This window comes from Schistocerca americana, chromosome 5 (genome assembly GCF_021461395.2).
Source record: "Schistocerca americana isolate TAMUIC-IGC-003095 chromosome 5, iqSchAmer2.1, whole genome shotgun sequence".
Taxonomy (NCBI): Eukaryota; Metazoa; Arthropoda; class Insecta; order Orthoptera; family Acrididae; genus Schistocerca; species Schistocerca americana.
The window spans coordinates 92,549,300-92,621,388 of NC_060123.1; positions in this window are offsets into that span (position 1 = coordinate 92,549,300).

Sequence of the window (72,089 nt, forward strand, 5' to 3'; positions counted from 1 at the left end):
CTTTTAGCAGTACTAGCATGTACGACCAAATATCCTTGATCGTCGACGCTTGATGAAAGGTGTGTGAAAATTTGTTTAGTACTTAACGGAACGTACTTTCACTCAGTTTAAAACAATAAAAATTGAAGTAAGATTTAATTTTGTTACGATATTGATAGCGGTCTACTCCAATGTATGATGCACACCAATAAGAAAACTAGCAGAGAGAACACTTACCTGACTTTCGCCTCTATTCTGCACTCTAATGGTAGTAATTATATTATTTTGTTGTCCAATGAAGGTGTTCACTTTATGTGTGACGCATTTTTTCTGAAATTACAAAAATTACTTCGCAAAGCAATGTTTCTTCCGGAATATATGAAAATGTTTCATATGAAAATGTTTCAGATTCAATATGGTCGTGTATCTAGTTAAAAATATACTATTCCAATTTATAAGAGGTGCAGTCGAGAAAATCTAGTCACTACTGTATTTTAGAGCGACATTATTACTCTAATACACTGCAATAACCAGTAAGTGAAATCAAATTAAGAAAAAATGTTACCAAAAACTAATTACAAGTTAAAACCGTTTTGGAATGGAAGCTGTGGTCAATTAACACGAATTGTCATTTTCAAGACAATGAAAATAGTCAAGACATCACAGAAACTGTGTCCATTTGCCAATGTCACTTGTTCCATAATAGAAGACTGGAACGGGGCGGAAAATAAATGCGGTTACAGAGTTCACACGAATGTGCATACACAAATGTTCGTTAAAAAGTTTTAGTGCAAATTTTGGCTCTCACGTAAGTCTCAGGGGATGATTTCCACACTTGGTGCATTAGTACCCTGTTCCACACCCGCGCATTAGTTATAGTTTTTGAATTTATATTCATTCAGGCATGAGTACAGTTTATCCTAGGGAACAAAAATTAGGTGATTATTATAGCGAAATCATGTTTTACAACACAGTTCAATTAAGTTCTTATCATAACTGTTTATTGGCGTCCTCCTTTTCTTTCACACAATGAAATTAGCACTGGTGAGGCAGTTTACAGTTTTACTTTAATAATAATTTGACTCCGAGCCCAAAATAGCAGCAATACAGGCTGCTATAATCGAAAGTTACTCAATCAACTCGGACAGAACCACAAGTCCCACTGTCTTCTTTGTTCTAGCAGTTTTGGCGCGAAATCACAGATCACCACATGTTCACTTACGCCGATGTATACCTCGTAATTAGTACTCACACAAATAATCGTAGCACTTCCAGTTCACCAAATATATGCTTGCAAACTTGCGCTATTAAACAATACTCTTTGTCGAAATAAATCGGCGCGAAGAATTCTTACTCAAACGACCATGGACCACCCACAAGTGGGGTTCGCTCGCCACCCACTCGCCAAACGAATGACCAACGACTGACCTCTGACCAAGATGGCCACTCGCTTATAAAGGCTCGGATGTCTACCCCCCTCTGGTTATGCAAGTACCAATCTCACCAGTTAAGGTTACAAATTTTGACACGTACATCCCTCAACAGAAATAACTACACCATCGGAACCGCGCTAAGAAGCACATCTTATGTACTACATTAATTTCTAGGATTATTCTATCGCCCGTAAATGAAGTTTTAGTTTTTGCAAAATTTCGCCACTTTGCGCGAATTTGTTTGTTTACATCCGTGCTGCAAAGTTTTAATATAGAACTGCGTATAGCACTGTTTTTAGACGGAATATATAGCGATCTACACATTGCGCTGCTCAGAATCTTCATATCTGTAATAATTAATTAATTATGGGCGATAAATATTAATAATAATTTACAAACAATGAAAACTATTGCAGGTTAAGTGTATAGTATAACTTAACTAGTTTAAAATACGTGTGATGCCACCCAAAATATTATACAGTGCTGTTCTTCACGCCATGAATTTTCCATTGAATTTTATAAACAATTTCCCATCAAACTTTGTTTATTTATCTTTCCGAGCTTAATAATTTATGAATCTTAACATATAACTACAGCACTCGATCCGTTATAACGAGACGTTTTAATGAGAGCTCCCTCATCTCTGTAAGTTGTTATTTACTATTTTTATTAATTTTTTAAGTATTCGTAATATTAAGCAAATTTGAAGTTTGTATAACTTTTGCGTCTCGTGACTTGAAATAAAGATCGATCTTTCAAAAGGTGCATATTGCTGACCACAATCCACTGCCGCATCGCTCTTCACCGTAAGTTACATAGTTTTCGCGTAATGCGCGAAAAACCAAACAATGCCTTAAGCTGCGGGCCACGTGGCCGCCCGGCGGTGGATGCATCCCACCGACAGTTGCAAATCTGGCATGGGCGCGCCACGCGCTTCCGCGAATGGCACACCATGTCACTCGCTCGCTTTCCACAAAGCAATCCTTGCATACTAGACCTATTCATCTAGTAACGGGGGTTTGTACAGACACAAGACCCTCTTCCATTCTAAGGTACAGGATTGCGCATGACAGACGAAGTATGGCTTAACTGCCCACGTAATACACAACTAGTTTTAAAAATATACGTAATTTTAATCGCCATAAACTCTGCATCTGAAGAATTAACAGTATCATCCAAGTACCCTTAGTATACAGTAAAGCTCTTAAATAGATAGAACTCGTTGTATTTGCAAGTGATGCCCGAAACATCGCCTCTTGACTCACAACGAAAGGACAGTAGAGAATTCCGGAAACGGTGTATGGTGGTTTCTAGTTCGCATTGCTTCACCTGATTCTAAAATCGGTCGTACACTGAAACACTGAACACGAAACATCATGTGTTCCCAGGTATACTATCCTATAAGTTGGCCGTGCGGTTCTAGGCGCTGCAGTCTGGAACCGCGAGACCGCTACGGTCGCAGGTTCGAATCCTGCCTCGGGCATGGATGTGCGTGATGTCCTTAGGTTAGTTAGGTTTAACTAGTTCTAAATTCTAGGGGACTAATGACCTCATCAGTTGAGTCCCATAGTGCTCAGAGCCATTTGAACCATATCCTATAAGTACAACATTCTCCCCTGCGATATACTGAATTTCAGTACTAGTTTCCCACTTACCTTTTTATTTTGAGATACTATTCCATCAAAGTTGCTACAATGTCCTATAGATTTCTCTTCAGTGCAGAAATTCGCTCGAGAGGGTGTAGATAGCCGTCGAGAGCTTACAGAAAATAATGACGGAGCTGGGGCTTCTATTGAGACGAGTTTGTCTGGTGTTGAAGATAACTTGAATAACCTTTTAGAAAAACTATGCAGAAATGAAGATAAAATTACGTTTTGGAACCAGTAACTTGATTTCTGATACATAGAGATTTAAAACACATTAGGTACCGTAGTGAATCAATGATTTTATGGGCAATAGTATATCCAATAAGTCTACATGCTTACAGATTTTTCTGAATTTCTGACAGTTTTTCCAAGTCTCAATAGTGTACTGTGGCTTTGCAACAATTTTCCCCAAACCACATCGTTAAGCAGCAGAGTGACCAGTTTCTTAATTATATCACAAACAGTGATAGAGCTTTAACTGTAGAGGACAAAACTGCCCTGCTATTATCATTTTGAGGTTGAAGCTCTTTTGTAGTTGAAGCTCTTTTGTCTGTGTTTGCTTTAACAATACATTTATTTTTGGGTGGGGTACGCCTTTAGCAAACCACAATTTTGTTTTTTGTCCCAGACATGTTTCAATGCAGTTGCAGCATCATCAGAGGATTTTTTATTTTATAGATTCTTACCACATGGTGTGGCTTTCCTGCTGTATTATGCATTTATAGTGTCTGTTTTTCTTTACAGTTTGTCGTATTTTCTTTCTCATTTTCTTCACTGTCACATTACGTGTATTGAGCTGTCACTGTCACTGTTCACCAGCTGGTAAACACTAAGTACTACCTATAACATGCAATAAGTACATTTGGGCTGTAACCGAAAACCGATGAGTGAGCGATGCTGTCATGGTGGTTCTATTAAATCGCAGTTGCAAGTGTATACAGGTGATTTTAACACTGTGTGAAACTCCGTTGAGTAGTGACAGCGAATGATAGACGACACATTGGTACAGAGTACACAACACACTTTATCCTATATAAACTCGATACATAGAAGAATACACGTCATAACACACTCGAGCCACAGAGCGAAATCCGCTGCGCCTGTCAACAGTCAGATATAAGAATGCGAGTCGGCCAGAGATGCTAACGTTCCCACAGAGTCCCCCCCCCCCCTCCCCTCTCCACACGGTTGTGTGGAACACGGTACGGAGGCGACAAGAAGCTCGGGTGAGGGTGGTCTGGTGCATGGTGTAGAGATCACAGTGACGGAAATGAGCAGATGCTTGGGTGGCGTGCCTCACGTGGGTGAGCATGGGAGGGGGATGTGGGGATGATTTGTCCCTCAATATGTGTGCGTCAGGTGGGTCTGTGAGTATCTCTCTCTCTGGAGGGGAAGGGGGGGGGGGCGAGTAGTGGAGATGGCTGGGCGGCCTCCATTGGTCAAATGTGTGTGCAGAGTGGCGGGTCCGATGTTATCAGGTAAGGTGAGAATTTCCCAGAAATGGTGTCCTGGGGGCTCAGGTGAGAACGGGCAGTCATCGTGGGCCCCTGTGACTACCAGCTCCGTGTCTATAAGCTTGGAGTTGGTCACGCGGCTATTGCAGTCGTTGAGGAGGGGATAGATGTGGAGATGGCTTCTGGAGTTTTGCAAGTTGTCCACTAGATGTCGGTGAAACCGTGGTATTCTGCTGGAACGTCTTGTTCAGTGCATTAACATCGTTCTTCAGGCAGAGCTAACACTGCAGTATGACGTCGTTGAGGGTATTGTCCTATCTAGTAGGTGGGCGCCTTGGGTAATTGCTGTGATTGAGCATGAGCAGTGCGGGGTGCGCAACACTTTGGGGGAGGGTGCACGGCCCTCGGCAGCTGCGTGCGGAAGAGCCGAAACGCCGGTGGAACCAGAATCGTCATGTGGTGGATAGCGGGAGATGTGCGTCCACCACGCGACAAGTTGTGTCGTCCAGCAGTCGCTGTAGGGAAGTGTCGACCCCTCGCAAGGCGGCGATCGGGCCGAGCCGCGTCGTATCCGCGCCATTCGGACAGAAGCGTCACGTCACGGCCGAGTTCCACGGTGAGGACGGGACGCCGGCTCCTTCGGCGACGTTTGAGAGAAATCTTGATACATCGGCCAGCTGGGGTGGCGTGGTGACAAGTGTGTCTTGATCGGTGATTATCGGCTGAATTCGTGCAAGTTTTGGTACTTGCCGTCGTGAGGCGAGCGCAGATTGCAGCGAGACAAAATGGCTGCCATTGTTGACAGCTTTAGTTACACATTATCGATTGTACAAGATAGTAGGGTAGAAAATAAGAGTCGACTGACTGAAAGGCACAATAGTGAATATGTTTACTGTCGGAACGTGGGCTGTCGAAACAATAGCTTCAGTAAGAGCACACTGTGTAACTAGTCGTACTGTGTGTCTCTGGTCAGCATTGTAATGACACTTCGTACCTCAATTTAGGTCCCGTGGATAGTGCTGCATGTGCCATTGTGGAGCACCAGACATGTCAGTTATTTACTCCACGTCCAAGAGAGCCATCTCTTGCGCACTAATGGAGGGCGGGACATCGTATATGCACTGGGTGGTCGATACACTACACAGCTGTGTAGCCTTTTCAAATTCTAACACAGTCTGATGTGTTGCACCGAATGGTCAACGTCGTAGCGTAGCAAATAAAACAAGGATGTAGGAAAATCACTGTTAGTTCGCGAGAAATCCGTGCCTCTAGGGGCGGAGAGCGATAATGGGTGCATTGTCGTCGCTCGGTTAGAGGCTCGGTGGTATACCGAGAAAATACGAACTCCACTGCTCCCGTCAACCGTCAGAGATTCTTAGACGGCGTGTCGTTTCTTTGGCCAGCGATGTTAACGTTCTCATAACTGTTTTTTTTTTTTTTTTTGCACGTTACAGGAAGAAATATGTCAGTATGACATCATAGTTGAAATAAATAACAGTTGAAATAAGAAATGGAAATGAGAATCCATTCATCAGTGGACTAAACTGCGAAGACGGGAACTAAATCGCTGTATCACAACAGAAACTTGGTTTTTGTAAACATATCTGACTGACACGTCTGTCTTCAATTGAAGTAAGCATACACTTTAAAAGAAGATAAGCGTTGTTAGTGTTAAGGATTAGAGTGAGCAATGTGAGTGGTACCAGCTGGTAAGTACAGTGTCCATGAAACGTGAGGTTTGACTTAGTCACAGTCGGAAAAAACATTTTATTATTGTATTCATTTTGGTTTGAGAACACCGCAGCTGCTTTCGTATATTACACTGTACGAATTACAGCACCCAGACACAAGTATTTTAGAAATGATTTTATTTTAACGTTACTAGTTTCGGGTCTGAGCCCATCGTCAGACAGTAGCGTTGATTTCTCTGCAGGTTTTACATTTGTTTCCTAACATATAATAAATTTTAGGATTACATAGTTTTACAAAAAGTTTAGCATTGTATGTAAGCTGTGTACATTGCTGCTCGTAATGGCCAATGAAGAGTATTCTCTCTGTATATTAATTGTTATATCTTTCACATCAAATTACAGAAGTTGTATGAAATTTTGGAAGTATATTATTCATTCAATATTCAAAATTTCATATAGATTCTATAATTTGAAATGATAGAAATAATAATTAAATGATAGAATATTCTTCATGGCCATTACCAGCAACTTACGAACCTAAATAATTAAATACATAACCTTGCGAAATGATGTCTACTATGGAGAAGCATATTTGCAATACCTTAAAAAGTATGCCATGTCTGTACACATATCACGTTCTTTGATATCAAATTAGTAGCCGATGTATACAAATGAATCTGCCATTTTGTATCTAGGTTACATATAGGATCAGCAATGATCGAAAAAGAAAATCGAACCTCTCTCTTACAAAACATAGAGAACTCTTCATGAAGCAAGTACAACGTAAAATCATTAGTAAAATATGTAATCACAAAAAACTTTATCATATTTAAGAATACAAATTGTAGCTCCCTAATTCCTAATTAGCCTACTGGATTGTGGTATAACTGACTGTCATCGCTTATGCCTATTGAAATTTTACAGTAAGTACGGCTATCGCTTCCGAAGGAAAATAACACGGGTAAGTTGGAGCAGAGTGTACAACAGACCCTTCTGAGGAAGAATCTGTTCTAAACTTAAACTAAATACTGATGATAATTTTGAAATGGGTGCAATATGGTGCAATCGCTCACGAACCTTACAGGGGAAAAAGGTACCATGTCATATTTAATACAAAAATTACTGATTATACAAAGAAAACAACGATTAGCTAAAAAGGGGATAGTTAAACGATCGCCAGTCCGCTAGGGCAATGAATCTCCAAAATCTTAAGAAAGATAATGGCAAAGAAATTTAAGCAAATATTCCCGTCCAAATTATACACTTTGAACCAGAATTATTCCTACCTCGTCCCATTACCATTTCCTGACAAGATGTTCACAAACAATTTTCCTCTGCTCTAAAATTCCTGAGCACTCTACTACCTTTAATTCATCATCATGGAAACTGTCACTTTCAGGTAAAACTTGTCATATCAGGTTATTTTTACTCATTCCTAATCCTGGACACGTTGACAGTTGAAGAGTTGTTTTGATAGATATTAAGAATAGTAAAAGAGTAGACAGCAGTGCAGAAAACTAAAGAAGAAATAGCACTGCTACAGCGCAGGGCCCTGTGCATGCTATGGCACATATTCACCAAAGTGTAGTGAATCTCCTGAGGTCTCCCAATGTCTACCATCCTCTCAGTTTCTTTATATACAGCTTCCCTCAAAGCAAATGGTATAGAAAAACGTTTTCTTGCAAAGGGTTCGTGTGTTTTCACATCTAGTTTACATTCAAAGTTCTTAACTCTACCAACTCTGTCCGAAAATACTTCTTTATTTACCCACAGGACTTCCCTTAACTCTGTCTGTTGCTTACTTAACCCTTCTATCTTGTTCATCTGGTTCTTCAATTCTACTAGTATCCCACTGTCCTCTCTGTTACCCCTATAATCCAGGCTCAGTTCTAAATCTCCCATGTCGACTCCTACTGTCATCATTCTCATTTTTAACTGACCAATTAAATCATTGCTATCCACTATCATTCCATCAAAATTCACACTTGTTTCTGATCCTACATTATGAAAAGTGATAAAACTGTCCCCACAATTTACTTCTGCTTTACACTCTAACAACCAGTCCATGCTCAGGATAATTTCTACACTGAACCTAGGAACCATAATAAAAATATGTACTAAGCTTATGCCCTCAAGTACAAATTCTAAAATGATCAGTCACCTGACAGCTTTGCTCTGTTTGTCCATAGCACACATTATTTTCAATCTCAACACAGCTACGTCCGTTATCCCATAACGTTCCTTTATAGAATTATAGAATTCCTCAGCTACAACACTACTTTCACTCTATGTGCCCACAGGGTCTTTTGCTCCCTACTATAGGCATTTATTTTCATAAAAGGTTATCCTGCTTTTAATATTCCCCACACCTTCATCCTCATCGAATCTTGTCATATTCCCGTTTTCCATAACTTATCTCTGAGCTTTCTTATTCTTTAGACGCCCTGCTGATTGCACATAGACTGTCTTGCCTCTCGCTACAAGTTGCCACACACTTACCCTTGCCAATAATAAGCACATTAACTTTCTCCTCCTCATTAGTACCTATACCATGGTTCAAGGAACTGGTAGAAGTCTCTCCCTCCATAACCTCAATAATCTCAGAAATTGGTCCTTTCTCCCCCTCACGATTCTTATGCAAATTACTTTGTAAAATAAATGTATTCTCCTGTGCCTCATCGTCTCCCTCCTATCACTACTCTCACTGCTTGTTTCTTCCTCCTCACTTCCACTACTTTCCAATTGTATCACTTTATTTTTCCTTTTCCTTGTCTATTTGCTCTCTTTCATATTCTTTAACACCATCATACATATGGGAAAACACCTCCGTTCATGGACACCTGGTTCTACATTATTCCTACACTTAACTTTGGGACCTATGTCTTCAATCACCAAGCTCTGACTTTCAAAACACCTGTCACCATGATTAGCATTACTATTGCTGCTCATTACAAAACATCTAGCATCATTGTGGCAACTGGCAACATTAGTAGGCCCAGACACGTGACCCACCCCAGCAAGAGTCCTCACTGTTGCATGGTATCGTTTCCCATATGAAAACTTCTTCTCCTATCGTAACCACTATTATTACCCCTAAATTTCCTCGACTTCTTTCTCCTCTACCTCTCACATTTACTTAATTAACTCTGTAGGTCTATTCCCTGTTGTCTTGGTACCTCCAAGAATCTCTATTTCCATTAAATGAACAATTTATGCGCCGTCTATCAACATCTGTTACTCCATTCAGAAAATCTTTCAGATGATTACTATGCCCTATTAATCCATATCTCCTATTAGGAGATAACGTCCCCATCTCTATTGTAGCTCAGTCACTTCAAGTACTATCTAAATGTTTCAACCTATTGATCCATCTCTCACAATATTCTCTGACACTCTCCCTGTTTCGCTTATTGTACCACGGTGCTTTCTTAAAAGCCTCTATGACATCTCTCTGTTTCTGCTTAGACCAGTACGCTGCTAGGAAAGCTAACACAAACTCATCAAAAGTTTCATATTTATCCGGTGCATCTGCCCTTCCTCCCCCCCCCCCCCAATCAAAACTCTCACCTTTCAAACAAGCGCTGGCCATCCTTAATTTGTCTTTCTCAATCCACTCTACAGTAAACTGACTTCTTAAAATATTCAAAAAAGCCACTGGATGGACATTGCATTTAGGAAAAAACACTATATTATTAAAATCACTGCCACCTCTCACATGTACTACCGCAGATGTAGGTGTACAATTCCTATCTTCTACCTTTTCTTCGAAAATACCTAGTCTCTTCTAAATCACAAAATGCTTCAAATGGCTCTGAGCACTATGGGACTTAACATCTGATGTCATCAGTCCGCTAGAACTTAGAACTACTTAAACCTAACTAACCTAAGGACATCACACACATCTATGCCCGAGGCAGGATTGGAACCTGCGACCGCAACGATCGCGCGGTTCCAGACTGAAGCGCCTAGAGCCGCTCGGCCACATCGGCCGGCTCTTAATCACAGAAGTGTACCCTTTGATTTCTTCCACTTCTGCTTGAGCTTTCTTGCTATGGTCCTGCAACATTCTCTCACAATACTCGTTCACTTCAGTCTTTCTCTTATCACACACTTCAGCTTGTGCTTCTATATTTTTATCCAAGCATTCCACCATCCCATTTACCTCCTCCCTGAAGCTCTTAGGCTTTTCCTCCAGCTCGAATTCTGTTTCTTTAAATGTCTCTTTAACATCATCTTTAAATTTGGCAAAATCTTTGCCTACATCTGACTTAATTTCAGAAATCTTCTTTTCTATCCCATAATCTAGTTCCCTTTTAAAATCCTTAAACGTTCGTTGAAATTTCATATCTAATTTCCTTCGTTCTTCTAGTATATCCTTTTGAGATTTATTAACCGCTGCTACCTCCCTACTAACAGCTTCCAACTTGCTATTCAATCCTTGTTTTACCTCCTTCATTTCTTCTCTTACATCCTTCATTTCTTCTAGTAAACCTTCTTTCATTCCTTTCATTTCCGCTAAAAGTGCAGCTAACATACTTTCTATTTGAAGTTTCTCCACCACTTCTCTCTCAACACCTGGTTCTGTCTTAATTACTATATTTTCATTTCCACCTTTTCCATAGCACGTTCATATTCTTTATTTTTCCCCTTGTTCATCATCCCGCACCTTAAAACTGGCTACTCTTTCATCCTCTTTGATAGTCACGTTTTTGTATTTGCTGTATAACCAACACCGCCAAACAAATATCACCTATTGCCAAAATTTCGAAACTTCGATCATAATTTTGCAGATTCGATCAGGCAGCAACCACATAATACTGTCCTGTCACTGCACGGTCGACATATGTGAAGAAAACGATTCCAAGGGATTGTATTTCGTGAGATTACAGACCGTGTGTTTATACAAAGTCTTGTGAAAATAACCCTATTGAGAATGTATCTAATTATATCGCCCCAAAAGAACTCGTTTTTCTTCCTAATTGTGTGGAACAAAACATCCTTCAACGAAATAGTCTCCTAAACGTGTAAATCCCACACAATTCTATTAATACTCCCGTAAACGCTGGAGGTTTAGGCTTTACGTCTCTACACTGATCCCTTGTGATCATCAAAAATCGATGTTTCTACTCATGATAGTGTGGTAACATGACTGAGTAAGATGTAAACATAGCCTGTGTGGTCTGACAGCTGTCACATTCAAATTTACCCACGCCGCAAAGCTTGCACCAATAGCGAATAAGTAGCTTTAATTCTATTGGTCGGTGCCCAGAAACTAATAGCGGTCACCGCGATTTACGCGTGCGAATGTATCACACAATAAATTTTGCCTACTCACTTTTGAATTAATACTGCACTCGCATTTATAACACTTCCCTACAAAAGGCACACAGAAATACATGCAAATACAGCAGCGTTAACTTAAAATGAAATACAATTTAAGTGAAAGAAAACTGCTTATAAATACTGACAGGTCAACAACACCTATAATGAAAGCTAACAGTTCAATGAATGTTGTTTTATTACGATAGGCAGAGTTAAACAAAACTATAGTTTAACTGGAAACAAATGAATTTACAAGTTCATCCGCTGAACTACTGTCTACTCTTTCAACAGGGAGAGCGCAACGCATTGAATCTTATCTTTTCGGTGCTGATGTGTTGAGATGACGACAGTGTGTTGTGATGTTGAAGATGGGGTTACAACAGCTCGTGGGTACATGCGGCGTGTTGGATAAGCTCCGTCGATTGAATGGAGATTGACGATGCTCTTCTCATGTAGCAAAGGATCTTCAACCAACAAAGTTTATGTCAGTGGAGTAATATAGACCACTGGCAGACTGCACGTTGTTGTTATTGCTGTTTTTACCAACACTCAGATTCGTGTGTGTGCATGATTTCCCGTCTATCACACACGAGATTTGCAGTAACACTGTCCGTTGCACAGAGTTTTCCGACTGTGAAATTACAGTTCATTAGTTACGCGAAATCACCACGCTCGGCTGGAATCAGCACGTTCATGGTGCACAGTTTTTAACACGCTTGTGTCACAGTTAATAGTTATTGCCTCTGTTCTCAGCCACAACACGAACATACATCGAAGTTCTGAAACTTGCAAAGTGCATGCGATACAGTCAAGGTAACGTAATTCACCTCTAAACCCGTAACTACATTGTCGTCCGTAGACAGTTGTATTGTCGTAGTTACACGACCTAGTTCAGTTGTTGCTTTTACACAGTACAACTTCTCTGTCCACAATAAACATTTTCAGAATCTGGTACGGAAAGAACGGAAACATATATCGTCATTAATTAGTGCCGTTTGCACCAATTTGTAAGAAAACAAACACAGACATCAAATAACACGCGCTCGCTCCACCTCCATCTAACACAGCCTCTCAAAACATTGTTCGACAGTCACTATTGACACTCCTAGATCATTCTCACTCTATTTGTACAGTATCTCAGTATATTTTTAATTGTACAAACTATTTTAAGCAAAATAAGCATTTTCAGTGAATGATAAGCAAAAAATCAAAACAATTTGTCTATTCAATAAACAAGAGAAAAGTATTTACTCATAAAAAACATTAATTTCAAAAACATAATATCTCTAACAAACACAGGACCATTAAACACTATACCATATCAGAATGACATTTTCAATCTGCAGCGGAGTGTGCGTTGATATGAAACTTCCTGGCAGATTGAAACTGTGTGCCGGACCGAGACTCGAACTTTGGACCCTCGCCTTTTGCGGGAAAGTGCTCTTACCTCTTGCTCTATCCAAGCAAAACTCATACTCCGTCCTCACAGCTTTACTTCTACCAGTATCTCGTCGTTGAGCAGTTGGCAGCGAAAGGCAAAGGTCTCGAAGTCGAGTCTCGGTCCGGCACACAGTTTTAATCTGCCAGGTACTTTCACTTAACCATATCGTCTGAAATATACATATGAATTAGAAAGAAAGAAATGAAAGAAGAGAAGAAGAGAAATAATGTATCTCCCGCAAATAGCAATGCCTTCACAAACGTAATGCAAAATTTAGAAATAGGCAAGCAATTTACTTTTGATTATTGAAGGAATGAATTAAATTTACTTTAAGCATATGAGTAACTGATTTGACTTTTAATAGAATAGCAATGAAATACATACCGAGTCATCAGAAGCCACTCTCTAAGCTAAATACAGAATGAATAAAATTACGCATTCTTAATTTGTGCTGTACCTTTAGTTATTAGCTTTGCCACGGAAATTTTATATCACTTTAAGTGAATGAAGTTAATACTCAAAATTGCAAATTAGTTAAGCCTCTGTTATGAAACACAAGAATGAACAGTTACTGAGGCAGAAAATTTAGACTGAAACTGGTCATTAGCAAACACACAAACTGGCAGTAAACAGTTAATCACTTGCATATTCTTACGACACTCGGTGATTGAATGGAAAGAAAATGGACCACATCTGGTAATAATGTCTGAGGACAATGACTACATTGGTGTACTAGACGTTTCTAACTGTCACAGGTTGTTATTCAAATTAGACATACTTTGTGAAAGAAATATCACTGGGTAATGCCTACGTAAGTTGGTAATTTTACACTTGACGGTCATACTATGTTGTAGCTGTGCCGACGTCTAATAATGTAGCCGACGACAATGCTGAGCTGCTGCTGGTGCTGCTGCTGCTGCTGCTGGATGAGAACCCTGAGTCATCTCCAGAGCCACAGATAATTGTGAGGCAGCCAATATTTGGAATTGCAGCTTCCTCCGCCGCGCCGGTCCACTCCTACTGTGCGCTCAATACTCGCGGGTTAAGGAATCAAGAGTGTCTACATTGACGCGAGGATAGCTGCATTCAGCATCGGCGGGAGCGGCCAGCAAACACTCTTTGATCCTTTGATCACTCAAGCTGCTCTGCCTCCTCTCTGCTCGCAACGCGACAGAGACTCCACACGCAAAGGTAAACAACGACACATCTACTACCATTTCGTAGTTGCTATCGATAAATTTTAGAGAAATGTTTGGCAATGTTGATTGAAATACTCTCTTTCAAATTCTGAAGGTGTCAGGGGTAAAATAGAGGGAGCGAAAGGCTACTTACAATTTGTACAGAAACCGGATGGCACTTATAAGAGTCGACGGGCATGAAAGGGAAACAGTGGTTGGGAAGGGAGTGCGACAGGGTTGTAGCCTATCCCCAATGTTATTCAATCTGTACATTGACCAAGCAATAAAGGAAACAAAAGAAGAGTTCGGAGTAGGTATTAAAATCCATGGAGAAGAAATAAAAACTTTGAGGTTCGCCGATGACATTGTAATTCTGTCAGAGACAGCAAAGAACTTGGAAGAGCAGTTGAACGGAATGGACAGTGTCTTGAAAGGAGGGTATAAGATGAACATCAACAAAAGCAAAACGAGGATAATGGAATGTAGTCGAATTAAGTCGGGTGATGCTGAGGGAATTAGATTAAAAAATGAGGCACTTAGAGTAGTAAAGGAGTTTTGCTATTTGGGGAGCAAAATAACTGATGATTATCGAAGTAGAGAGGATATAAAATGTAGATTGGCAATGGGAAGGAAAGCGTTCCTGAAGAAGAAAAATTTGTTAACATCGAGTATAGATTTAAAGGTCAGGAAGACGTTTCTGAAAGTATTTGTATGGAGTGTAGCCATGTATGGAAGTGAAACGTGGACGATAAATAGTTTGGACAAGAAGAGAATAGAAGCTTTCGAATTGTGGTGCTACAGAAGGATGCTGAAGATTAGATGGGTAGATCACATAACTAATGAGGTGGTATTGAATAGAATTGGGGAGAAGAAGAGCTTGTGGCACAACTTGACTAGAAGAAGGGATCGGTTGGTAGGACATGTTCTGAGACATCGAGGGATCAGCAATTTAGCATTGGAGGGCAGCGTGGAGGGTAAAAATCGTAGAGGGAGACCAAGAGATGAATACACTAAGCAGATTCAGAAGTATGTAGGCTGCAGTTGGTGCTGGCAGATGAAGAAGCTTGCACAGGATAGAGTAGCATGGAGAGCTGCATCAAACCAGTCTCGGGACTGAGGACCACAACAACAACAACATCGATATATTTAAATAACGTTTCCTTGGCTATTTACAATATTTTCATTGTATTTAGAATCAATTATATACAGTCATAAATAAATACACTGTTACATTGATAATTTGTGTAATAAAGCTTACAGATTCTGAGGCAGAAGTGCAGTATCAGTTATCAACGGATATTAAACAGCGAAAAATTCTGAATGGAGCAGAAGGCATTTTATCTGCATTTGCGACGTTAAAATGTAAAACTTTCTAAAGTATCAATGCTACCATCTGACGATGAATTGAGGCCCGAGCCTACACTGATGAGGCAAAGAAACTGATACATCCGCGTGACGTCGTGTATGGCTTCCGTGAGCTCGCAAAAGTGCCGCAAGATGACGTGGCATGGACTCTACTAATGTCTGAAGTAGTGCTGCAGGGAATTGACACCATGAATCCTGCAAAAATCTGTAAGAGAACGTGGGGTTGGAGATGTCTTCTGCACAGCACGTTGCAAGACATCGCAGATATGCTCAATAATGTTCATGTCTGGGGAGTGTTCCTGGAGCCACTCTGTGGCACTTCTGAGCGTTTGGGGTGTCGCATTGTCCTGCTGGAATTGCCCAAATCCGCTGGAATGCGCAATGCACATGAATGGATGCAGATGATCAGACAGGATGCTACGTACGAGTCACCTGCCAGAGTCGTATCCAGACCTGTAACTCGAACTACACACTCCCCACACCATTACAGAGCCCCCACCAGCTTCAACAGTACCCTGCTGACAATACAGGCTCCATGGATTCCTGAGGTTATCTCCATACCCATACACGTCCATCTACTCGATACAATTTCAAAAGAGATTCGTACGACCAGGCAACATGTTTCCAGTCATCAACAGTCCAATGTCGGTGTTGACGGGCCAAGGGGAGGCGTAAAGCTTTCTGTCATGCAGTCATCAAGGCTACACGATTTGGCCTTCGGCTCCGAAAGCCAATATTGATGATATTTCGTTGAATTTCTCGCACGCCGACACTTGTTGATGGCCTAGCACTATAATCTACAGCAGTTTTAAGAAGTGTTGCACTTCTGTCACTTTGAAAGATTCTCATCAGTAGTGTTTGGTCCAGTTCTTGCAGGATCTTTTTCCGACCGTAGCGATGTCGGATGTTTGATGTTTCACCGGATTCCTGATATTCACGGTACACTCGTGAAATGGTCGTACGGGAAAATCCCCACATCAGAGCTACCTCTGAGGTGCCGTGTCCCATCGCTCGTGCGCCGACTATAAAAACTGACATAAATCTTGACAACCTGCCATTGTAGCAGCAATAACCGATCTAATAACTGCGCCAGACACTTGTTGTCTTATATACGCATTGCTGACTGCACCAGCGTATTCTGCCTGTTTACATATCTCTGCAGTTGAATGCGCATGCCTATACTAGTTTCTTTGGCGCTTCAGTGTAGTAACAGTACAATAAAATAATTTCCAAAATGCTTGTGGCGTCTTGCAGTATTTTCTGCAGTGCAGTTTAAACAATTTTATGTGTTTGTGGTCGGCCGGAGTGGCCATGCGGTTCTAGGCGCTACAGTCTGGAACCGCGCGACCGCTACGATCGCAGGTTCAGATCCTGCCTCGGACATGGATGTGTATGATGTCCTTAGGTTAGTTAGGTTTAAGTAGTTCTAAGTTCTAGGGGACTGATGACCTCAGAAGCTAAGTCCCACAGTGCTCAGAGCCATTTGAACCATTTGTATGTGTTTGTGGAATTTCATGTGTAACGAGTTGTACGCAATTTCATAACGCTTTTCTTCTCCTTATACGAAAGGGACACTGATTTAAGTCACTGGGTTTTTCAAAATTATTTTGTATCTCAACGGTCTTTCTCTGACTGATTACGAATCTTCACGGCATGTTTTAATATTTATTGCTCTATTATCAGTGCTCAAAGATAACATTCTTCTCTTAAATAGATCTTTAGTTTCAGTATCATTTTTGTACGTTAGTGTGAACAGTGAGAAATACTTCCTGTAAAATTTTTAGGTAAATGAACATATATGAAATTTTCGAAACGTCATTATATTGTTAGTAGTTGTTAGTGGGAAAATAAGGTACAGTCAATATCCTGTACACAAGCAAAATCAGAAGATGTTTGGAAATATCAGTGTGTGACATCTGGAATTCAGATACTGTTATGGTGTACCTATGAAACTATATACGTATAAGAAATATTTGCTATTAATTTAGACGTAAGAGGTAACAGGTACAACATGAACTGTTTAGACATTACTGAAACCTTAAAGCACTCCCTCTTAAACTGAACTACAGCTTACTATTCTTTTTTTTCACAAGGACGATCAGAGGCCGGGAAAGAGAAAATCACAGAAGAAGAAGTAAGAGAAGCTTACGATCAAGCGCTTCCAGAAGTTTCTGTATTTCATACTGCGCTTGCTGAATTCCCTGTTGTTTGCGATTTCCACATGACCACGCAACGGCTTCCAGAAACTTGGAGACCTACGACACGCAGAAACTGTCAAACTCGTTTTGTGTTTCCAAGCCATTGATCTGGACACCAGATACGAAAGAGATAGGCTTATACCTTTAATAATCGGCGCTCTTATTTTCATGCACCACCCTTACCTCCTCCTCTGCTTCTTTATCATTTTTTCTCATCAGGAATTTGTTATTAACGTAAATTAATCTACACCATTCGGTTTCATTATAACTTTTTTCCGCAGCTGATAAATCTCAAAAACTCCTCTCGCATTAATTTATGTAAAAGGGCAACGTGTACGTTTTTTCCCGTTCATTACAAATTTTATTCAAACGTTCTCACTGACATTAACGACATTTTAGGCACTGAAATTAGTCAATGGCAACAGGTCAAAATTTATGCTTGATGAAGGTTTGAACCCAGATCTCCCGTTTAACGAAGCAGTTGGCTTGACGGTCTGAGTTATCCGAACACACTCCCCAACCGCCATAACTCCTAGAATTGCGTGTCGTGTTCAGTTCGATGGTCTCATTCATTGAATTCTGGTAATCACAACAGGTCGCCATAACCAGCAGCATTTTATCAGAGATGTGCTGTTCATACACTTCTTTCCAAAACTTTATTTATACTGTCTTACTCATCGAGTCAAAAACCAAGGCAATCTGAATTTATTTGCTGAGCAAAACATTCTGAGTCACTCTTTCATTTAACTGTTAATACTGGTTCTGGACGGATTACGCTATCCCCAGAGCTGAACTAAAACACAGGTGTGAGCTCGCTACCAATGCTCTCAGCCTGTACGTGTCGTCACTATGTTGGTGGTACCAACCTTACTGTCGTAAATGAGGGATGGATAATGCCGCCAAAAACTGATATTAATAACAACGTGTTTTTAAACCGTATCATTCGTAAAATAATAAAACAAGACCGCTGTTACTTCATGCTTACAATGCCACCTTTTGTGAAACATTTTAATTTCCGTTTCTTTCAGTGCTTCAAAATATTTAGTTAATATATTTCACTCTAAAATTGGAGCATTTCGCAAGAGCACGCCTCCAGCATCGGGTAGACAATTCCAAAGGGTTTAAAGTACCTTATTGGCACTAAAGGAATAAAATTTAAATCAGCCAAACATTGCAATAATTTGCCTTCGTTTTACTTCATAAATACTCCTCTTTATCGGCCACCGGCTTCTTCATAAGCACTTGTATCGATTTGTATGGCATCCTAAGCAGCTGGCTTGCATATTTGTACCAATTTCCGTAAAAATACCAGTGATATGCTTTCCTTGCACGTCATTGTTACGAGGGGAAGCACGTATTTTCACAAGCTCAGCAAGAAATGGGGAGATATTAGAAATTACGAGGAGGGACAAGAAAATCAACGAGTCGATCCCGGAATACACTGGAGTGGAAGATTAGCAAAGAACGATGTGGAGAAAGGCAGGACGTGTAGATAGGAGCATGGGTGGTAGCTGAACCAAGGACGTTCTTCACTGATTTTCACTGAGATGTGAATACCATGGTAGTGCCTTGCTAGTCACCAAAGGCACAAGAAAAGACCGAAACGGTAACCTTAAGGAGGGTGGGTAGAAAAAGTAATAAATCACGCAGCATCAGCATGGACGTGTATGGCTGGAAATCTAACTCATACAAATATCTGGAAGACCATTTTATGGGTGAAAAAAGGCAGATGGGGATAACACGGCGAAAGATTGTGGCTCACACGCAGTACAGTTGGATATTAACGATCGTTGAAACTTCTCCCATCAGCTGTAAGCATAGGCGAGCGAAAATGTTTTCGATCCCACAAAATGTAGCCAAGTCAAAACTCAGTTTCAGCTATTCCTGATGTAATAGCAAATGTAATGAAAAGGAAGCGAGTATACTGAGGATGCAGACGTTCTTCCAGCAAAAAGGCCCAAGTGTTCACAATAACGTGGGGAACTAAGACCGGTCACCACTCAGCGTTGACGAGTGTGTGGAATAAGAACAGATGGGAATCGTGGAGATGAGTTGCTTTATGTATACGGAACTCTTTCTCCAATTCCTAAAGGAATCCCGAATCTGGAATTTCCACTGTAGGATCGTTCGCAATATGCTACCACAAATGGAAAGTGTCACAGTATGAATCGCCAGTTCCATATTTGTGAGATACTGTTGAGAAGGTCATCACAATAAGACTATTAAAACAATGATCACTCAGTCATTCCATTGGGAAAAAATCTCTGTGATCAAGATTATTACGAGTTGTGACCCTTAAAGGCACGAAAACAGTCTGGCGTTCCTTGTGGTATGGAAGAAAACAGCCTGCTAACGTCATTTTGAGCAATTTCTAGCCATGCCTAGAAGATACACTGCTTAGAGCTTGAAGACTGCTTGTTGGAGGCTGGTATAAAATTATAAGTTTTCCTCTTCTATCCATTACATGCTGTGAGGTAACGGGCGAGTTGTGGCGCTCTGGAAATATTTTAAGTTCAGAGGTGACAGCCACCGCTCGGGCCTTGGCAAACCGCGGCTCGTTAGAAACCGCGTGATGCCGCACAACGGCCGGAACACGTTGTTCAGCTGATCGGATGGGTGGTAATTCCACGGCGACGCTGTGTCGATGAAGGAGACATGCAGGGAGTGCCAAAGATGACGGACTTTGTGAAACCTTAATGGCAGACATTTCGCAGTCCGTATAGATATTGATAGTAGCCAGATGAATCATGATATGTTAAAAAGAAACATGTATATCGCCATTATTTGCACGATGATTCTGATGGTGTAATCAGATTTTCAGTATCGTTATTAATTTAAAGTTTAGTATCTGACTGTAAATTATACATGTAACACCCAGTAACGAATTTCGAATAATCCGATTTTGTCTGTCGACGTCTCTTTAGAAATTTATTAGTGTAAAACTAAATTGTTATAAATTACAGGCATCTAACTTGAATAGTATATGAGTGGCCGATTACTATCGATCGTGTCAGGCCATAACTACTCCACAGTTACATGAAAAAACGGTACCAGAAAGCTTATAAATATAAAATTATAAACAGCCGACCAGTTGCAATGGATAAAGAATTCTTTACCTAGGTTTCAACAAATTTAAATTTGTCTTCTTCAGAAGGTGGCAATTTTACATTAGTATGGACTGATGTATCATCGGTTGTGAGCTCTGCAACATCCATGTACTAACTTATATTTACGTGACAACCCCTATTTTTAGGACTATATTTTAATTTTGACGAATGGATCTATGCAGACATTTGTAAAAACAGCGATGATACATCAGTCCATACTAACGTAAAATTGCCACCTTCTGAAGAAGACAAATTTAAATTTGTTGAAACCTAGGTAAAGAATTCTTATCTATTGCAACTGGTCGGCTGTTTATAATTTTATTACGTGGAACCGTTGCTGTTGTGCAGCTATGTTTAAAATGCTTATAAATATATTTATTCATCTACATCTTTGTTTATATCCGATATATACTATTCATGAAGAAATTGGTCAATTATTTACTGTGTTTTACAAAGCACAGAGACATAAGGCTACTGGCATACTGCTGTTCTATTCCTTTGAAATATGTTTACTTAATTTGTTTATGTATTTAATAATGTGTGTTAGAGCGTGTTTATGGTCCAGCCGTAGGAATATTTATTTAATTTCAAGTTATTTAAATGTTAATCCAGGATTTCGAATGTGTTCCAAAATGTTTGTGAGTGTGAGTTGGCCTGGAGACATGACTGGAGCGCTATCGCCAATCTTAGCGCTCGTTACTAAGGGAGGCGACTACTGAAGTGAATGGAAGGGTAGTGCTAGACAGTGGGGCGCGAGGGACAGTGCGGTACAGGAGACGGAGAGGATGGACACGGTGGTGGCGACGGACGCACGGTCGCGGGAAAGACGGAGAGTGGAGTGGTTTGCGCGTGGTCGCATCAGATAGAAATACGTCGGAGTGCCGACTTGTGAGACTTCCGCGGCTTCCACAGCGAAGATGTAGTATGCCTTTAGAAGTGAATATCACGCGAGCTATGTTGTCGTTCATAACTAATTACGTGCAGTAGGAACCTATTGTTTCCCTGACACAAATAAGTGTTTTACAGTAATAAAGGGCATTATTAAGGGAACTTCTGTTATTGTACCCATCATTTAAAGTCGTTAAAATAGTACCCGCAGAATTTATTTAATTGAAATTTTTCATTTATAAATTTCTATGTAACATTCATAATTCGCAGTTGCCGAGTGATATGAACCTTCGACCATTCGTTTCAATTGTATATTCGTATTGTATACTGTAGACTCAGCATTATTTGTATTCTAATGCGGCAACGAAAGCAGCCAAAACTCTTAATATTTCAACTCTGAGTCAGAGGATACGTACTTGAGGGCACATCACAACATTGAATTTTTGATAGCTCGCAATGCTCTTGGGTTACAAATCAAAGGACCTAGTTTGCGATTCAAGGATCCGAACATCGCTCAAGGCATTTGTAGTGCTATCTGCAGTGTAGGCTATTGCTTTATCCTGGTGGAATATGTCATTTGGTACTCTAGTTATGATGGGTGCAACAGGGCTTACCAATCTTGCCACGTGCAACTGAGCATTAAGCATACATTCAGAAACTATTAAATCTTACTGTTCTTAAGTCTGAAGTAATTCATGTCCACTCATTGTTTTATATAGAGACGAAAAGTTATAGATAGGTGCCACAAGTGTTTTCTACCTATGCTGGAAGTCGAAATGCAATAGAACAGTCTGATGGCGCCAGTAAAGGACCCCCATGTTTTGGGTCACTACAACATCAAATGGTTCAAATGGCTCTGAGCACTATGGGACTCAACATCTTAGGTCATAAGTCCCCTAGAACTTAGAACTACTTAAACCTAACTAACCTAAGGACATCACGCACACCCATGCCCGAGGCAGGATTCGAACCTGCGACCGTAGCAGTCCCACGGTTCCGGACTGCAGCGCCAGAACCGCATGGCCACCGCGGCCGGCCACTACAACAGCAAGACCACATACTATCACAATAACGTGAAACAAAGTATCTTACGTTTCTGCGCCCAAACGTGTCTCTTTTTTTGGATGTTCCAGATTTATGAGGAAGAACAAAAGTGTTTCAGAACTTTTGCAGAATACTGCGATAATTCTGCAATATCATTTCATTACTTGATTCTACGAGGTGCATTCAAGTTCTAAGGCCTCCGATTTTTTTTCTCTCGACTGGAAAGAGATAGAAATATGCACATTGTTTTAAAATGAGTCCGCGCTCATTATCAATACGTCCCAGAGATGGCGGCACCGTACGGCAGATGGAATTTTACCGCCAGTGGCGAGAATGAGAACTGTTTTAAATACTTAAAATGGCGACGTTTTCCTTACTTGACCAGTGGGCAGTCATTCGTTTTCTGAATTTGCGTTGCGTGAAACCAATTGAAATTCATCGACAGTTGAAGGAGACATGTGGTGATGGAGTTATGGATGTGTCGAAAGTGTGTTCGTGGGTGCGACAGTTTAATGAAGGCAGAACATCGTGTGACAACAAACCGAAACAACCTCGGGCTCGCACAAGCCGGTCTGACGACATGATCGAGAAAGTGGAGAGAATTGTTTTGGGGGATCGCCGAATGACTGTTGAACAGATCGCCTCCAGAGTTGGCATTTCTGTGGGTTCTGTGCACACAATCCTGCATGACGACCTGAAAATGCGAAAAGTGTCATCCAGGTAGGTGCCACGAATGCTGACAGACGACCACATGGCTGTCCGTGTGGCATGTTGCCAAGCAATGTTGACGCGCAACGACAACATGAATGGGACTTTCTTTTCGTCGATTGTGACAATGGATGAGACATGGATGTCATTTTTCAATCCAGAAACAAAGCGCCAGTCAGCTTAATGGAAGCACACAGATTCACCGCCACCAAAAAAATTTCAGGTAACCGCCAGTGCTGAAAAAATGATGGTGTCCATGTTCTGGGACAGCGAGGGCGTAATCCTTACCCATTGCGTTCCAAAGGGCACTACGGTAAGAGGTGCATCCTACAAAAATGTTTTGAAGAACAAATTCCTTCCTGCACTTCAACAAAAACGTCTGGGAAGGGCTGTGCGTGTGCTGTTTCACCAAGACAACGCACCTGCACATCGAGCTAACGTTACACAACAGTTTCTTCGTGATAACAACTTCGAAGTGATCCCTCATGCTCCCTACTCACCTGACCTGGCTCCTAGTGACTTTTGGCTTTTTCCAACAATGAAAGACACTCTCCGTGGCCGCACATTCACCAGCCGTGCTGCTATTGCCTCAGCGATTTTCCAGTGGTCAAAACAGACTCCTAAAGAAGCCTTCGCCGCTGCCATGGAATCATGGCGTCAGCGTTGTGAAAAATGTGTACGTCTGCAGGGCGATTACGTCGAGAAGTAACGCCAGTTTCATCGATTTCGGGTGAGTAGTTAATTAGAAAAAAAATATCGGAGGCCTTAGAACTTGAATGCACCTCGTAATATGGTCATTGGCTGGCTGTTTAGAAAACTGGTACCGCTTTATTTTCACTCCTGTTCTATTAATTGAGTCCATTTTCGCCCGAGAGAAGGTCGTGAGTTGCAGTAGAACACATTCGAAACGTCAGATATCTCAAATAGCGCGGAAGACTCCTGGACAAAGTTTGTTCAGACACGCTACCACATCTGATAAAATTTACATTTGCACCACAGTAGTACTCCTTAAGCAAAACTACATATTAGCATTATAATATCCACACCTATATTTTATTCAGAATATCTTCACTTCAGCATTGAGTATGGAATGTGAATAAACATTAATCGTATTCTAGTGATATTAATAAAAAGGACTTCATCGTTGATAAAATAATAAATAATTATTGTCAATGACATAATTTAATATTTTGTAAAAAAATTATATCTCCGACAATTGCCATGGAAAAGATAATGAAAATCTCAATCTTTTGTTATCTATGATTCATCTAGAAAAATCCTCCTTTTCCGAACTGTTGTACAGATAGAACGTGATTGATGCCTCGTAACACAGAGGTCTGTAAACAAACTGTACTATGTTGTTAATTTAAGATTTGAAAAATAGAGTTTGTGTGTCATTCAAATGATTGTTCTTTGTTTGGAGTTTTATTTAATTGTAATTCTCGTCCTATGTAAATGTTAAGTTGTCCGCTGAGCTACAAAAGAGCGCAGCCATTAGCGCTATTGATCTACAACGCGCTTTTTGGTAAATGCTGAATAATAAGCGATTTACATTGAAAAATACTTTCAAATGTAAGTGCATACAGTGAACGTACCAAAAGATTTAATGTATATTATTTGTTAGTAGTAGGGGCTGAAGCAGAATCGATAAGTGATTGTCTTATTTTAGCCGCCATCTTAGTGAAATATTACAGCGGCAGTTTTAAATTGATTTTCTATATAGAAATAAATGTTCTTGGCCATAATTGCGATAATAATTGTGAATTGGTGGCCCAGAGCCCATAAATTCCTGTGAGACTGTGAATACAGTGAACTTCTATGAATGCAAACAGCATCTACCGTGATATACAATCTTATCTGCTGTCGTATGAAGCCTCGTTATTTCGTAAAAACTTTTATGAAATAATTTGACAGAAAAAAATACATTAGTGTAAAACTTCTTTATTTAATTTTTTTACTTAAACTGAAATAACTGAGCTGGTGAAAGTGCTGTCACTTTGCTTGTCTTTATCGTTTGAACCATGACCTCAGAATTTTCTCTGCCAAATACAACTCAAACTTATCCTATTCATTTATTACCAACACTGGACAAGGATAACGAAATCTGACTATTAATTAACACAAAGAAGGGCCCTGAATTAGAAGAAATCCTAACAATAACCTAGACTCTTTCATAACACAATTACCTCACAGAGAATCTTCATAACTTGCAATATTGCAACAGCAGCAACCACAGTCACCTAAATAAAATGATTCTAACTGCTGTAGGCTCTAGCTACTAATAGGCATGTGGTTAGCAAAGGAAAGATTTTGTTGCAGAGCAAAAAATGTATTTAGCAGAGTTTACCTTAATCATGCGACAACCAATTCCAAAAAATCGTCCACTTCCAAAAATTATATAATTGTCAGTAATGTCATTACCCGCATTTTACAATCCATGTTAAAACCAATATAAGTCTCCATGATAGACACACGTCCAGACCGTCCGCTCTTGCTAACACTGCAAACCTCCATCACTGGTAACTATTAACTTCTAACAGCGAATCGTTCCACCACAAAGTATCTTACAGAGGGCGCACAGCGCTGTCAGTAATTTAATGCAGTCTAAAGCGCTCTCAACAAACAAAAATATAAACAGGCTACTTTTAAGTGGTGTGTGGGTGTGGTATTGTGTGACAAAACTGTTAATTTTGCTTAAAGAAAAGTGTTACCACCTCGAATAGCAGTAGCGTTAAATTCGATAAATGATCTGCAACTAGAAAGAGACTGTTACACAACAGCACTGAAAATTACCAAAAATCATTAGTCTTGTTTAGTTCAGATTACTTATCATACATTTGTCTCGTTTGCTCGTTATATCTGATTACTTTTGTGCATGAACTTAGTGTCATTTACACTGCTTGACAGACGACATTGCTACACGTTTCCAGATGGAGATTTTTTTAACAAAAAAAAAAAAAGATCGTTAACCAGGAAAAGCAGGGATTAAATAAAAAAATGGTTCAAATGGCTCTGAGCACTATGGGACTTAACATCTATGGTCATCAGTCCCCTAGAACTTAGAACTACTTAAACCTAACTAACCTAAGGACATCACACAACACCCAGCCATCACGAGGCAGAGAAAATCCCTGACCCCGCCGGGAATCGAACCCGGGCGTGGGAAGCGAGAACGCTACCGCACGACCACGAGATGCGGGCGATTAAATAAAACCTCATCTTACATTAACAATAAGTAACTAGTTTTATTGTAATCTTGCTGAAACTATACAACACTCAATCAAACTGTACAAGCCACAGCATCTGAAAGGGAAGGTACCTCTCAGCGTAAAGTGATATACATCATTACATATCTGAGGTGAGGCATTGCCTACCAACATTTACGTCGGACCTCAATATCACAGATATAATATCGCACAAATGACAACGTATTTCTGTCAACAGTATATTAGATACGAGGCTCTAGGATGATAATCAGTACTTTTGATTGCTGCTAGGAGGTATTTCGACATTAGAGAGACTGGTACAACATGACAGGTAATGCAATTAGGAAATAGTCTACCTAGTGATGGTCGAATCCCTGGAGGCCATACAAAAAGCTCGCTTTCCTAATTAAACTTTACGTTGGCCAAAATTTATGCTAGTATTTCCAGGAACAACATCAGAAAAGAGAATGTTAAAGTTTTGGCTGTAGGATGGGAGGAATTGTTGTGGTTATGTGCAGGTCATATTATGAAATATTACAATACAGGCTGATCTGATAGCTTCGAGCTTCATATAGAGTTGCAGTTCATAATGCAAGAGTTATAATCAGAAAAATGGAAGTAATCTATATTCATGTAATGAACGGCCGAAATGTTTAAGAAGACTCATTACAGAACACCTTCGAGGCAGCATTAATTTGCTGACAAGCGGTATATCTGTTCCCAGATACGAGAGATTTACAACCAAATATCGTAAAGATCACTTAGTGTCAAACACTGAATTCATTTCCAGGTGGCGAACTGTTGTGACATAGTAGAAAAGAAGTTGCAGCTGGTAAGCATATCGAAAAGAAGCTCTACACCGGTGTAACTGTTCTAATACACATTATCTTGCGGTTTACGTCCAACGTAAAACTTGTAGTTGTTGTTATGGTCTTCAGTCCTGAGACTGGTTTGATGCAGCTCTCCATGCTACTCTATCCTGTGCAAGCTTCTTCATCTCCCAGTACCTACTGCAACCTACATCCTTCTGTATCTGTTTAGTGTATTCATCTCTTGGTCTCCCTCTACGATTTTTACCCTCCACGCTGCCCTCCAGGACTAAATTGGTGATCCCTTGATGCCTCAGAACATGTCCCACAAACCGATCTCTTCTTCTAGTCAAGTTGTGCCACAAATTTCTCTTATCCCCAATTTTATTCAATACCTCCACACTAGTTATGTGATCTACCCATCTAATCTTCAGCATTCTTCTGTAGCACCACATTTCGAAAGCTTCTATTCTCTTCTTGTCCAAACTATTTATCGTCCATGTTTCACTTCCATACATGGCTACACTCAATACAAATACTTTCAGAAACGACTTCCTGACACTTAAATCTATACTCGATGTTAACAAGTTTCTCTTCTTCAGAAATGATTTCCTTGCCATTGCCAGTCTACATTTTATATCCTCTCTACTTCGACCATCATCAGTTATTTTGCTCTCCAAATAGCAAAACTCATTTACTACTTTAAGTGTCTCATTTCCTAATCCAATTCTCTCAGCATCACCCGATTTAATACGACTACCTTTTGTTGATGTTCATCATATATCCTCCATTCAAGACACTATCCATTCCGTTCAACTGCTCTCCCAAGTCCTTTGCTGTCTCTGACAGAATTACAATGTCATCGGCGAACCTCAAAGTTTTTATTTCTTCTCCATGGATTTTAATACCTACTCCGAATTTTTCTTTTGATTCCTTCACTGCTTGCTCAATATAGAGATTGAATAACATCGGGGAGAGGCTACAACCCTGTCTCACTCCCTTCCCAACCACTGCTTCCCTTTTATGTCCCTCGACTGTCATAACTGCCATCTGGTTTCTGTACAAATTGTAAATAGCCTTTCGCTTCCTGTATTTTATCCCTGCCACCTTCAGAATTTGAAAGAGAGTATTCGAGTCAACATTGTCAAAAGCTTTCTCTAAGTCTACAAAAGCTAGAAACGTAGGTTTGCCTTTCCTTAATCTAGCTTCTAAGATAATTCGTAGGGTAAGTATTGCCTCACGTGTTCCAATATTTCTACGGAATCCAAACTGATCGTTCCCGAGGTCGGCTTCTACTAGTTTTTCCATTCGTCTGTAAAGAACTCGCGTTAGTATTTTGCAGCCGTGACTTATTAAACTGATAGTTCGGTAATTTTCACATCTGTCAACATCTGCTTTCTTTGGGATTGGAATTATTATATTCTTCTTGCAGTCTGAGGGCATTTCGCCTGTCTCATACATCTTGCTCACCAGATGGTAGAGTTTTGTCAGGACTGGCTCTCCCAAGGCTGTCAGTAGTTCTAATGTCTACTCCTGAGGCCTTGTTTCGACTCAGGTCTTTCAGTGGTCTGTCAAACTCTTCACGCAGTATCATATCTCCCATTTCATCTTCATCTACAACCTTTTGAACTGGGTTTCCATCTGAGCTCTTGATACTCATACAAGTGGTTTTGTTTCTCCAAAGGCCTCTTTAATTTTCCTGTAGGCAGTATCTATCTTACCCCTAGTGAGATAAGCCTCTACATCCTTACATTTGTCCTCTAGCCATTCCTGCTTAGCCATTTTGCACTTCCTGTTGATCTCATTTTTGAGACGTTTGTATTCCTTTTTGCCTGCTTCATTTACTGTATTTTTATATTTTCTCCTTTCATCAATTAAATTCAATATTTCTTCTGTTACCCAAGGATTTCTACTAGCCCTCGTCTTTTTACCTCTAGATCCTCTGCTGCCTTCACTACTTCATTTCTCAAAGCTACCCATTCTTCTTCTACGGTATTTCTTTTCCCCATTCCTGTCAATTGTTACCTTATGCTCTCCCTGAAACTCTGTACAACCTCTGGTTTAGTCAGTTTATCCAGGTCCCATCTCCTTAAATTCCCACCTTTTTGCAGTTTCTTCAGTTTTAATCTACAGGTCATAACCAATAGATTGTGGTCAGAGTCCACATCTGCCCCTGGAAATGTCTTACAGTTTAAAACCTGGTTTCTAAATCTCTGTCTTACCATTATATAATCTATCTGATACCTTTTAGTATCTCCAGGGTTCTTCCATGTATACAACCTTCTTTCATGATTCTTAAACCAAGTGTTAGCTATGATTAAGTTATGCTCTGTGCAAAATTCTACCAGGCGGCTTCCTCTTTCGTTTCTTAGCCCCAATCCGTATCCACCTACTACGTTTCCTTCTCTCCCTTTTCCTACACTCGAATTCCAGTCACCCATGACTATTAAATTTTCGTCTCCCTTCACTATCTGAATAATTTCTTTTATTTCATCATACATTTCTTCAATTTCTTCGTCATCTGCAGAGCTAGTTGGCATACAAACTTGTACTACTGTGGTAGTAGAGGACGCCATCATCATTTAACCATACAGTAAAGCTGCATGCCCTCGGGAAAAATTACGGCTGTAGTTTCCCCTTGCTTTCAGCCGTTCGCAGTACCAGCACAGCAAGGCCGTTTTGGTTAGTGTTACAAGGCCAGATCAGTCAATCATCCAGACTGTTGCCCCTGCAGCTAATGAAAAGGCTGCTGCCCCTCTTCAGGAATCACACGTTTGTTTGGCCTCTCAACAGAATCCCCTTTGTGGTTGCACCTACTGTACGGCTAACTGTATTGCTGAGACACGCAAGACTCCCCACCAACGGCAAGGTCCATGGTTCATTAGATTCTAGGTAATCTTATGAACTCGCTGTCACATATCGACAAACATAAGTACCTGCTCTCATATGTCGACACGTGCAGCGTCTCTAAATGGAATCATCGTTTGTGAGGTGTCCGCTGTGTTAGACAAAGCTTGCTCCCTTCCATCACGGAACATAAGGGCCGAGAGACGCGCGTGAAAGCAAAGAATCTGTGATTCCCTTTATTATACGACTTTATATTGCTCGAAAATACGTAATGGCCAGTCCACGAGCACACACTCTATGTTAAACCAATTGGTTGTTAGAGTCAGAACTATTCTTTTCTAGCACAAATACAGTAACCAGATGTATTAGCTGTTATGCACAAATTATTGTAATCATTGTACTGACATTCATCACTACTACATACGGAAAAAGAACGTATAATTACTGTCAGATCTGGAGAGACTTAAATTATTACTTGAAAGTAGACAATAAAAGTTGAAGAGAGAGATCATGTCATTACTTTAGTAAGGAGACTCAGGTGGATATAATGCATTAATATTGTACCAACAGCCAATATTATGTTATTGTTTTATTAGGCGACCAGTTTCGACGTTCCAATGACGTCATCTTAAGGCCTGTCTCACCAATGACAGCAAATACCCCCCGTGTATGTGTAACACAATATACCAATATTTGTATCTGGTTCTGTAGAGATCCAGACTGCATGAGGGTGTCTGCTCTTCACGCATGTTACAGCAACATGAAGTTTGGATATATATATACGGAACCAGATACGAATATGGGCGCTTTGTCTTACACATACATGGTTGGTATTTGGTGTCATTCATGGGGCAGGCCTGAAGATGACGTGATTGGAACGTTGGAACTGGTTGTCTAATAAAATAATATCTAAATAACGTATTTTGATACTGAATTAATGCGTTTCCTCAATCAACTGCTGTCGCAATCTGCTGAGCCCAATTTGGAGTTAAATTTAGAAGTATATGTAAGTAGCAATAGTTATGAAGAGCTATCGCCAATATTCAGTTTTTCACACCCTTTGCCAAGGCTTGCAGTTTGTTTTACTATCGAATAAAAATTATGATATTAAAAATTATAAAATTAGTGTCTGTTGAAGCGATATTTTAACTTTTTTTGCAACATTGTCTGAATTGTTGCAAAACCCAGGATTTTGCAGCAAGATTTCTAACTTCTGAGTGATTGCTGTTGGCCAACGTAATTTTATTCATATGCTTTTCTCATAGACTATTTATCAAACACAACAGAGCTATAGCCATTGCTGGAAGTGAATTGTTTGATAGTTCTTCGTTGTGTTTGAAAGTCTGATTTGAATCATGGAACAGATATGAGGCGATGCACCACTCATTCGAAAGCTGTATGTTCGTGGCTGTGTGGATGCTGGCAGCTTTGAGAGATCATTTATCAGTAGCTACGTTTTCTCTCCACATGCTTATTGCGTGTTTTCTTTCTAATATCTATATTAAGGACCAAGAAATTTATGTAAGATCCCCCAGCTGCATTGTAAACTGAATTTTCTTATGTTGTGAGTGAGGTTAAATGCTGTAGTAATGTATTTAACTGTCTAGTGGCACAGGTCCACAAACACAGCACATCATCGACACTTCTTAATCAGGACCTAATTTTACAATTCAATGGCTCTTTCTGTAAGAAACTTTGTTCGAAATTGTCCATGACTACATAATCAAGCTATTTAGTTAGCAGGTAACATGGAGCAGAACGGAATGAAGGACTGGACGCAGTGGGACACCATCTTTGTGTAATTTGGGTAAAGGAGCCTTGGGTTAATACTAACTAGCATATGACTGTTGGTTTCAAATGTAATACATTTACGTGATTTGATGATGATTTTTATATTTTCATTGGATACTGCAGTTTGATATTTTTGTAGATGTTTCTAGTCGGAGCTATCCAAGAACCACAAAAGGATCTGTCTGCAGCTTTCATTGAACAAATAAAAACCACCATCAAATCGTCTTCAGTTATTATAAATGAAACTAACTGCTGTACGCTGAGTCCAACAGTTCCTTGATTTTAAGCATTACCCAAATTATTTAAAGATGGTGATACAAGATGTCCATCAATTTCGTCCTTTTCAGCTCCCTGTTTACTTACCAGCAAAAGAGTTTGATTGTATCATTAAAGATGTAACCAGTTTTAAATCTAAAATCTGTGGCTCTTGTTGACCAAATTAATTACAAACAAATCCTACCCAGTTCTAAACTAGTATATTTCGATGTCACTAGTTTACTTACATATGTTTGTGCTGATGATTTCATTAACATATTAACAGATGTTTTGCATAAATAAAAAGTATATCCTGTATCATTACTTGGTATAATCTATGCTACTCAAATATGTGTAAAACAGAATTACTTCTAGTGTTAAACCAATTATTGTAGTCATCCTGAAGCCCAGATATCAGTTCACCTTTTATTCCAATACTACCTAAAATTTTCATGGACAGCTTCGAACAAACTTTCTTACTTAAATGGCCACTGAAGAGTAAAATTAAGTGTAGATTCAGATATGTCGAAGAATGATGTGTTTGTGGACCGTTATCACTAGACAGTTAGATACATTACTACAGCATTTAAAGTCAGAAAATAAGAAAATTCAGTATACATTGAGTTGGGAGGCTCTTCTATAAATTTTTTTGACCTTAAGATAGATATTAGTTCACAAAAACACTTTTTAGCATTTACAGAGAAGAAACATAAGTAAATACACCAACAGACACATGGCAGAGAATGTTATTCTAGTATTAAATGATCAGATTGTTAAATTTTCGTTACGAATATTAATTCCAAACTGTTAAATCATCTTATTTCTCATTTATTACGTTTATCAACACCTAAAAACTTAGTGTAGCTCCGCTTTTAGTTATTGTAATGTTTTGCTATTTAAATACATTGTCAGTTTTACATATTCTATACAAATAAAATCTGTCTAAGTCGCACATTGCGCTTATCGGTGTTTTCGACATTCAGTTGTTACCTGAAGATGGCCTGAATAGCCGAGAACCGGTTAGTGACCAAATAAATGTAATTGTGTGGAACATCTAGAATTGTTTCCCGTTTTTTTGTTATTATCATGTTCTGCAAGCACCGACAGACGATTCAGTTGATGTTCAGCAATTTTAGTCTTCATTCTGAAGACTTTTTTGCAGTTAGAGGTTCAGCAAGTTTTTAACTCTTGTAATAGATGCACATGCATTTCCTTCACTAGGGTTTTTTATCTCTACCCGCTAACCTACGGCAGTCATGATATGACTTTGCGATTGTAAGTGTTTTATCCAGATACGTGTTCATTTGAATCACAATCCAGATTTCTCAAGGGATTAGCTTATTATTTCCAATGATTTTCAAACAGTTTCTTTTGATTTTGTGTGTAATAAACTGGGTTAATTGAGATCCTTGTCTAATTTCGTAGTCAGATGAATTCCTTTATCATTCTTTTTGTGGCTAACGATCTGTTTATGTTACATATACAGGGCCGTTTTAACATATTCAATTAAAGATTCAATTACTGAACTCCATCACCGTCTCATACACGCACCGACAACTTACAGTGTCTGGGATTATCCATCTGAACTGTACACTCACAATACGACGAATTTCAAAAATAAGAAACCAAACTGACACTCGACTTTTTTATTGTGCTACATGTAACAATAAGTCAGAAAGAAATTTCTTTGATGGCAGCGAGAGACAGACCTTTTCAGAATGCCCTCTTATTCGCCAATACTTTTGTGGCTGGATGTTTCCTGGTCTGTTACTAGCGGTACCTTCCCGCCTGATGGCTCGGCTCTTAATGAAAGAGAGCAGCATTTGTATGGTGACTGTTGAAAGTGGCAGAGAGTAGTAATTAGGCAGAGAGTGGTAGCTATGCGGCGGAGAGACCTTTGTGTAGCTGCCGTCCTAAGTAATTCAGGAACGTGAAGTGTGTGCAGAGCGGGCCGGGACTGCAAAGCAGCAGGCGCGGCCTCTGCAGCAACCTACCGGGGACTCCAGCTAAAGCTGCGGGTCCCTCCCTCTATCCCTGTACGTGCCAGACAACGGCTGACGTCTGCAAAAGAGGTAATATGATAGGCTGCAAGTGTGTCTCTGAAGATACACCTTCATAATATCTGTCATTCCTCATTCATCGAACACTAATTATATAACTGAACACGAACCGTCTTGCTAAGCATATGGGGCTTATTCTTTTATTGTCCTCTGTTCTCTCACAAATTTATTCTGTGTTGGATTGTCGTTAAAAATCGCACAGTGACATGGCTAACTATAAACCATGAATTGGAACAATGAACTTTGGGAAATGAAAATGATTTATTAAGTATTAAAGACACTCAACTGTGGACGATACTACCTTACCCTATACAAAGTACAACAAATCTAAGAGTGTTACACCTTAAAAATATAGCTCTACTTTTTAATACAATGTAAAATATTCGTAATTTACTCAAATATCCAATTTATTTTTACACACTAAAACATTCTGTAAACTCCACCCCTCCCTTATCGCTACAATTCGAGCGACAGCGAATGCAAAATATAGTCACCTTGAAACTATTCAGTTGGAACTTAAGAACTCATATACTGGTATCTTCTTTACAAAATTAGCTACAAATGGCGTATTTTTTGTTGTTTTTGCATAATTTCCCGAAAAGTTCCAAACATGGCTGATTAGTTCAGTGACCGTTTCTAAATTAAAACTGAAACAAATGAGCCCTCGGAGATAATTATTTTTAGTCTTATTGACCATGTTTCAGCACTTCTAAGAGTGCCTTCATCACAATTAAAACAACTAAAAATCGAGCCACTGTGGGCTGCTCGTACCTGTACAGCCACATGTCCGTTGCAACCTGGTAGCTGTACAGGTACGAGCAGCCCACAGTGGCTCGATTTTTAATTGTTTTAATTGTGATGAAGGCACTGTTAGAAGTGCTGAAACATGGTCAATAAGACTAAAAATAATTATGTCCGAGGGCTCATTTGTTTCAATTTTATTTCACGACGAGCTTGTTTCGGCATCTGTGCCATTTTCAAGTGCTCCTGTTAACAGTACATTTATAAAGCATTTTATTCTACGTCTATGTAACAGTACAAAGAGTTTTTTTATGTTATGTTATAGTTACATCTACATGGAGTGACATTCATAAAACATGTTGGAACGTGATTTATTTTATTTAGTATGTTGTTAATATAGGTCACGTATTTACCTTCTACAGAAGTCTCGTGTTTTTTGTTTTTTGATAGTTGTCAAATTAAGGATCGTTCCATTAATGCATTGTGTTTACAAATAAATTATATCTTAGATAGTCAAAGATATGTTAGCCAGAGATGTATTATGTAGACGTGCGATATTAATGCAGTCTATTTTTTTGTTTATCGTTATGTGTCCATCCCTTTTCATTTTCCATTATGTTAGTTTTTGTTTTTGAGTTCCATTTGTTAGTTTAGGATGTCATTCGGATGCCTGTTTGCGTGTCTACAAATTTGTAGTTCTTCCAAAATGTTCATAGTTTGATCTTTTGGTATCCTACGTAGAATTTTCAAAGTGTTTTCGATTGTGTTCACTTTATGGTTTTTTGTATCTGAAGTACAGGTAAAAACTTAATTGGTTGCTTTTCTAATCCCTCACGTTTTCCTTCAGTCTTATACTAAAAGTTTGTCGAGTTTGTTCAACGTAAAAGCTACTGCAGTCATCAGAGGAAATTTTGTACACGCCTGGATTAGAAGAGATAGGGCGTCGTAAATTCTTAGTAGTGCGTAGTTGTATTTCCGCATTCCTCAACAATTACTTTATTTTGTGCAGCATGTTGCCTATATCTATCGTTGGTACATATATCGGTTTGGCTTTGGATCTGTCATCTCTTTTCAGTGTTACGCCTCTATGTATGTAGCTGGCTTTAGGTTTAGGATGGTCATCGTAGATTTTGAGCATTATATCTGGATTTAAATTTTTTTGTGCTACATATTTGTGTGCTGTAATTTCATTTTTAATGCTTGTTCTTTCAGCGGTAAATTTATGAGTCTATCAATAATATATTTAAAGTATGCATATTCATGTGACCTGAGATGGAATGAATTTTTATTCATAACGATGTCTGTAGTTGTACGTTTTCTGTAGGTTTCAAATCTGTGTTGGTTATTATCATTGCTTGATGTTAGGTCTAAGAAATTAATGGATTTATTGCTCTCTGTTCCTACTGTGAATTCTTTTTGGATGCAGATTGTTTGAATGCTGGTGAATTCCTTGTGTATCTTTGTTGTCTCTACTTATTAGTAGTAACTCATCATCTCCATACCTGTAGTAGTACATAAATTTGTTGACGGATGGGGAAGTGTAGGTGGAAACTTTTTCTTCTAGTGCATAGAGAAATATATCTATGCAGTTTCCCTTTGTACCTCATCTTTCTGAGTGTATGTTTTACCGAATTCAAATTAGTTCTGTAACAGAGTGAGCTGTTATTAATTTTATGATTTCTTAGGTTACGACAGGGGTTGCGTTTCTATATCTGAGGAATGCGATAAATAAACAAAAAAACAATAGACAACATTAAGAACGCACATCTACATAATGCATAAGGTCTCTGGTGAAATATATCTCTGACTACCTAAGATATCATTTACCTGAAAATATAATGAACCTTTGGATAGATCTGTGATTTAGCAACTATCAAAAAATAACACGAAATTTCTACAGAAGGTTAATACGTGACATATATTACCAATGTAGTACATAGAAGAAATCATGTTCCAAGACGTTTTACGGACGTCACTCTATCTAGTATAATGTAACACAAAAAAAAACTCATGGTACTGTTACATAGACATAGAATAAAATGCTTTATAAATGTGATGTCAACAGGAACACTTGAAAATGGCACAGGTGCCGAAACACGTTTGTCGAGAAACTATGCGAAAACTACAAGAAATAAACAATTTGCCGCTGAATTTTGTAAAGGTATAAAGAAGGTGCCACGTTATGACCTTATGCAAGCTGCGGGCATAGCAGGGAAGAAGTTATATATTGGTAACCAAGGGAAGGTTACAACCATTCTCTTACGGTCTGACATACTGGTTTTTCCTCAAAACGTATTAGATACGGCGGAACTGTGTTGAAATATAGAAAGATGGACGCCTTAGGGCCCTTTGTGCTGCGGACAAAGCTGATATTGGGATAGTGAAGTGAATGTCGCTTGTCACAGAAGAAACTTGTCGCTGGCTGCAACCTTGAGTGGCAAGTTCAAACTGAAACCTTCTGTGTCATTGTATGATATCTTACACACTCCAGGAAAGAAAATGGTACACCTGCAAAGACATGTCGATTTTGATCGGGTGACGGCGTATGCTACTTGGAGAAAGTAGATGTACCGATAATGGTTTCTCCGTCGTCCGCCAACAGATAGCGTAGTAGGATACCTACCAGAGCACCACCTGTGTGTACTCTTTAATAGGGAATGCTCAGAGCGATAACTCCCAGTGTGATCCCGACGTGGGAAGCAAGCGGGCAACCACGCCTAGGAGTCGCACTCGTGCTTCCTACAGCCGAAACAGCGAGTTTGAAAGGGATACAGTTGTGGCCTTCATAGAGGCGGGAATGTCCTTTCTGAGAATTGCCACACAAGTTGGACGTGCTGTATCAGTTGTGCAACGATGCTGGTATCAGTGGTCAGGTGAACTTTCCCACAACTGTAGGAGAGATTCTGAGCCCAGAACGTTAGGAAACGATTATTAGCAGTGAGACCGGGGGCACGGACACCTCTAGCCGGTCTTCCACTGACGCCACAGCATCGATGTGCACTACTCGATTGGCGCCGTCAGAGGATCAGTTGGAAGATGGAATGGTGCGCTGTGGTCTTCAGCAATGAAAGCATATCCTGCTTGCCTGCAGGTGATGCTCGTTTGCGTGTGCAACATAGACCTGGTGAGAGGTGCCTCATAGGGTGCGTTCGTTGAAGACACACTGACTCCGCCCCAGACCTTATGGTCTGGGCTGCGATAAACTACAACTCTCGTTCACCTTTGGTGTTTCTGGAGTTGACACTAACCACCTCTCCGTACGTTCTAAATGTTGTCAGAACCGTTTTTTTGCCGTTGTTGCAGCAGGAATTTGACGTTACGACAGAATGATGTTCGCCCAGACACTGCTCTTGAAACTCAATGTGCTCTACAAGACGTGTAGCTACTTCCACGGGCAGCACGATCTCCGGACTTGTGTCCAATTGAGCACGTGTTGGATATGATGGGACGAGAAGTGGTTTGTGCGACTCGTCAACATACAACTCTTACAGTATTACGCGAACAGGTCGAGCAGCCGTGGCATAACGTATACCAGGACAGAATTCACCACTTGTACGATCGGCTGGATGCCAGCATCACGACCTTGCACTGCCGTCTATGGAGGCGACACCGCGCACTAATATGGGTGTTTCAACATGGGTCCATGCCAGGTGATTCAGAAGAGTTTGTGCCGTTGATCTGCGAAAGTAATCATTTCATGTAGTCCATATGCATTGTTGCAGCAATAAATCTTGAGTGAATTGAAAACCTCTGAAAGGGTTTGAAACCTTCCCGTCGATAATAAATGAAATTATTTATAAACTTACCTCGTTTGGACGATAACCTTCCCGTCTAGAATGCAATAATTTAACTTACTTTCCGTCTAACGAAAGAAAGAAAGAAAGAGAATTGAACTTTTTGTGTCTTGCAGCTTTTCTGTGTGGACTTGCTTTTGACAACGTGTATGATGAGATAGTCTTTAGCGTAGACAATTTTGTACGCCTTGTGCCTTTATTGGCAATAATGTCAATTAGACTCATAAAGAAGATTATTTCGACGTGAACACATAAGCATACGCCGTGGCCCTGTCTATGCAGTGAACCTGAAAATATACGTATGTATTTTCCTTACCTTTTATTTTACTGGGTCGCCTCTGGGTAACGTCATCTGAATGCATGTCTGAAAATACTCACTCTGATTTATTGTTGATAACTATTTGGGTTGGCATTCATTTATTGGTACTGCAAATGTGTGAGCTAAAACTGTATTTATTATGCATTTGCTTTTTTGATTGAAGTTACTGGTGAAAAATTCAATGTCCTTATTAAATAAAAGATTGAGAAAACTCGACACAAATTAAATCTTGTGGTTACTGGGTTCAATGTAAAATAATACGATAATAACTGAGATGAACTGATTATTCTGAAAATGATTGAATATAAATTTTTAACTGTTTATAATGATTCAATTTATAAAACTTTAGTTTGGGGATCGTTTACATAAAACAAATTGAAAATGTAACTACTTGATTGTCAAACCCTACCGTGGCCAGCAAGTACGTCGGATCTCTTCCCAACTGAGAACTTTTGGATCATTATGGGCAACCAACTTGGGTTTTTAACGACCTAATATGGTATTTGGACAGATTTTTGGATGATACCCCTATGGAGAACATCCAACAACTCTATCAATCAATGCCAAGCCGAATAACTGCTTGCACAAGACACAGTGGTGGAACAACGCGTTATTGACTTGCTTAGTTCTTGCAGCTCTTTCAAATAAATATTATTTTTTTTTGGAAATTGTAATCATTTGTTTGTCTGAAAATCTACCGATTTCCGTCGCATTCGGATAATTTCTTCGTGGTGCGTCGAGTTTTTGTCAGTGTATTACTAAGTGAGCCGTGAGTGGCTCATGTTCCCGCCATAATTTATTTTACACCCTATTTTTAAGGTAGTTCCACCTCACTACGTTAATTTAAATTACTGGCGTCACTGAGTTGCCGCTCTGCCCGACGTGAGCGGCGCTAGCAGCGCATATCAATATATCCCTTCTCGTAGTATCTTTGCTCGACTGCTATTACTTCCCGGTCGTTGTCTGTCGTAAGCCAGTTCGGGTCGGCCACAGTATTGTTGGATCGTCGGTCGGTCGTCGTACCGGACGACGCGTTATGGCTACCCGATCGTTCATGAGTCGGCTGTGTGTGTGTGAATCGACTCCCGATTTGTCTTCGTGCACGCTTAGTTATTGTTGGGTATCGTTCAGGTCTCCATGCAAGTGTTTGTCAGGTTGTGTGTGTAGATGGCCTTATTTCCACTGACGACTATTTTAAATGTCGTCTGCATTTTGAGGATAGTCGGTCGGTTGTTGCGGACCAGGGAGGATATCTCCATATGGTGCAGTCTGCTCGGTTCGCTGGTGGTCCCTGCGCAGTGCCGGAGCGTGTGTGGAGCTGTCCGATCGCTACGAGCTTCGCGGTTCACCGATCCAGGACGTCAAAGTTGAGTGGTGTCTTAAGTACCCAAACCACGTCCGTTCATGTTGTGTCGTTCGTTTCAGTGGTTCGCTGTTGGGGAACTTTTCCTGTGAGCAACACTGAGTGTTTGTAGATGTGAAATCGAGCCGCCGTGCAGTGGAAGGAACTATATTGCTTCACTACAATTCAAGTGCACCAGCGGAATTTTCTGTCTTGTGGCCGTTCGTGTTGTGGCTTCCTGCCTGGCCACTGACTTAAATTCAGGCAGTGTTCTTTTTTGGTGGAGTTAACTATATTACCTTATTTAAATTTCGAGTGTACCAGCGGAATTTTCTGCCTTGCGGCCGTTAGTGTTCCGGTTACCTGCCCCAGTCACTGACGTAATTTCAGGTAGCGTCCTTTCCTCACCTGTTATCGCTGTCAAAGGCCACTAACGCAATTTCAAGCAGTGTACTTTCCTCAGCTGTTGTCACTGTCCACCACGGTGTGTAGTTTAGACAGCTTAATACATATTTCATTGTGGATAATCACGTCCATAATAGAATGAGATTTTCACTCTGCAGCGGAGTGTGCGCTGATATGAAACTTCCTGGCAGATTAAAACTGTGTGCCCGACCGAGACTCGAAATCGGGGCCTTTGCCTTTCGCGGGCAAGTGCTCTACCATCTGAGCTACCGAAGCACGACTCACGCCCGGTACTCACAGCTTTACTTCTGCCAGTATCTCGTCTCCTACCTTCCAAACTTTACAGAAGCTCTCCCGCGAACCTGGAGAACTAGCACTCCTGAAAGAAAGGATATTGCGGAGACATGGCTTAGCCACAGCCTGGGGGATGTTTCCAGAATGAGATTTTCACTCTGCAGCGGAGTGTGCGCTGATACGAAACTTCGCAGGAGAGCTTCTGTAAAGTTTGGAAGGTAGGAGACGAGATACTGGCAGAAGTAAAGCTGTGAGTACCGGGCGTGAGTCGTGCTTCGGTAGCTCAGATGGTAGAGCACTTGCCCGCGAAAGGCAAAGGCCGCGAGTTCGACTCTCGGTCGGGCACACAGTTTTAATCTGCCAGGAAGTTTCACGTCCATAATAGTTTGGTCTTTGAGTTTTCATGTACCGATTGGTGGCTAGCAAGTCGTTTGGTCGGTCGGTCCGTGACTGTCTCTTGGTTGGGTTACCGACGGATCAAGTGTAGTTGGGCCCACCACCTGCCTTACAGAAGTGAAACTGACCGCCACCTTATTTGGCACTTTCCACACTCCTAATCACCTGTTCTGCCCTGCGGATTTAACGGTAGTTTCACTAAGTAAGATGGGAATGATTAATTTTACACATCTAATGTGACTGTTAGAAGTTTGCGCTATTCTGAAGCACACAAATAATTTAAATGATTAATGGCAAAAGTATCATGAAGGACGACCAATGACTGCATTTCTTTGGGACGCGACAATGTGGAGGGGCAGGCACGAGAGTGGAGAAGCCAGCAGCTAGTTGCCTGAACTGGTGGCTCGCCTCTGTGCGTGGGCGAGGTAGAGGACGTCCGTAGCAGCCATCGGGAGGGTCTCTTTCACGCATTCCGGCGTAGGAGGGCGCACCATACAGCTGCCGTCGTAGACGAGGCGACGCATCCGCTATCGTTTTGGACACTCCAAACATATTATTAGATAATTCATCTCGTAACTCCTAGGCTGCGTGAATTAGTGGTGTACTAGTCTCGAAAGTAACAATAGCTACTATTTGCTGCGACGCATGGAGGAAGGGGACACTACCATTTTGTAAACGCCCCTGTAGCTTCGAAGAATTGTGGGCAGGACAGTTTATTCACTCATTTTAACGCTGCAGCGATGGCTCAAAATTATATTTACGTAATATACTATGTTTGTTGGGAATACTTTATACAGAAATATATTTGAACCAGGTTCTTAGTATCTACCTGTTGTTGTTGTTGTGGTCTTCAGTCCTGAGACTGGTTTGATGCAGCTCTCCATGTTACTCTATCCTGTGCAAGCTTCTTCATCTCCCAGTACCTACTGCAGCCTACATCCTTCTGAATCTGCTTAGTGTATTCATCTCTTGGCCTCCCTCTACGATTTTTACCCTCCACGCTGCCCTCCAAAACTAAATTGGTGATCCGTCGATATCTCAGAACATGTCCTACCAATCGATCCCTTCTTCTAGTCAAGTTGTGCCACAAACTTCTCTTCTCTCCATTCCTATTCAATACCTCCTCATTCGTTATATGATTTACCCATCTAATCTTCAGCATTCTTCTGTAGCACCACATTTCGAAAGCTTCTATTCTCTTCTTGTCCAAACTATTTATCGTCCATTTTTCACTTCCATACAAAAACTTTCAGAAACGACTTCCTGACACTTAAATCTACACTCGATGTTAATAAAGTTCTCTTCATCAGAAACGCTTTCCTTGCCATTGCCAGTCTACATTTTATATCCTCTCTACTTCGACCATCATCAGTCATTTTGCTCCCCAAATAGCAAAACTCCTTTACTACTTTAAGGGTCTAATTTCCTAATCTAATTCCCTCAGCATCACCCCACTTAATTCTTCTACATTCCATTATTCTCGTTTTGCTTTTGTTGATGCTCATCTTATACCCTTCTTTCATGACACTGTCCATTCCGTTCAACTGCTCTACCAAGTCCTTTGCTGTCCCTGACAGAATTACAATGTCATCGGCGAACCTCAAAGTTTTTATTTCTTCTCCATGGATTTTAATACCTACTCCGAATTTTTCATTTGTTTCCTTCACTGCTTGCTCAGTATACAGATTGAACAACATTGGGCAGAGGCTACAACCCTGTCTCACTCCCTTCCCAACGACTGCTTCCCTGTCATGCCCCTCGAATCTTATAACTGCCATCTGGTTTCTGTACAAATTGTAAATAGCCTTTCGCTCCTTGTATTTTATCCCTGCCACCTTCAGAATTTGAAAGAGAGTATTCCAGTCAACATTGTCAAAAGCTTTCTCTAAGTCTACAAATGCTAGAAACGTAGCTTTGCCTTTCATTAATCTAGCTTCTAAGATAAGCCGTAGGGTCAGTATTGCCTCACGTGTTCCAATATTTCTACAGAATCCAAACAGATCTTCCCCGAGGTCGGCTTCTACCAGTTTTACCATTCGTCTGTAAAGAATTCGCGTTAGTATTTTGCATCCGTGACTTATTAAACTCATTGTTCGGTAATTTTCACATCTGTCAGCACCCTCTTTCTTTGGGATTGTAATTATTATATTTTTCTTTAAGTCTGAGGGTATTTCGCCTGTCTCATACATCTTGCTCACCAGATGGTAGAGTGTTTACAGGACTGGCTCTCCCAAGGCCGTCAGTAGTTCTAATGGAATGTTGTCTACTCCCAGGGCCTTGTTTCGACTCAGGGCTTTCAGTGCTCTGTCAAACTCTTCACGCAGTATCGTATCTCCCATTTCATCTTCATCTACATCCTCTTCCATTTCCATAATATTGTCCTCAAGTATATTGCCCTTGTATAGACACTCTATGTTCTCCTTCTTTCTGTTTTCCCTTCTTTGCTTAGAACTGGGTTTCAATCTAAGCTCTTGATATTCATACAAGTGGTTCCCTATTCTCCAAAGGTCTCTTTAATTTTTCTGTAGGCAGTATCTATCTTACCCCTAGTGAGATAAGCCTCTACATCCTTACATTTGTCCTCTAGCCATCCTTGCTTAGCCATTTTGCACTTCCTGTTGATCTCATTTTTGAGACGTTTGTATTCCTTTTTGCCTGCCTCATTTACTGTATTTTTATATTTTTTTCTTTCATCAATTAAATTCAATATTTCTTCTGTTACCTAAGGACTTCTACTAGCCCTCGTCTTTTTACCTACTAGGTCCTCAGTTGCCTTCACTATTTCATCTCTCAAAGCTACCCATTCTTCTTCTACTGTATTTCTTTCCCCCATTCTTGTCAATTGTTCCCTTATGCTCTCCCTGAAACTCTGTACAACCTTTGGTTTAGTCAGTTTATCCAGGTCCCATCTCCTTAAATTCCCACCTTTTTGGAGTTTCTTCAGTTTTAATCTACAGTTCATAACCAATAGATTGTGGTCAGAGTCCACATCTGCCCCTGTCAGTATCTCCAAGCTTCTTCCATGTATACAACCTTCTTTTATGATTCTTGAACCAAGCGTTAGCTATGATTAAGTTGTGCTCTGTGCAAAATTCTATCAGGCAGCTTCCTCTTTCATTTCTTAGCCCCAATCCATATTCACCCACTACGTTTCCTTCTCTCCCTTTTCCTACTACCGAATTCCAGTCACCCATGACTATTAAATTTTCGTCTCCCTTCACTATCTGAATAATTTCTTTTATTTCATCACACATTTCTTCAATTTCGTCGTCATCTGCAGAGCTAGTTGGCACATAAACATGTACTACTGTAGTAGTCTATCTTGGCCACAATAATGCGTTCACTATGCTGTTTGTAGTAGCTTAATTATCTACCTAAGTTGTTGTAAATTACAATCCCTGCCATCATTGAAAAGCTTCTTGCGCAAATAATGTATTGGCGTACGATATAATATCAGGTAAGGAGCTCTCTGACACCATCTTATCAAAATCAAAGTGAATTTTCCGACTACATTCTACTAACTATGAACGGTATAGTAATTAAAATCATAAATTTAACTACAGCAGGACCTTTTACTTGACTGCCTCTGTCAAAAAAAGGGTTCAAATGGCTCCAAGCACTTTGGGACATAACATCTGAGGTCATCAGTCTCCTATACTTAGAGCTACTTAAACATAACTAACCTAAGGACATCACACACATCCATTCCCGAGGCAGGATTCGAACCTGCGACCGTAGCAGCAGCGGGGTTCTGGACTGAAGCGCCTAGAACCGCTCTGACAAAGTAGTAGTTTTTTGTTGGAATGTTAACTGCTATTGTTTTCATTAATATGTTAAGACTGAAAGTAATAAGAAACTTCAGTTTTTCATCTCACTCGTGAATAAGCCGACTCAGATTCTTGCAACTTTTCAGCGTTGTTGGCCGCAGCATTATGATCGAGGCTCAGGCTGGTCTGGAGTAGTTACATGAATGTATCAAGTTTTAGTTTTTTATCAGCCAGTTTCATCTGTTCCGACCAAACGTGCGGATGTTCGAGGAAGGTTGAAGAGTGTGAAAGTGGCGGTAGTTGTGGCCCGGCCAGAATCTGACAGAATGCCGTAACTGAAATGAAACATGGTAACTGAAAATTGTTGAAACTTCAATGGAAACTTATTTTTTGTGACAAATAGCGCTTGGTGCATTGCAAAATGGATCAAAGGGCTCTGAGCACTACGGGACTTAACTTCTGAGGTCATCAGTCCCCTAGAACTTAGAACTAGTTAAACCTAACTAGCCTAAGGGCGTCACACACATCCATGCCTGAGGCAGGATTCGAACCTGCGACCGTAGCGGTCGCGCAGATCCAGACTATAACACCTAGAACAGCTCGGCTACACCAGGCGGCTTGCGTTACAGGATCGCGATTTAAGTATTAAGGATTATCAAACATTGGAAGTTAAGAGCTCTGGCTGTGTGACAACCCATCTTTCCTTGTCAACAATATTGTAATGGGGCCGGGGATTGGACATCAAAAATAAAAAAAGAAACGATTTTTCAAAAATACGCCTACTTTGTAACACTCGTGTTCCAGAATAGTCTGATATATAATAAATATATATTTGAAAGATTACAAGGCACGTCATTTGGCCTTAAGTGTCCCAAGACGCTGCGCAACACCCCTTTGCACAGCGCTCATCTGCCATACATAAGCGTATTTCGCTCTGTGGGATTCGCATATTTATATCTGCGCCAGAGATAAGGAATGTTGATATCGATACTTTTTTTGCTGCTATCAACGTGCATTGTTTTGATTGTTGATTTTGTTTCTCTGTTTTGAAAGTCTTGCAGTGTGGTGTTGTGAATGTCGAAACGATTTTCATTTGGCCGTGTTGTTTTGTGTTCGTTTGTGGCATATTATCGCACGAGATACCTAGAATTCTTTGCTTCAACTGTAAACAACGTCACCAGGGCAACGGATACACAGTAAAGGGTGCTACAGCAAATGTTACACCAGCGGCGCAAGACCGCAACCTCTCAGATGGTGGTGATGAATACCATCACAGGAATTCTCTACCAACTGCCGTAATGGAAGCCATCAAACGTATATTCAGGGACCTTGCAAATGAAAGCTTATAGAAGAAATGTCTTCAATGCGGTACCCAAAACCCAAATGAAAGTTTTAACCAAAGTGTATGGGAAAGATTGGCAAAACCATTTTTGTGGCAAGAAATGCACTTGCTGTTGGTGTTTATGATGCACTTTCATGTTTTAATGATGATGTGCAAGGCAGGAAATATGTTTTAAGAGAAAACGAGAACTAAGCCCGGAGTGAATTGTATCAAAGCTGTGTATGCGATAGACAGAGAGCGTGACTGAAAGCAGATAAATCATTTTTGGAGGTGATAAAATCAAGAAGGGTGCATCATACGAATGTGAAACGGAATAAAACTGATCCAGAAAATGGAAAACAACCTGCTTATGGTGCTGGAAAGTTCTAAAAGAACGGAAAATACAATCAGGAACTTTAAATGCCTTTTTCCGCAAAACACAAATTTCTGTACGGCTGTACATGTAACATACAAAATAAATATCCTATTACTGTCAAACTTGGTATGCTTATTAAACACAAACTCCTCAATGAAAAACTCTAGAATTTTCCAAATCTGTTAAAAACTGTAGTAAAAATTGAGATAATGAACTATAAAATTTGAGTTTTTTTCTAAACATGAAGTTTAAAATGTAACAGCTCATTCATTTTTTTATAAATTCAACAACACCTGTAAGTATTGTTTGTATGCTGTGCAAAATTCATCGAAGAATCTCTCTTACTTATGAAGAAAAGTGTGCCTATAGAAACAGACGCAGCCAATAGTAAGTGAAAAAATTATGAAGTTTCACATGTGAAAAAAAATTGTTTCGCTTTTGAACTTTCACTGTTGTGAGTGTGAATCGTGAATTCTTCCTGGTCATGTTGACAAAGTTTTATGAATTTATTTGTGAAAGTATAGACAATGGAAATTAAAATGTCCTATGTTTCCTCTCTTGCTCCAAGTCGGCCCGTTTTAGGTCCTACCCTCCTGAACACTATTTGATGAATTGTACATTATAAATCGATACGAGATTGTCCTGGTTTGTATTTACTAATGACGGAAGAGCACTTGTCCTATTGCGCGATGTTTATTACACAAAATTTTCACCTCAAATGATTTTCTAAAAGTATGATTGAATACGTGAGCTATTTTAGAAGGTCTTGCATTATTTCATATCACTACAGGCGCTACGATGGACTGTCTTCAAGCTCCTCTATGATAGACCAGTAATCCTGTGGGTAACCGAGTGACTGCTATAATGCACATCGTTGGAGAGCACAACGAAATTGATATCTGCGATGATGAAATCATTCCTTCCTGCTGAATGTACTGATAGTACAAGCATTTCAACAATTTTGTTGGTTCGTGATGGGACAGAAATCAATTCTGAATCAAGCGACACTTTAAACATTTAAATCCCGCTGACCGATTTATTCAGCCAACCCACCCAACAAAAAAATAAAAAAAATAAAGAAACCTATTAGTAGCTGTCGTTCCACGCTTATCTACAGATGGACATTTGAATTAATTTCAGTTCTCATTGACACTCGTCAGTTCTTTTCATAAACTACTTCCACCTTTGTAGTATCTTCCTGAAATATTTCCCAAAATTAAACGTCGTATGACACAAATACTGTTGTTTCTCACGCAGTTGTGATTAATGGCTGCTCTTCAACGCTTGAATTCGAAAGTAACTTTGTTTACAACATACTGTTCAAATGTTTTTCTATAAACCTCTAATCAATATTCTTCCTGTCGTCACGTTTCCACTTCTTCACTGTAAAATATTTATTTCTTCAAAATATTGACTGATTTTCAGTATTACACAGTTCCGCTCTAGATTCTACCTACCTCCACTCGCGACACAACGTACTGGCTCGCTCCACTCAGATTCGACTATCACAAAACGCACACGCACTCATCTCGTAAGACTCGCATTGGCAGCATGACCATGCCCATACAATGGAATGTCCGTCTGACAAAGAATGTGTTCTCCGTTAGATATGATTGGCTTGCAAACCGTTCATCACGGAAAGAAGCTGCAGAGAGATTAATAGCATCGTTCGTGATGACTATGTGTCATCGCAAGAGTCTTGGTACGAATTCATTCAACACGAAAAGTTGGAAACGTGCGAAGCGTAAAGTACTACACGAGTAGGGTTCTCTGCCGATGGTGGGAAAGATAGTTTACTAATTCTGTCCTGGACAGATTGATGTTTAAGCTTCCATTACACACACGGTCGGTTGTCAGTTGACCCCTATGCATCGACAAATAGTACTCAGTTGAGAGTACAACACTCTCAGAAGAGCTACGAAGGGATTTTTGTGAAGACTGAAACAGCATGTTTTACTGGGTGCACAGTCATTGATGGTAGATATTTATACATACCAGACAGCTGCTTCAACAACATTAACGACTGTCAGTACAAAGCGCTGAGAATCTGGAGCGCATAACCCTTTTGGATAATTATGTGTTTGAAAACTGTTCAAACTGTATCGAACAGTCTCGAACTGGTCATTTCAAATTTCAAAAATGCAGTTACTGCCTGTATGTTTCTGTATTTTGAGACACTTCTTTCTTCAGTACAAGAGTACTGTAACCCGTGTGGTATTGGACGCTACCTTGGTTGGCTCTTGAGGGCAGGCCGCTATCAGGAGGCCATGTGACCACCCACCCAGGTGTGATGAGTGGATGCCTGTCTCACGCCTGAGGGCGTTAGTGAAATAGTGTTACGATATCAACAACTGCTCACAAAATACATCGGATGATGTATGGACGCCCGAGGTGCGGGTGCGATAGTAATAGACACCCATCGAGGTGTGCGCCGACAAAGGCTCGGATTGCAGCCACAGCGATATCGGCTGAGCCAGCGTCAGCAGCAGTGTTGGCACAGTACCACTGGCCTCGCAAAGTGAGAATGCGTCACCGTTCGCGCTGTCAGAGGCTGCTAAAGTGCGCGTCATTTATGTTGGCGGCCGAGTTTAGGTTCGTTCTGCGCATCTGACGTCACAAAACACAGTCAGCCAATGAACAGAGAACGACGTTGCCAGATCTCGACTGCAGAGCAGAGTACGGACGAGTGTCTTCAGTTTTAGAAACGTTCAGTCATAAATAAAGTAATAGAACAAAAGCAATGTCTTGATAGCAGACTTCCTTTTATAGAAACTTTGGAAAAAGCATTCTTTATACCAATTGCTTCATATTCTGTTAATTAATTAAACAAAACGAGCAATAAGACTCCTAATTCAGGCGATAGCAAGGAAAGGTGTTTGTATCAATCTCACGAACCGCTTTTCCGCAATAAAGAACAGCGGTAATTGTTTATTTCCTATTGTACTTCGACGAAGTGTGAGTAATTCATAGTCATACCAACAGTGTTTGTCAGTATTTTGCATGACCTGTTAAAGTCCTCATGGAGTATAACTGCAGTACGAGCTGCGATAGCGTAACGGTTAAGGCGTTGGGCTAGTAAGCAAAAGGTTAAGGGTTCAAAACGGCGGGCACAGTAGCTCAGTGTGTTCGGTCAGAGGGTTACCTGCCCTCTGTAATAAAATAACTGAGTCAATCGATCAACAACGAACATAAATGGATGTCTTACGGTGTCCACCCCGAGCAGACACAACGAACAAAAGCGAACAAAATGAGATTAAAAAAAAAAAAAACCTTGTCCAGTGCTTAATATTTTCTTTATTTAAAAATAATATCGAAGTGTCTTGCTTCACGAATTTTATTCGTTTGAATGTAATTTTTTTAAATTTATAGTGCTTTGTCTCTTCATTAACCCTTTCGCTGCTGCAGACTCGTGCTCCCCGCATTCCGCGCTGTGCGCGATTTTATCACTGCACTGCTCGCCTGTGCAGACACATGGTGTTTCAACTGCTTTGACGCACTTTATCATTCGATTTCACAAAAATCTGATTTTTACACATCTTCTTGACTGATACCTTCCCCCCATAAATGACTTAATTTTGTTTCGATGGTCAACGCAGTTATTGTGCAGCATTAAATGTAGTAACCATTGCACGAAATTTTGAAGAGTTTGCAGAGGTAAAAGTCCATAGCGTATACTTTCCGTATGGTCGATTTTAGTTGCCACAATGTTGAGAATGAAATGTGGACAAGATACCTAAATTTCATATAAAATTTACTGTACAACAATATCTTATTTAATTTAAGTACCACATAGGTGTCGTATGTAATATTAAGAAATATTCCGTCTTTCGCGACTGTAGTAAAAGTTTTATTTACACCGGGCGCGTTTGGCTTTATTTTATAGCACTTCAGTCAATGAAAGGTATGGCACATACACAATGGTACTCATGTTCTCTTTCTTGTTTTTGTTCCACAGTCGCAGTTTTACCAATGGTATTGAAATATATTCCTCTTCTGCGACTGTAATAAAGCGACTTATTTAGACCAGATGCGTGTCTCTCTTTTGAAACATCTTCAGTGGACAATATTTTGTCTCCTCCATTGCCAAGTCACCTTTCGTAGTTTTGTGCTGCGGTAACACAATATTCAACGTTTGTGTCGGCTGATCAGTGTTTTAGCAAATAAATGTTGTTTGTGTGTGCCACACACAAAAATTATATTTGACATAGCTCAGACCACTTCACTAATAGACGGTATTTTCAAGTTCTAATGTTTTTGTAAGTCCACAGTTTTGTTTAATGTATTTTGTCTACTTCCTTTTGATTGATTGAAGTGCTTTAAAATAAAGCCAAACGTGCCCGGTGTAAATAAAACTTTTGTTACATTCGCGAAAGACGGAATATTTCTCAATATTACATATGACACCTATGTGGTAATTAAATGAAATGAGATATTGTTATACAGTAAATTTTATATGTAATTTAGGTATCTTGTCCACATTTCATTCTCAACACTGTGGCAACTAAAATCGACCATGCGGAAAGTATACTCTATGGACTTTTACCTCTGCAAACTCTTCAAAATTTCGTGCAAAGGTTTACTATATTTAATGCTGCATAATAACTGCGTTGAACATCCAAACAAAATTATGTCATTTATGGGGGGAAGGTATCAGTCAAGAAGATGTGTAAAAATCAAATTTTTGGGCCAAATAGTTTTTGTGAAATCGAATGATAAGAGTGTCAAAGCAGCTGGAACACCATGTGTCTACACAGGCGAGCAGTGCAATGACAAAATCGCGCACAGCGCGGAATGCAGGGTGCACGTCTTGTAGCAGCGATAGGGTTAATGCGGCCGTGGAGGCTTTACTTCATGAACTGCGCGCTCCCCCCTAAACCTAAGCTTGCGAACTATGCTATACTATGGCGCTGCTTCTCTTGGCGCGTGCGTCGTGGGCAACTGGCAACGCAGCAATCTCCCGCGTCTGGGAGGGCATGCGCGAGCCGCCAAGATAAAAGAATTCAACTATAGCAGCGTTGGAATGGGGTGACCGGGGCGGATGCTCACGCTGTACAGTCCACACAGGTACTGCAGCCACTAGTAACGGAGTCTACCCACAGAACCGGTAGGTGGGCATCAGGGACTGCATCCCCTGTGATGACGAAAGGGTGGCTGCACGTCCCGGAACGGCAACCAGGCGCTCTATGGGTGGAAGGCGGCAGCAGCTGTAGGAGGGCCGATCGAAGGCGCCAAAGTCCTCTGCATCGGACTCTGCACGGATGGTGGTGCTGTGACTATCACCGTCCAAGTCCTCAGCGTGGGACTTGCTCTTGCATAGAAATTCGTAGACGGCTAGACGAGCAGATGTCAGAGCGACATGGCTGGTCAAGTGCAGAGTGAGTTGCTTCCACTGGCATTGAGCAATGTGTACAGAGGACTGGCCCGCGTTCGTCTTGCTACCTTGTGGGAACTCTGACATCACTCGGCCCGCTTCTCTCATCTGGTAAGATTTTCTGAACATCCGTGTGATGTCCAAACTTCACACTTCTGACGCTGTGGCTGGAGTATTCTACAGCGTCAGCAGCAGTGTACAGAATAGTTACTGCAGTGCCCAGCCTATACTTTCTTACTTTGTCGTGCGCGGTCGCCATAATGACTGACCCTCACTCCCTATGAAGGCGTTTTGCTGCACTGGCGTCTCAGGCCACCGACATCATTCGTTATGTATCAGTCAGCTAGCTAGTGCAGCCGTAACATCTACAACAGCAGCGGCCTCTCCATGTTGAAACGCCACTCTGCTGATGCCGTTTCATCTGCTTTGCCCTGCTTGTTGCATGGCCAGGGCAGATGTCAGAACTTTTAGTTCATTGCGCCAATATACTATTTATTTATGAAGATGGTATCTGTTCTTTCGGATATGTTCGAAAGAACAGATACCATCTTCATATATATAATTGAGGCTCGCCGTCCATTTGACCATCTTCTTCTGTGCGGTTGCACAAATTGTGTAAGAACGGGAATCGGCAGTAAAGCCGCGAGTAATGAGTATAATGGGCAGGTGCACTATGAATATAGTGCATGACAATAAGTTGCGAATGTGGGTCTCACGGGTGGCGTGCCAGAAATAAGTTCCTGCAGTCGCACTATCCTCTGTGTCCTCTGTGGCTCAGCTGGATAGAGCGTCTGTCATGTAAGAAGACATCCCGGGTTCGAGTCCTGGTCGGGGCACACATTTTCAACTGTCCCCGTTGACTTACATCAACGCCTAGGGGTATTCATTTAATTGTAATATACTATTTCGCGGCGCAACAGTACTTTAATACACTGGGGACTTCCAGGAATATTGTCAGTGTATAGGGTGTGAATATTTCTACACTGCATACCCATTAAAGAATTTCCCTCGAAAACAATAATGAACATTCTCTCTGTGTATGATTTTCTCGATATTAACTCTAATTTTGTACATATCAATGACATAATGTGGAAGTATTTAGTTTCTAAATAGGTCATTATTGTTTCAGTTACACTTTCAACAGTCCAAGTTTTTGGAAGATATATTTATTCAAATTAGCAACGGAGGCAAGTTCGATGAATGCTTAACTCGTGGCCACAGTGGAAACTACATTTATGTTGGCAGATAACAACAGCTTTGTACTCAGTGCAAAGTGATACACTGCCTTCTCTAACAATTCTGATAAAATATTATCACTGAAACGACAGAAAACCCTACTGTGTGCTGGATTAGTGAGTACACTTACGTTACTCCGCTTCAGAGAAAGTGCATAGTTGGATTACCGACAATAAAGCTGTTGATATGCTTGACAAAGACTCTGCTGAGGAAGGAGACAAAACCTGTACCGAAATCTTTGCTTCCGGTTTCACATGTATATAGATGTAATATGTAGAGACATTACAGAAGCATTAGGAGAAAACTAAATAAAGAGGCAAGAAATGTATAACAATTCAGATGGTAAATGTCCATCCCCGGCTGGGTGTTGTGTGATGTCCTTAGGTTAGTTAGGTTTAAGTAGTTCTAAGTTCTAGGGGACTGATGACCATAGATGTTCAGTCCCATAGTGCTCAGAGCCATTTGAACCGTTTTGTCCATCCCGAAAAAAGCGACCCCACATTCGAAAACAAGATGCCTTTCCTCTTTAATGCATGAACTCATATTTAGCCATGGGCATCTCGTCAAACATTTGTACAACACTTCATCGTGGATACGTGCTTCATACCTCCGGAGAAACAGATGACACAGGCCATCGTTTCTTCGGTTGCCCACAATGACTCAAAATTATGAGAGCCTACTTGCACGAACTTCGAAACTAGATCATTCGTTACAAACGTAAACGACAGACGTCAGCAAGGCGCTTCACGTCAGTTCTTACCGTTGTTCAGATACTGTCGTAGGTAAAGCAGGTGGAGTACTCATCTTTCTTTTTTTGGCAAAGTGCTTGGGAAATGCCATCGGTCTAGGAAGGAAATGGCTTGAAAAATACTCATGCGACTGTTCCTAGACTTACTGCTCAAGTGTGCGGGACCCATACCAAATAGGAGTACAGCGTATATTGAAGTGTACGAAGAATGGTTCAAAATGGTTCAAATGGCTCTGAGCACTATGGGACTCAACTGCTGAGGTCATTAGTCCCCTAGAACTTAGAACTAGTTAAACCTAACTAACCTAAGGACATCACAAACATCCATGCCCGAGGCAGGATTCGAACCTGCGACCGTAGTGGTCCTGCGGTTCCAGACTGCAGCGCCTTTAACCGCACGGCCACTTCGGCCGGCCGTACGAAGAATGATAGCAAGAATGTTCACAGATTTGTCTGACTCGTAGGAGGGCGTCACAAGACTTCCTGAAGAAACTGAATGTTAGTCCCTTGAAGATAGCCGCAAACTGTCACGCGAAAGTATATTTACATTGTTTCAGGAAACACTGTTGAACGAGGAAATTAGAAATGCACTAAAACTCTTAATTACAGAACGCACACGAGAGTTTAAACGCTCATTTTTCTCGTGCTCTACACTTTTTCGGAATGATGGAACGGAAAGAAGCCCTAACAATCAGTACCATGGGAAGTACTCAAAATTATGTACGTCACAGTGGATTCGAGAGTATACATATAAACGTATGTCCGCGTCGCAAATCAGCTTAGCTGACACATTAGCCAAACCAGCATTACAAAATTTGCATTAAGGAGGCGTCTGGTTAAACCTGTTTTGTAAACAAAACCACCGTTTCTTGCAGCAAGGAAAGGCGACTTTATTTACAAAACAAGTATTCCTGTGCTTGCTGCAGAGAATGGCCACGCAAACAAACTTGTTAGCACTGTGTCTTCAGGCCACAAGCGGCCCATCGGGACCATCCGACCGGCGTGTCATCCTCAGATGAGGGTGCATATAGGAGGGGCGTATGGTCAGCACACCGCTCTCCCGGTCGTTATGATGGTTTTATTCGACTGGAGCCGCTACTATCGAGTAGCTCCTCAATTGGCATCACCCCGAAAAATGGCAACAGCTCATGGCGGCCCGGATGGTCACCTATCCAACTGCCAGCCACATCCGACAGCGCTTGACTTCGGTGATCTGACGGGAACCGGTGTATCCACTGCAGCTAGGCCATTGCCAAACAAACTTGTCAGGTGTCTGGTTATTATAATAGTCAACCTATGAAAGGTTTGTGTGCATGGGTGTGTGTGTGTGTGTGTGTGTGTGTGTGTGTGTGTGGTGTCTGAGTGTGTGAGTTTGTAAGTGTAGTCTGTGGAAAACAGCTTTCATTGGTGTAATTATCTGCAACAAATCCGTCGAACTCGTACTTTATATACGCAAATAGGCAGACTCTGCGGCACCAGCTACATGTCGTTAAATCATACATAAAATAAAACTGTGGCTCCCAGTAGTTAGGAGGATATATGACAGCGCTATTTTATAGCCGTGTTACAGCGTGCCCCTTCTCGTGTTGTGGAATAACGATTTTTCGGAGCAAGCGGTTTGCCGTGGAGGCTGCATCATTACTTTACGGTCCACGAAAACATGTAAAACTACTATCGTCTAGCAATACATTCTACCGTTAACTGCTATTGCTCTGTTGTGCGCCTAAGCTTGGTTGGGCGGAAGAATGTTAACGGTAGGGGTTAGCAAGCGGTTTGCCGTGGAGGCTGCATCATTACTTTACGGTCCACGAAAACATGTAAAACTACTACCGTCTAGCAATACATTCTACCGTTAACTGCTATTGCTCTGTTGTGCGCCTAAGCTTCGTTGGGCGGAAGAATGTTAACGGTAGGGGTTAGCAAGCGGCTCTCGACTCCCTAGCATTATCTGCCGTAATCACAACCACTACTTCTCCTTAAACTCACTTGTCGGCTTCTTGGCAAAATTAAGAGGATCCCGTTTCATCTTCTCCCATGAATATAAATTCCGTAACATTATCGAGAAATCGAACGGGAACGCTTGTATAGCGCCTGTCTCTTGCGGAGACAGATATCCGGTGTTACCCTCGGCAGACAATTATCTCATTACCATGAAGGAGGCGTTAACCTTCCAAAGCTCTCCGACCGTACGCAGAACTAAACTGCAAGAAGATTTTACCCATTCCGTTGTGTAGTTGAGAGAAAGTTAAGAAAATTGAAGGATCTAGAATGCAGAACAAAGTGACGTATATGCGATCTATAACTACGCGGAGCTGAAGGGGCCCAGTTAGAAGTAAGTTAGTTGTATTTCACTCACACCGGCGAACTGTTTATCGTTTCTTTAGTGTGTGTAAGGGCACTAACTGATAACCTCGGCGTTCAGCGCCCTTAAGCTCCAAACATATATACAGGAGCTAGTTAGACCTGATCCATAAGTTGGAACTGAAATCAAGCAGAAATTTAGCTTATTAGTTTTGTGAATCATCTTTTTAATGCCTCATTTCCTTCTTTTTTTTTATTTTTTTACAAAGTTTTCAATGCGCTCTGTGTACGATATAGTCTGCATGTGCTGTAAGGTGGCCGAGCGGTTCTAGGCGCTACAGTCTGGAACCGCGAGACCGCTACGGTAGCGGGTTCGAATCCTGCCTCGGGCATGGATGTGTGTGATGTCCTTAGGTTAGTTAGGTTTAAGTAGTTCTAAGCTCTAGGGGACTGATGAGATCAGAAGTTAAGTCCCGTAGTGCTCAGAGCCAATCTTTATCGTATTCCATCGTTCGAATAAATAAATTTAACGTGAAATTTTTGCAGTTACTGTCAACTGTCCTAAACTCTGCTTCCCTACAGCAACCTCATCACCAACTTTTTTTGCAGTGGTTTGTTGGTATGTATGTACATATTGAAGGTATGAGACTCTATTTAATTAGGCAAAATTAGTCTGTTATAAAGGCAGACACATTCGAGATCTACCTGGAACCTCAGACCTTTCACAGAGCTGGAGTGGTACTCCATAGGCATGCAAATGGAAACGAGGGTATGGCATTGTCGGCCGGGAGGCTCCATCCGGGGAAGTTCGGCCTGCCAAGTGCAAGTCTTACTTCAGTCGACGCCACATTGGGTGTCTTGCTCGCCGGTGATGAGGATGAAATGATGACGAGGACAAAACAACAGCTAGTGTCCGAGAGGAGAAAGTCTCCAAACCGGCTGACAATTGAACCCGGGCATAGGCATGCAATACGATTGGAAGCCTCTTTTGAGGAAAAGTGTCTAACGATTTCTGGGAATCTAGTAATATGACATCAATTTGAGATACCCCGTCAATCGCACTCAGTTATTATCGCGCATAAAGAGATAGTTGTGTTTCATAAGAATGATAATTTCTCAAACCTAGCTGAATCTGTTGTGAATAGACCATTACCTTCGAGGTAATTCGAAATGTTCAGACACAGTGTATGTTCCAAAACATTCATATATAATAACAAATGAACCTTTTCTATCTTCAAGACACAAAAGAATTAAAGACATTAGATGCCAGTGGGAATTGATATAAACCAATGTGGCAAGGTGAAAATTTGTGCCAGTCGTTAACTTAAACTCACACGTCTGGGCGCAGCGTGTACTAAGATTTCTCATGGTAATACAGGGTGGTTCAAAAAGAATACCACAACTTTAGGAATTTAAAACTCTGCAACGACAAAAGGCAGAGCTAAGCACTATCTGTCGGCGAATTAAGGGAGCTATAAAGTTTCATTTAGTTGTACATTTGTTCGCTTGAGGCGCTGTTGACTAGGCGTCAACGTCAGTTGATGCTAAGATGGCGACCGCTCAACAGAAAGCTTTTTGTGTTATTGAGTACGGCAGAAGTGAATCGACGACAGTTGTTCAGCGTGTTTATACGAACGTTTAATACACCACCTATCAGGAGGTTTAACACCATACTTCGTTCGAAATGCACGCATCCAGCAAGCATTTGTTCGCAGCCCGTGACAGAGCATTTCATCACTGGCCTCCAAGAAGCCCTGATATTACCCCCTGCGATTTTTTCTTATGGGGGTATGTTAAGGATATGGTGTTTCGGCCACCTCTCCCAGCCACCATTGATGATTTGAAACGAGAAATAACAGCAGCTATCCAACCTGTTACGCCTGATATGCTACAGAGAGTGTGGAACGAGTTGGAGTATCGGGTTGATATTGCTCGTGTGTCTGGAGGGGGCCATATTGAACATCTCTGAACTTGTTTTTGAGTGAAAAAAACCTTTTTAAATACTCTTTGTAATGATGTATAACAAAAGGTTATATTATGTTTCTTTCATTAAATACACATTTTTAAAGTTGTGGTATTCTTTTTGAATCACCCTGTATATGTACACAGTAGTGCTGAACAGCCTAGTGACTGTCTTTAATTGGTAGCGGGCGACCCCTTACCACACACTGAAATCAATATCAGTAGGTACTCAAACATATACACAAAATTTTAGTTCAGTTGAAAAATGGGAAATGTCACACAAAATTATTACAGCACAAGTGAAATTACTTTGTGTTATTGTTCCTTTAACACAAAACACACTCCTGTAAGTATGCCGAAGCTCATACAACCTTTTTTTACCAGTTATGCTTGTCTCACATTGGCATTAAGTCCGCCCCCGGTAGCTGAATGGTCAGCGTCACGGATTGTGAATTCGCTGGGGCTCGGGTTCGATTCCCAGCTGGGTCGGGGAATTTTCTCCGCCCCCGGACTGGGTGTTGTGCTGTCCTCATCGACTGCAGGTCGCCGAAGTGGCGTCAGATTGAAAGACCGGCACCCAGCGAACGGTCTGTCCGACGGGGGGCCCTAGCCATACGATTAAATTAAAAATTGACACTAAAGTAACCATTGCTGCTTTGCTTTTCCACACTAATCGAACGGGTAATCACTGACCACAGAAATTTTTTCATTTACGTTCTACAAAGGGCGTTCAGTAAGTCATGCAGCACACTTCTTTGTCTGAAGGCTGGTTGCTTTTGTTCGGGATTCCAGTACACAATACTATTCCCAACACTCTTCGCCACAAAACTCTATTTTTCAACAGAATCTCCTTTCAGTGCGACGGTCTTACGCCCCCTTGTTGGGAGGGCTTGTCTGCCCAAGTGGTTCCACTCTACTGGTCGACGTCAGAGCCAAAGTTTTTCTGCGTCAGTAATCTCCATATCATCCAAGTACTGCTTCCCGCGGAGTGCATGCCAAAGAGACGAAATATTAAAAGTGTGACATCCAGGAAGTAGGATGGGTGACGAAGAACAGTCCAAAGAAGTTATGTGTTCTTCTCTCGGATGCGCACACTTTTGTGGGGCGTTGTGTTGCCTCGGAGGAGGAGGAGAAGTTTGTTGGCATTATTGTGGCGACGAACACGCTGAAGTCGTCTCTGCAATTTCCTGAGGGTAGTAAAGCAAACTTTTGAGTTGATCTCTGCACCATGTGGGAGGAAATAAAACAGAATAGTCCCTTCGGTCTCTGAAAACCGTCGCTATGACTTTATCGGCTGAGGGTACGGCTTTGAACATTTTCTTCGGAGCAGCGGTGATGTTTTGCCATTCCATGTATTGCTGTTTTGTTTCTGGTTCGAAGTGATGAACCCGCGTTCCATCATCTGTAACGATGGTCGGCAAAATTGTCGCTACCAGCCTAGAAACGTGCAAGCAATACCGCAGAGATGGTCCTTAGTTGCTCTTTATGTTCTTCTGTTGGGCGGTGAGGAAGCCAAGAGGCACACACCTTTGTGTACCCCGACTGGAGACGTCCAAGTGTGCAGCGAGGTGTTCGATTGTAATCCGTCCATCACCTTGAGAATGTCCGGACGTTCCAGCATTGCAGGAGTCAGAGCTGTCTGCGGCCGGCCGACAGACGCGAGATGGGAGACGCTTGCGCGGCCTGGCTGCGATGACGACAGACGCCTCACCCAGCGACTCGCCGTGCTTTTGTTCACTGACAGGACTCCACAGACATTCTGCAGGCGGCTATGAAGATCTGCGATGCTCTGGTTTTCCGTCAGAAGAAACTCAACTGCACTCTCTGCTTGGGACGCACATCCGGTGCAGATACCGGTTTGAACACTACCTTTAGCGCCGCCAACTGAACATGAAACTATGGGGGATGAAGCGGGAACATTCTATGATATCCTCCAGTAAATCAGGATATTTTCAATAAAAACTGGACCGGGAAAAATCAATGAATTGCACTACTATCGAACGCCTCTCGTACTATCAATACGTTTCTCCACGAAAATATCTGATTCACAAATAAGATGAAGTTTCAACCTTAAATATCGTACGTTATTCCACCCGCCTTTCAGTGAAATAACTGCATTACTCAATCACATTTCTCCTACGACGTGACATAATACTGTCAAATACTAATTACGCTTTCTAGCAAATTTATCCTACTGGTTATTCGCGACGGGGCTCTGCGTGACCTATCCGCAGTGAAGCCCAAAACGACACACCAAGACGGCACGTGACCACTGTCGCTGGGCCATTGTCGTCATTATACAGCAAAACAATACCCTCTCAATTGAAAAGGCATGCCCGGTTTCAAAAGTTCCAGACGCCAGCGATAAATAAGATGTACAATATTGATATGCTGTAACATCAAAGCTTGTAGTACAATTTATTCAACCTATAACTGATTCTTTCAAATAATCAGTATCCCTCAGCGTTTAACTTTCGTGTTTTTCCTCATGCAGCGTCTTTCGCTACATCAGGAAAAACACGAAATTTAAACATTGTCAGTTGTCGTGCTTTAACAGAACGCGAACCTGAAGTCAAGCGGACTCACCTATCGGGGCGCTCCATTCGCCTACCCACAATTGTTTCTACAAATTACAGATGGCTGTACCCATTTCGTGGCCTAATTTTTGGCTGCTTGTTGATGGCAGTTCGACAAACTCTGTTTTTTGGCGAGAAGGCTGTTTCCTGACAGCGTCCATGGAAAATCAATGGCTTGTTACGATTGGAAATTTCTGCTTAGTTACTGCTTCCACTATCTTGTCAATAAATTCCATATTGTTGAGTTCAGAGGTCTACTTTTGCATATTTCCCGTTAATTACTAATAGCCTTATCTATTAATGATTGTTTCTTAATCACAGTTATATGATGATCGATTTGTGCAGTTAATTAAGCACAGCTGAGTGAAAAGTCACTATTACTTTTTTATGGCTTTTGTTGGAACCGATTATTGAATTATGGTTACAAAATTGTGTCACGTGATAGGAATAAAACTTCAGCTATCATGAATGCTTCAATTCTTGACAGTATTCGCTGCTTACTAAGGACTGTTCAGTATTATTACTGCACCTTGCTCGGTCCGCGACTGTTAAATTTCGCACACAACCCGCCTAGCATGTGACTTCTCCCTCCGACCGACTGTTCGCGGCCGACTAGATCTGTACACCTGCCTAACTATTCCAGCGCTGGCGCACACTCCCAACAATCAAACGTAAAACTCACTTAAACGTCACACATGCCCAGTTTCATGTTGTTGCACGGCAGAGAGGTTGCACATGTTCTCGTATCGACTGACAGGCAGCAACGGTGACATGATAATATTCCTATAACGCTTTATCTGCGACGTCTCCAGGCCTTCGTGTAAGAACGCTGAAAGACAGTTTACGTTTCGTACGAGGCGAACATACTTGGCGTAGTCTAAAATATTGGTTGCGGATCTCATTTAACCCAAAATAAAAATATTTAGACGTAAAGCTAAAATTTCTTTCACACTAACTCCTTGAATACAGAAAGTAATAAGGAAGAACAGAAATATGGAAATGACCACACGGCATTGTGGGCCAGGAGTCCCCCATTCGGGGACGTTCGCCCGCCGAGGGCAAGTACTTACTGCATTCCAGGCCACAATGGGTGACATGCGCGTTGGAGATGGGGATGAAACGATGATAAGGACAACACAACACCCAATCCCTGAGCGGAGAAAATCTCCTGCCCCAGCCGGAGATCGAACCCGGCCCCCTTGGCGTGGCATTCCGCAGCACTGACCACTCAGCTAAAAAAAAAGGCTCTAAGCATTATGGGACTTAACATCTTAGATCATCAGTCCCTTGGACTTAGAACTACTTAAACCTAACTGGTCATCAGTCCTCTAGAATTAGAACTACTTAAACCTAACTACCCTAAGGACATCACACACATCCATTCCCGAGGCAGGATTCGAACCTGTGACCGTAGCAGCAGCGCCGTTCCGGACTGAAGCGCCTAGAACCGCTCGGCCACAGCGGCCGGCCCACTCAGCTAACGGGGGCGGACTGAACAAAAATAAACCTTACGTAAAAGATGGTTAAAAACCTACGGTGAAGCGTAAGCAGTTTCAGAATCATACCCAGCATAGACGGCTCCTGACGCTTGTAACATGTACTTGATTATCAAAAGTACATGGAGACCAATTAATGGAAGATAATGTGGGGTGCACTCACCCTTCGTCTTTATGAACGCTTTAATTCTGCTGAGGACACTTTCATTGAGGTATCGAAGTGTCTGTGGAGGAATGGCAGCCCATTCATCCGAAAGATTCTCGATGATAATTTTTTCCAATCCTTTTTTGCATGTTTTTATTCTTCATTACTTACATCAGAGTCGTTCAGTTTATTATAAAATTCTAGATTTGGTGGAAGCTGTAACCTCCCCCTCACTTATCGACCTTAATGACAGTGAAAAATGAAACCGCGTGTACCTAATGGGAGTTTTGGAAAAGCAATCGTCACCGAAGTTAACCTGTCGGTAAAGAGGGAGGAAAGGGTTACATCTAAATGAAAGGAAATGTGCTAATGAAACTGGTGGAAATTAATTTTGAAAAGGGGTAAAGTTAATAAAGAAGGTAAATGTGCAGCCGTTACGTTAACAATTAAGTAGCGGTAATTAGGTATTTGAGATTTGGGGGAAATCACGGTCGCCAGTCCTAAGGACAATTACTATAGTAACTGAAAAAAAAAGGTTATTACACATATAATTAGCACTAGAAGCGTGGCAACTGAAGGTTGACACGTGTAGTGTGAAAACTGAAAGTTTGTCAGAAGTAATAAATTTCGCTACACCCTGACTTAATTTAGCAAAAGAATTAATAACCGGAAAATCGAAAGTTAATTTAGTGACTGAAGTTAATAGTGAGCTTTCTTTCTGAAGCACATCGAAATTCAGTAAAATACGGTTAGTCTTGGACTACCTCAACAATCATTTCAAAAACTACTTGAATCTACGCAATTTAGAAATAAGAGATTTAACTTTGAACTTGAATAAATGATTCTGAACAATTAACAATAGTAAAATTTAGTACGTACCAAGCTGAGCTGCAGTCACAGGTAAGCTAAAATACGATAACAAAACTCGCACTCTTAATTTGTGCTTGTGTAATCTGAATATTGAAGCCAGCTATGAATACCTTTGAGATTAAAGCAGTGAAATGATGTTACTTTAATGCTGGCGTCTGAATTTCAACGACACTCGGGTTCATTTCGGAAAAGGAAGGGACCCTGCTTGGCAATGAAATTGGGACAATGAGCAACAAAGGTTCATGCTAAGTTGCTGTAATTTTGCGAGACAAATGGAACAATTTGAAAAGCTGAGGTCTGCCATACAGTTCTGAAACTTTACGTGCTTTTAGTCTTCCTTGTTGGTTGATTGAAGGTTTGAAGCCGTCGATCGAGGAGGTGGCGACAGTCACTCATTGTCGGCCGTCGCTGTTGCAGAAGCTGGATGTTGGCGCGCCTTCTTCTCGACACAGTCACCAGGCGAAACGGGCTCTTGATGTGCGCCAGCTAATGCTTCCCGTCCGCGACACCATGTCAGAAACTATCATCGCGAGTCGAGCGCAATTACATGCTGCCAAACCCCGAAAGCGCGGCAACTCGCGGGAGCGTCACACAACACCTGCTCCACTCGCTACTCCCGCCAGACCCTTCTGCTCAGCCCGCGCTCCACGCGGCAGAGTTAACACTACCAAAGATCCTACACACTTTGATTCTTCACACGACCCATCGATGTAATCGTTCGATAGCAGTTTTCCCTAGGCAAGACCCAGCGTAAAAATACAAATAATATTTACGAAACAAACCAATTATACATCGACATGAGTGCATAAATATATATATACAAACAGTAAAACAATTACAATATATAAAGAGACAGAAATGTCATATCTTGAGGTAACAAAACAAGGAAAAAAATAATAGTACAATAGATGGAAATAGGAGGATATGCATTTCCGGCGTTACACGTGCCCCACATTGTCTGAGGATGTTCGTGTAACGTAAACAGACTCAGAAAATGTCCCAAAAAAGAAACAGCGGAAATGCATATGCTCAAAACATCAACAAAATTTAGCATTCGTCTAATTAAGCATAAATAAATTTTTTTAGACCATAATAATTGAGTGGAGACACTCCTAATCTTATTCCACTCTGTCATCTTGCACAAAATAAAACAGGTTGACAACATATTAAAATTCATAGAAAACATAGAAAATGGTTTAGCTATTCTAAAATTGTCAAAATTCCCAACAGTATCAAGAAATGGAATACTATTTGCAAAATTGATCAGAGTACATGGTCATAAAAAACAGGTATATCAAAATACGCAAATTAATAATTAATTACATAGAATACACATTTTTACATAACCCTTTCATAATTAATATTCTCGTCATGGGAGTCCATTAAACGCTAAACAAGAAAATAACACACATCAGATCGAAAAAAACATAAATATTGACAGTAGAATTCTTTCAGCTGTCCAGGAAGAAAAACAATTCCGCCTTCCGTACTCGCAACTACAAAGAATGCCGACAGCGGCCCAAGAGCCAACAGCGGCACAAGAGCCGACAGCGGCTCGCCTCGCCAGTATTGTTGCGCCCGCGTGTGCGGCACGCTTGATCTCACTCGCCCTTGTGACGGCGTTTCCAGAACGTCCGTTCCACTGAATTCTTTCGGAAAAACTCACTCCCGAGTAATCTCAAGGAGTCCATAAACACTATCACAGTGGATAACTCAACACTGTCCATCATCACACATGTACTAGCCTGAAACTTAAAGCAGCGTCTAAGTACATCGGCAATGACTAGTAAATCTCATATTCATTAAATCTTACAGCAAGTTACAAAATCATATTTACATTGCTTAATCTACTGTGACTCAGCTGAAAACTTAAACTAGCAGCTTGGATTTTTCAGTTGATTAGATCATGATTAAATTGATTAAAATTAAATTGATTAATCAAAATTAATTACTTATTAATTACAACTTCTTTAATGACCTTGGTCAGTCAAAAGCATGGCAATCTAGCAAACCTTAAATCTTACACTCTATATTTACATATTGTACAAATTACCCATTGTGTGGTATTAATCGATCCTAGGTTGGTACAATTTCAAATCTACTATATTTCGTATACCTAATAGCTTTCCAGAGCTTGGATACTCTAAGCAATAAGCATTTGTGTGAGGTATACCAATGACTTTATATGGTCCATTATAAACAAACTTAAATTTAGAGATTTCATTGTCTATCTCGCTCGATTTCTCATGAGCTTTTACGAGTACTAAGTCTCCGATCGCAAACTTAGCAAAACGCGCTTTAGCGTCATGACGACGTATGCGAGCATCGGCTTTTAGCTTCATTACTTCTCGCAAACGATCTTTTTTCACACCAATACTAATGTCAATCCGTGGAGGGAATTTGATTATCTCTTCCAATTCACTTTCTACACTTTTGTCAATGCCGAAATTCCTCATGTTATGGCAGTTCAAACTCATTCCTACGTCAATGTCATCCGGCCAGTTAACAATGTGTATAGGCTGGTATTGCCTATGCACACCGTCTCCTGCCTCGTCAAAACCAACTACCATTGTTTTATCTAGTGACATACATGTCAAAGTTCTGCTTTCGCAGTTAATCACTGCACGGTACTTTAATAGCCAATCTAACCCGATAATTACTTCCGTAGTTAAGTCTGGCACGACGACAAACTCTTGTTCAAATCGTGCCCCACATATCTCGAAGTTGACAAAAATCTGTTTTGTGACCGGTTTACTGGCCTTCCCAGTAGCACCGATAATTTTCACCCCTGTTACTGGCATAACTACGATGCCAGGTCTGTCTTTCAGTAACTGAAATATTTTTCCAGATACAGCACTCAATTCTGCACCGGTGTCAATCAACACGTTTAGTTGTAGGCCGTGCATATTAACAGACACTACTATCTGTCTACACTTGTCCTCGACTGTTTCTTTATTTTCCCACAGTAAATCCTCGTCTATATCCAGGTCATTCCAGAAAAAACCATCCGGCTTTGATCCCAAATCCGGTTTATCTGGCGGCTTTTTCAGCCTCTGTTCACATACAGTTTTAATTTCAACACGTTTGTCCTGAGGCTTAGTCTGTAGCTTCGCCTCCAATACCGAAACCTTTTCCTGTAACTCGTCAACTAGTGAGTGCTGCTTTGCTATCACTTCACTAATTGTCACCTTCGTTGATTCCACTTTGGTCAGATTGATCTCATCTGCCAATCTACCTGGAGAAATGTGCCCAGTAGTATCTGCAATTACTTCCTCTGGATCTGCGCAACCCACACTGCTATCGTCTGACTGTATAATGTCAGCTCTAACCTCATACACGCTGTAATCTATGTGCTTTTCTACCAATCGTGTCCGGCTATCACTAAAATTTTCGTAATCTTTCTCCTTAATACTCTCGCAATGTTTAAACTGGAGGTTTGCGTCGGATGGGTCGGCTACTTCTACCACTATAACTTTCGGTAACGTCTGCCGGTTAGGGCCAGAACTTTCCGTTACTACTTCAACATCTAACTCCTGCGGGACGAAACACGACGAATCTTGCTCGTGCTCCCCATTAACATCAACTATTTCTGGTAAAGTCTGCCGGTTAGGGCCAGAACTTTCCATCACTTCACAAATACTATCTTCCTGTGGGACGAGACGCGGCAAATCCTGCCCGCGCTCCCTATAAACACTCCTCCCGTACAGGCCCCTATAATCTCTTAGTTCGTCGTATAAGCGACCGAACTGCCTTAGCCAGACCTCATCCCTCTCTGCATCCCCTCGCTCGATGACGGACGTTTTATCCGACATCTGATCTTCTCTCAACAATTGCGAATCATTCTTAAACTCAATCTCCAGTTCCGCTGTGGGTATTACAGCTGCCACTTTATAATCGATTTCCGGAACACTACTTAAATTGTTCTCACTGACAGTGAATGTATTTTCTGCTGCCATGTATACAGCTGATTTACTACTTGTGGGCGCACTCCTTTCTCCTAACACTGGCACACTCTCCCGCCGTTGATTATTCCATACGGAATTTTCATAACGACGACACCTGGGTTTTCTCCTGTTATTGGGCCGCCAAAATTTCTCCACGCCCGGTCGGCCCCTCACCGGCGCGGCTAATGGTTTCCCTGTCTCGTCCCAGCAGATACGCTCCCCGGATACTGCTGAGGCGGCTGGTCACACCCTCTGGCGTTATTACTATTCTGCGCAGCCCGTATCACGCTAGTATGATACTGGTTTCCGTCATTCCGGTTATTATTTGCATTGTACCGATTGTTATTACGGTCCGAACCATTATTGTTATTCCTGCGGTATGCATTATTCCCATGGTTATCGTTGTTATGGTTGGGGTGGTACCCGTTGTTGTTACCACGGCCTCTACCACTGTCGCGATTATTGCGCCAATTGTCCTCGTCCTCAACTCTTTCCAGGAAATCATTGATTGTACTGTAATTGCTTCCTACGTAGCGTTTTGTATCATCTGGAAGCTTCTTGTAGAGTTCCCAGACTATTTCGGATTCCGTGCGGCGATCACGCAAATATTCCAACTTGCGGATCCAGCCCTCACAAAACTCCCTCATCGAACCGCGCGAATTCGCATCGAAAGGCCTCGATACGACAAATTCGCGCCAGACACTTTGCTGTTTTTGCTCTGACCAGTATTCAGCCAGAAACAAATTTTTAAACTCGTCAAAAGTCAGGTTCGTAATGTCGAGGTTTAAGCCCCAACGCTTGGCATCACCAGCCAGCACATCAATAACCGCATTAATTTTTCTCTCATTAGTCCATGATCTGGGTAAAACTCTTTCACAATTTTTAATGAAATCCGTCGCGTGTATACCGCCTTTTTTCAAGGGGTCGAACCGCTCCTCTTTCATCAACAATTCCGAACTATGTGTACAGATTGGCACATAGCTCTGTTTTTCGTCAAGTTTCTTTTCTAATTCCGACACTCTCGTAATTACTTGGCAAGTGGTTGTCGCAAGCGTTTCCACTTCCCTCTTTTTCTCTTCGCAGGTATTAGCCTGCTCCCTCACTTTACTGTCTACTTCGGACACTAAAGCCTTTAAAGTTTCCACCTTCTGTTGATCCTCTTTTTTCACTAATTGAATTTGTTCCGTCACCTTATTCTCGATGATCGGAGCAACTGCTTCTCCTACACTTTTCTCGATTCTGCTAATTTCGGAATCAAAACGAGTATTTATGCTCGCAATTTCCGCCTGAACGCCTATCATTTCCTGTTTAAGATTACCGATTTCGGTATTAATTACAACAATATCTTCTTTGATTTTATCAACTTTTGTATTAACAACTCCAACATTGTTGTTAACAACATTAATAGCTTTGTTCTGATTGTCTAGCTTTCGTTCAATCTTTTCAGACTGAGCTTCTTGCTTGGCAGACAGAGCTATAATTTCTGCCGATTGACTCTTGATTCCATTAATCAAAACATTCAATAAATCAGTTAAATTCCCGGAGACTACCGGTTTTACTTCCGTAGCTGGTTCCTCTATACATGTTCCCCCGTATTCATCATCAAGGGGTACAGATTTGATTTTCGCTTCCGATTCCGAAACATTTTCTAAAGTTTGGAATTCCATTTCTGCTCTTTGAAGCGTTTCGGCGGTCGCGTCTTTCATGCTAGCCGCCTGCCCCTGAACAATGGGAACCGCCGTGCGCGTTTCCCACTGTTCGACCGATTGTTCCGTATCCAAGTCTACCAAATCTTGGTAATTGTTGCCTTCACTCATTTCAATAATTTTCAATATAAATGCCAAATCTCAAATATAATTAGATTTACTCCCACTACTTAATGTCGCTGACGTAACGACCTGTTCGTAACCAATACTTTGTTACGAGATTTGCACCATACAAAATTCGTGTCCAGAACAACCTCAAAACTGGAGATTGTCCTGTCACGAGGTCGCCACGTGTAACCTCCCCCTCACTTATCGACCTTAATGACAGTGAAAAATGAAACCGCGTGTACCTAATGGGAGTTTTGGAAAAGCAATCGTCACCGAAGTTAACCTGTCGGTAAAGAGGGAGGAAAGGGTTACATCTAAATGAAAGGAAATGTGCTAATGAAACTGGTGGAAATTAATTTTGAAAAGGGGTAAAGTTAATAAAGAAGGTAAATGTGCAGCCGTTACGTTAACAATTAAGTAGCGGTAATTAGGTATTTGAGATTTGGGGGAAATCACGGTCGCCAGTCCTAAGGACAATTACTATAGTAACTGAAAAAAAAAGGTTATTACACATATAATTAGCACTAGAAGCGTGGCAACTGAAGGTTGACACGTGTAGTGTGAAAACTGAAAGTTTGTCAGAAGTAATAAATTTCGCTACACCCTGACTTAATTTAGCAAAAGAATTAATAACCGGAAAATCGAAAGTTAATTTAGTGACTGAAGTTAATAGTGAGCTTTCTTTCTGAAGCACATCGAAATTCAGTAAAATACGGTTAGTCTTGGACTACCTCAACAATCATTTCAAAAACTACTTGAATCTACGCAATTTAGAAATAAGAGATTTAACTTTGAACTTGAATAAATGATTCTGAACAATTAACAATAGTAAAATTTAGTACGTACCAAGCTGAGCTGCAGTCACAGGTAAGCTAAAATACGATAACAAAACTCGCACTCTTAATTTGTGCTTGTGTAATCTGAATATTGAAGCCAGCTATGAATACCTTTGAGATTAAAGCAGTGAAATGATGTTACTTTAATGCTGGCGTCTGAATTTCAACGACACTCGGGTTCATTTCGGAAAAGGAAGGGACCCTGCTTGGCAATGAAATTGGGACAATGAGCAACAAAGGTTCATGCTAAGTTGCTGTAATTTTGCGAGACAAATGGAACAATTTGAAAAGCTGAGGTCTGCCATACAGTTCTGAAACTTTACGTGCTTTTAGTCTTCCTTGTTGGTTGATTGAAGGTTTGAAGCCGTCGATCGAGGAGGTGGCGACAGTCACTCATTGTCGGCCGTCGCTGTTGCAGAAGCTGGATGTTGGCGCGCCTTCTTCTCGACACGGTCACCAGGCGAAACGGGCTCTTGATGTGCGCCAGCTAATGCTTCCCGTCCGCGACACCATGTCAGAAACTATCATCGCGAGTCGAGCGCAATTACATGCTGCCAAACCCCGAAAGCGCGGCAACTCGCGGGAGCGTCACACAACACCTGCTCCACTCGCTACTCCCGCCAGACCCTTCTGCTCAGCCCGCGCTCCACGCGGCAGAGTTAACACTACCAAAGATCCTACACACTTTGATTCTTCACACGACCCATCGATGTAATCGTTCGATAGCAGTTTTCCCTAGGCAAGACCCAGCGTAAAAATACAAATAATATTTACGAAACAAACCAATTATACATCGACATGAGTGCATAAATATATATATACAAACAGTAAAACAATTACAATATATAAAGAGACAGAAATGTCATATCTTGAGGTAACAAAACAAGGAAAAAAATAATAGTACAATAGATGGAAATAGGAGGATATGCATTTCCGGCGTTACAAAGCGATGTTTCTTCAAAAGTGCTCATAGGATCAACTTTTCACGAGAGACAAAAAACTGAATATACATTACATACATCTGCGGTATTTTTGCATTTTATTTTTTTGTTTAGAGTATGGCACATAATGATGTTTACAATAATATGGATACACAATAAATATTTTCCTTCTCAATCAGGGTTCTTTAAGTCATCAGACACATGCCCATTTAAAAATAAACGAAATTATTTTCTATATAAACAATAAAGAGCTGCTACTTAATAGGGTTAATATTCATCACGTTTAAAATCAGTTGTTGGGCATGTCAGGATGTCCTTGTAAAATTATTCATTCTTGTGAGGGATATGTAGCATCACCTTGTTGATGTCTTGCAGTTTATTTGAATTGATAGGTATTTTCCGAGTGTAAGTTTTTGAAGTTGGTAGCTGCATCTTATCAATATCCTGTTTAGGAATTTTTAGCAGTCTGAAGGTATTGCTTAGAAACCCATCGATGTACATGTATTACACTACAGTTCACAGTGCTTTTCGGTTATACACGAAGTGTGAAAATTGGCTGACTGCAAAAAATCGTTTCTGTTCTTCCAGAACACTTCTTCCAAAAAACTCTACAGAAGGTGCATCTTTGTTACAATATTTTATTCACAATCGCTTATAATCTTTGATTTCTTC